Raw genomic sequence first — 62,752 nt, 5'->3', positions numbered from 1 at the left:
AAATGTGTTTAAAATCAAATATACAACACAATAAAGTGTGCAGAAAGTGAAGAGGTCTGAAGACTTTCTGAGTCCACTGTACCTAATCCATGTGATTCGTAAAAATGAGGATGACTGCTCCAAAATGGTGAGATGTAAAAGTTCACACACATTTTAAACTTCACCCCCAAAAAAATCAACCAAAGGGTCATTTAGATGGGCTCTGCCTTGAAACCCCAAAACGGAAAAAGCTGAGCTTTTCCCTACACACACCTGAGCAAAGGTAAACTGAAAACGCAGCAGGGTCCATTGGCCTGATACAGGCAAGCAGAGCCAGGTACAGACAAAATGTCTCATACGCTAAAAATGTTTACTCGACAAGAAACTGCATTGAGCATATCACGGAAAATTGGAAAAATGAGATTGTGACAATGTACAGTACAACTAAACGCTTTAGACCAGGGGTGGGCAAAGTCATTCCTGGAGGGCCGCAGTGGGTGCAGGTTTTTGTTCCAACCCAATTACTTAATCAGAAGTACTTATTGCTCAAGTAACACTTCTTCATTTTAGTTGTCTCGCTCATTAAGATTTTGAACCCGTATTGCCTATTTTAGTCTTAAAAAGCTGTATTCTTGGTTTTTAATTGCTCCTTATTAGCAATAAGATGCAAATGACAAAAGAAACTAGCATTTCTCCATTTAACTTGTTTCCATTTACACCTGTGTGTATTTAATGTGCACTATTTGGTTTAATTAAATACTTAGAAGGAAAGTGAAGAGAAAAAAGTAAAGGACTAAGAAATACTCCTCAATTTTAGACTATAAATAATTTGTACAATATCCTTAGAAAGGATAAAAAATCTAGCGTATGAGAATGACCTGACTTGGCAGATTTAAAGCATTAACAAGTCATGAAATTAAATTATTGGCAAGGATTATTTTCTAATTAAGCAACTCGGTTGGAACAAAAACCTGCAGCCACTGCGGCCCTCCAGGACTGTCTTTGCCCACCCCTGCTTTAGACGGTAATCAAATTTATGACTTGTTTAGTTTCTGCAAAGCAGCGACATCTACTGGGGAGATGGCGGCAGTGCAACACCTTAATTAACTGAAGAAATACCATTGGAAATAAACAATCATCCATCCATCCAGGCAGGAAACAAACCCCGAGCAGGGCGCCAACCCACCGCAGGGCACACACACACCAAGCACACACTAGGGACAATTTAGAATCGCCAATGCACCTAACCTGCATGTATTTGGACTGTGGGAGGAAACCGGAGTACCCGGAGGAAACCCACGCAGACACTGGGAGAACATGCAAACTCCAAGCTGGGAGACCCCGACAAGCGAACCCGGGTCTCCTAACTGCGAGGCAGCAGCCCTGTGTTGGCTGGGATTGACTCCAGCAGACCCCCGTGACCCTGTAGTTAGGATATAGCGGGTTGAATAATGGATCCATCCATCCATCCACCCACCACCCATTTTCCATGATACATATAACAAGTACATCAATGGATCCTTCAGCTCTACTGGGAATTTTGAACTAACTGTACTCTCTTGAGCATAAACGAAAAACTTAAAACTCTCAATTTAATGTGCCCATCCAGCTTCAAGTTAATCAGCCATAGTGGGAAGACTGACAACACCCGTAGTTAGTTTGCATATCCTCTCAACGTTCCCCAACACCATAAAGATGTACATGAGGGGGTATATAGACGCCATTCAAATCTCTAAACTGAACTTTAAAATAAAGTTCTTGTGAGGTGTGAACTTGCACAACAGTGGCAGCAGCACCGACTACTGTGCCACCAAGTCACATGCATCAAGTACACCAATGGCTCCATCAGTTACACTACACACTTTAACAAACTGAACATTTATTCATCTCGTGAGGATAACTGAAAAACTCCCAATCTAATGTGTCCCTTCAGACTTGGGTGGCTCTTTCATTGTGGGACAAATGACAACATCTACCTGTCTGTCTGTCTGTCACAGCCTGTAAGGAGTGTGCATGTTCTCTCCGTGTTCTCTTACCAACTAAAGGACGCAAAATACCTTTTCAACGGACTGAACTTTCTTTATTCTCTTAAGCATAGAGAAAAAAAAAAAAACCTGAAACCCCCGATCTTCTATGTGCATCCAGCTTCAGATGACACTTTCATAGTAGGACGAATGACAATGTCTACCTGTCTGTCACAGCCTGTAAGGCGTTTTCACGTTCCTAAATCTGTCCGCGATGGGTTTAATGGCTCCCGTTCAAATATCTGAATCGTCCATTCATGTTTGAATGTGCTTTCCCAATGACTGGCTCCCCCCATCCACGCTCCTTGACTGGATCACGAGAGCGGCCGGACAGCGGACTTTGGGACGGCGGTGTCCCGTCTGCATTGCGATCGCGAACGCGCGCGCGCTCCGAGGTTCCCGCTCGCTGCTCTCCTTTGCGTTTCCAGTTGAGAAGCTCGCGCGCGGCAAGTGGATACCTGGCACTCCGGGCGCGCTCCCAACTTGAAGCGGAAGAAAAAGGCAAACCCCCCGAAACGACTGGAAGCGCGTATACCCCACTCGCTTCTCCGTCAGCCCCCCACACTTCATTTCCTTGTGCCGGTTTCCTGTCTACAGCTGGCGGCAGCTTGAGATGCGCGCGGAGGGAGAGGCTGCAGCGGCGGCGCTCTCCGAAATGCTTCCGTGTGACACGCTGTAATTGGCGGACTCTGACGTGAAAAGAAGCTGGACCAAGATCGCTGCGTGGACGTTGTACTGAAGCGGAGCAGACCATCTTCAAGTGTTTCTCTCGCCCCACCAACACGCACTTTTGCTGTTTTGTTTGTGTCGGACGATTGGGCCTGCGTCGTCCGAGCCGGTCCCCGGTCTCGAGTTGTGCGTAGCAGCGGAGTCGGGCGGAGGCCAAATCGGGAGCACCAGCCTATCCAACTTCAGACTTGTTACATTTTTTTGTTTTATTCAGTTTTAAAAACTTGGCAACGCATTTTTTAATGACAGCGACCCTTTTATTCACTCTTCATTTTTACTCCGCGCTTGTATCAGCAGTGCCCGGCCTGCTTCCTTGGATTTCTTGTGTTTTTGTGCAGTTTAACTTGGCGGACGCCCCGTGAAGGCAGTGGCGGAGATTCTCGTTTTCCTTTATTTTTTGATTTTCGCAAGTTGTCGAATGTCGCCGTGTAAAACCACACCTGGTTCCTCATCCCTGCATCTCCAAAGAGCCGCCTGTGGGAAATGGTGAGTAGCCTTTAATATCGGGGGGACTGAGGGGTAAGGGTGGCATTGGGGTAGTGGGTGGCTAAAGGAGGGTGACGTGCGTTTAAGCGGTGGAGACAAAGGTCAACTTTACCATCTTTAATGAGGTTATCCGAATTACCGACAGCTTTCACACATTGTGCCCACCAAATGCCAAGTGCGGTGCACCTTTTGTGTCTACTGTTGCTAGGAGTCGTGGATTACATGTTTGTGTCTTATATCTTGTTTATGCATTTATGGCACACCTTGTAGGGAAACGGCCGTCTGTCTTCTATACCTGTTTTATCCTGAGCCTGGCTGTGGGGATGCTGGAGCCAATCCCAGCAAGCATTGGGTGCATGGCAGGAACAATCCCTGGATGGGGTGCCAGTCCATCACAGGGATGAACACACACACACACTCTCTATAGGGCCAGTTTAGCTTTGCCAATTCATCCACCCTGCATGCGTGAAACGCGTTCATTACCATACAGTACCGTACCATTTTATAAGCCCACTTAATCTTAAATAGTGTTGTGAGGGGCTCGAACCTGTCCAATTAAGCGTAGGGTGCAAGGAAGAAACAACTCTTGGATGGGGTGCCAGTCTGACACAAGTTACACACACACACACACACACACACTCTCTTAGGCCAATTTAGCACAATAGAGTCCAGCTGCAGGCGAGACGGTCTGAAGCCTTGGACAAATTCATTGACCTGAGACATTCTGAGTCCCATAAGCTGACGCCCCTGTTAGGGGGCATCTCTTTGGACTTCGCCCACTTTTCAGGAGCCACTCCCCTGTTTTGCAATTGTACTGACTCCTACGTTACACACCCCTCATGTCCATTTCAGTTCCTTTTAGCTCAGTGTTTCCCAACCTCGGTCCTGGGGGTCCAATGTGACTGCAGGGTTTTGTTCCAACCAGATTCCTAATCTGTGACAACACCTGGTAGCGCTGATCTCATTTCATCAACTGGTATTCTTTTGCTTTTATTCGATATTCAGAAAAGCACAGCAGCATGATTTTTACATTTATAAGACATTTAGAAATATTTGTGCTTTTGCTATCGATGTAAATGCTTAACTCTCTTTTGTTGATTTCCTTATATTTTGCCTTTCTCTGTGCAGTTTCTCCCCTTTGTTGTATCTTATTAATGACAATTAAAATTGAGCAGAGCAGACGTGCTGGCAAACAACAGGGAATAATCAAAGGCTGTAAGTACTTTAGCATCAAACACACTAATTAGTAAATAATGGATTAATTAAACAGAACACTTAGAAAAGTAGAATGAAAATCAAGATGAAAATATTGTTAAACAGAAAAAAATACATTATTCCCATATAACTGCTTGGTACATTTTAATTATATCCATCCATCCATTATCCATCCATCCATTTTCTAACCCGCTGAATCCGAAGACAGGGTCACGGGGGTCTGCTGGAGCCAATTCCAGCCAACACAGGGCACAAGGCAGGAACCAATCCTGGGCAGGGTGCCAACCCACTGCAGGACACACACAAACACACCCACAAACACACCCGGGCCAATTTAGAATCGCCAATCCACCTAACCCGCATGTCTTTGGATTGTGGGAGGAAATTGGAGCGCCCGGAGGAAACCCACGCAGACACGGGAGAACATGCAAACTCCACGCAGGGAGGACCCGGGAAGCGAACCCGGGTCTCCTAATTGCGAGGCAGCACCACTACCCACTGCGCCACCATGCCGCCCCCATTTTAATTATACACTAGCTGATTACCCAGTGGCTTCGCTCACTGAGTGCAAGGGAAAAAAATAAAATGTAGTATATAAATTATTAAACAGTAAAACATTAACATGTAAGAAGTAACGATACATTGAGCAGTACTGGAGTGTCTGTCACAGCCTGTAAGAAGTTTTCACGTTCCTAAATCTGTCCACGATGGGTTTAATGGCTCCCGTTCAAATATCTGAATCGTCCATTCACGTTTGAATGTGCTTTCCCAATGACTGGCTCCCCCCATCCACGCTCCTTGACTGGATCACGAGAGCGGCCGGACAGCGGACTTTGGGACGCCGGTGTCCCATCTGCATTGCGATCTTAGATGTAAACCCTCCATCTTCTTAAAATAATTCATCACAAAAGCAACCTTGAATGTTGTGGGGTTTTAGTGACCTGAAATCACCATAAGGGACAGTAAGTAGTCGTGCAGAACAATTTACAAAGAGAGTTTTGCTTCGATGGCGCCGATTACACTCATTCGCAAAGATTTCCACTCTCCCAGGAGCCGAGGGGGACTCGAAGTGTCACAAAAGGAGCGAGAAGAGAGGACGCTGCCCGAAACTGCAAAGCTCTCGACCCGGCGGAGCAGCCCGACATTCTGCGCCTCCGAGCGTCCACTTTGTTCTCACGACCCCTTGCTGCTGAAGGCGGTGTCGTCTTCACATTGTTTACAGATCCGGTACGGTTAAAAAGTAGAAAGACGCAAAGCTGTTTTCTTCATCTCTTCTACTATCAAATACTGCCAATTAAAAAAAAAAAAAAAAGGTTATAATGTAGCAGTTTCTGTGACAGTCACGTGGGCGAATAAATAAAACTTCTCTGTGGGCCGGGAGAGGGCGAGGCGGGGTGCACTTCTATGGGATAGATCGGCGTGTTTGTGTTTATTTCTTTTCAATATCAGTAGAATAACTCTTACACAAATAATAACAATTCGTAAAGACGATATAAAAATGGCGTCCACAAACTAAGTGATTAGTTCCTGTATTATAATATGTTCTGTGGTCATACGTAATTTCCGTTTCTAACGTGAAAAGAATTTATATTTATATCTCCATCCATTATCGAACCAGCCATATCCTAACTACAGGGTCACGGGAGTATGCCAGAGCTAAACCCGGCCAACACAGGGCGCAAGGCAGGAAACAAACCCTGGCCAGGGTGCCAGCCCACCACAGTGTGTGTGTGTGTGTGTATATGTGTGGCAGAAAAGTAATGAGACTGATTTTTTATTTACCAAAGTTTTTCTTTTTTTCAAACCTCAATGTTATCCCCTTCAAAGTAGTTCCCTTGGGCAGCTACACACCGATGGAGACGTTGTTCCCACTGTTGGTAGCAGCGCTGGAAGTCTTCAACCGGTATGGTCTTCAGCATGTCCGTTACACTCTTTTGGATGTTTTCTAAAGTCCCAAAATGACGTCCTTTGAGGACATTTTTCAGTTTAGGAAAAAGGAAAAAGTTACACGGACTGAGGTCAGGTGAATAAGGGGGCTGGGGAACCACAGGAATGCCTTTTGAGGTCAGAAATTCTGTTATGGAGAGGGCAGTGTGACATGGGGCGTTGTCATGATGGAGCATCCATTTGTCTGCAATGTCTGGTCTCACGCCAATGACCCTTTTTCTGAGCCTTTCAAGGACGTCTTTATAAAAAACTTGGTTGACAGTTTGTCCTGGAGGAACAAATTCTTTGTGGACGATTCCCCTTTCGTCAAAAAAACAAATCAGCATTGATTTGATCTTCGATTTGCTCATTCGAGCTTTCTTTGGTCGAGGAGAGTTTGCAGTGTGCCACTCCTGACTTTGCCTCTTGGTCTCAGGACCTGTGATCACACGACTAAAGAAATCTTTCTCATTAGCGATTCTGTCAAGAAGATCAAGACATTTGTTTTTTCGATTGTCCTTCTGCTCAATTGTGAGGTTTTTCGGCACCATTTTGGCACAGACCTTTCGCATGTGCAAATGTTCAGTCAAAATTTGATGAATGGTAAATCTGTTCAAATTTAATTGTTCACTCAACATTCTTAATGTTAAACGACGGTCTGATCTCACAAGAGTGTTAACACGTTCGATGTTGTCTTTGGTTTTCGAAGTTGAAGGCCTCCCTGAAAAACTTGAGCTCTGGATAAAGAATGTTCCCCATAGGCCTCTTTTAACTTTTCAAACATCACACTTGCCGATTCTCCAAGCTTAACACAAAATTTAATGGCACAACGTTGCTCCAAATTCCGCTGTTCCATTTTGCGTGACGCACAATCAAAAACACAACTTCGCTAATAGCAGTCACAAAAATCACGTAGTTAACGGAAGGAGTTGAAACTCGCACTGAGCTATGGGAGGGTACTGATACACGTGCTCTGTCAAGGACAACAGCGCAGCGTTGCTAGATCGCTTGCAGTGTTGCCAGTCTCATTACTTTTCTGCCACACCTCGTGGGCCATAGAAGGTCCATAACCCATCAGCAGGACCAGTATCTGCTCCTTTGGGCAAGGAGGAACAGGATGAGCACTGCCAGAGCCCTACAAAATGACCTCCAGCAGGCCACTGGTTTGAATGTCTCTGACCAAACAACCAGAAAGACTTCATGAGGGTGACCCAAGGGCCCCATGTCCTCTAATGGGCCCTGAGCTCACTGCCCAGCAGCATGCAGCTCGATTGGCATTCGCCATAGAATACCAGAATTGGCAGATGCACCACTGGTGCCCTGTGCTTTTTACAGATGAGAGCAGGTTCACCCTGAGCACGTGACAGAAGTGAAAGGGTCTGGAGAAGCCATGGAGAACATTATGCTGCCTGTAACATCATTCAGCATGAGCAGTTTGGTGGTGGGTTAATGATTGTCTGGTGAGGCATATCCATGGAGGGTCACACAGAGCGCTACAGGCTTGACAAAGGCACCTTAGCTGCCATTAGGTATCAGGATGAAATCCTTGGACCCATTGTCAGACCCTACACTGGTACAGTGGCTCCTGGTGCACGACAATTCCTGGCCTCATGTGGTGAGAGTATGCAGGCAGTTCCTGGAGGATGAAGGAATTGATACCATTGACTGGCCACCACACTTTCCTGACCTAAATCCAATAGAACACCTCTGGGACATTATGGTTTGGTCCATCCAATGCCACCAGGTTGCACCTCAGACTGTCCAGGAGCTCAGTGATGCCCTGGTCCAGATCTGGGAGGAGATCCCCCACAACACCATCTGTCATCTCATTAGAAGCAGGCACCGATGTTGTCAGGCATGTATACGAGAACACAGGGGCCATACAAAGTGCTGCGTACAATTTGGAGTTGCTGCAGTTCAATTTGGGCAAAATGGACTAGCCTGCCACATAATGTCTTCACTCTGATTTTTGGGGCGTCTTTGAATTCAGGGCTCTGTAGGTTGATCATTTTCATTTCCATCAAACGATGTGGCATCCTTTCGTTCCTAACACATTACCCAGTCTATATCAGTATAGATATCCACGAGGATTTCTATTAAGTGTTCCTTTAATTCTTTTGAGCAGTTTATATATATATATATATATATATATATATATATATATATATATATAGATTCCTTACTTTTTTAACCCTGTTTACTAAGAATTCGAAAAACAAATGACATCACTTTTTAAATTTTCAGGTGAAGCGTTACATTTGCATCCATACGACGTATAACTGCCCGTGATTGAATTTTGTTTCTTTCTCTCTATTAAATAAAAAGACTTCTTCGAGTGTTTGGTTCTAAGGGGAAACTGTAAACATTTTAATACGAATGGCATATCAAGATCTCCTTTGTTGTCTAATGTTATCCACAGAAGATGTGACAGACTTCAGTTCAGTTCTTATAAATTTTAACGTTGTCCTCACTTCAAGTTACCACTTAAAGAAGACTTATTATGTCCAAATCTTATTTAAGAATTTCATCCTGAAGGGTTATCAATAAAAGAAATGAGTACATGGGCAATCCTAGCACCGAGAAATGATGAAGTGAAACAAATCAACTCCAAAAATGTCGATCGGTTACACGGTAGATTGGTTAAATGCATATGAATAGACTCTGCTGAAACCGTTGGTGGTGATGAACAGAAGATGAAAACATCAACTTGCAATATTACGAAGAATATCTACAACCGTAAACACTGTTAAGTCTTCCTCCACACAAACTACTGCAGAAAGAAGATTGTATCCAAGAAGGTAATGTAGTAAATCTCCAGAGGATAACATTAGAATTTGAAAAAGTAATTTTATTTAAACGAGATAAAGGAATGAAATTCAATCACAGGCAGTGATATGTTGTGTTGTCATGATGAATGTCCAAACACAGAATCAAAATTCAACGTGATATTGACAAAAATTTCATTGAAAAAATTCTTTTTACTGAAGTTTTACAGTAAAAGTGTAAGTTTAAAAAGTATTTGCGTGTTAATTTCAAAGCCAAACAGAATGAAATCATATTACACAACAAATAACTCTTAACACAACATGAAACCTAATTTTCTTTCAAATTATTACGTTTTACTATTTTTTACTACAGTTAATTGCTCACTGTAATGTAATATAGTTAGTTCTAGTATGCATATGTAACAGTTCCCATGAAAGTAATCTGTTTAAATTGTACATCAGCATCCCCATACGCGGGCAGCAGAGCCGCAAAAAGACTAGCGTGTAGCACCAGCCTGGGGGTTGGCGAGCGAAGCGAGCAGGGGGACAAAGCCCCCTAGTATTACAAAAAAGAGAAACCGGTTGATACCAAACATCCACCTAAACACAGCAGGTAAGGTATGTCTGGTGTCCTCCACTCTGTCTTCACTATCACTTGATTCAAGTATTGGTTGGGTTTCAGTTTGTTCTAAAATTGGCTTTCCATGCCATTGTGTGGTTTGACTGATGGCTCTGGCCTGCTCATGAATATTAACGAGTTACCCTAGTGTTTCAAAACACACAGACATATTCATGATTTTGTTTATTTATTTGGCCACATGGTGTCATTTTATCCACTAGATGGCAGCAGACTGCTGTCCCTGAGTGTCATGTGGGCTTAACCTGAGAGATGTTCTGGTTAACACCAAGGAGGTTAACCACTGCTCCACACCATCTGCAGTATTTGTGTTCAGACGAGTCAATATTGATTTATGCAGTAGACTTTTAATGTTCTGATTTTTGACTTGTCTAATATATATATATATAATATACACTAGGAGGCTCTGCCCCCGCTCACATTGCTTGCCAACCCCTGTGTCTGCTTAATCAGATATACAATTTTAAAAGCGTTTTTTTTTTTTCTCTGGAATCATTGCTTTAACTGTTGCGGGACCACAGATTCTCATAGGGTTGGGTCCATTATTGTGTAAATCTACGTTTTGTGCATTGAATGATGCGAAGGTGAAAAGACTTTGTTTTCTGCTCTTTGCCTTTTATTTCTGACCTCACTTTGTCCTGCTATTTTTTCAATTACACCTGGTTCTGATGATTAATTGCCTTTTGCTTGCGCTAATGCCGTCTTTATTATCTTGTTTTTATACTATAGCGACTGACGTAATAAAGTGTCACAAAAGTTGTACTTGAACAATCGCTGACTTCATAACCCCAAACACAACTTTCTAGCACCCTCTCCAATCCCTCCACCCCCGGGTCTCGTACCCCCTTACCACATCAATCAGTACCCTGCTATCAGTCTTCTGTGCTGTACTCCGTCCTCCATCAATTGGACCTAACAGTGACTTAAAACAAAAAAAGGCTTCAGCTTGACTGGGACGCTACAATACTTTGGAATTTTACTGCTTTCATATTCTGTACCTTTCTCTGCATGTGTATCACGTCCTCATTTGTTTGAGTCTTTCAAATTCCACTGTTTTCATAATCTCTTATCTGCCTTTTTTTCTCTCCCACGTTTCTGGGTCTCTTTTCTCCGCGCTGTTCTTTCTTCTTTGTTGAAAGCACAGGATCTGTGTGTGCGCTGCTGCTGGCTGTGCTCTTATTTGATGATAAGGGCATGTCTTGCAAGAATCTCATGTTCCACGTCCCCGCGAGACGGCCCTGGGACAATCTCTTGGCACCAAGTCTCATGTTTACAGTCCCCGTGAGACGCTCCGTGGCCAGTCTTTTTTTGTCTCGCGGGTCTTTTAAATGTCTTCCGAGAAGATCACGTATCGTCACCTTGGAAATTTCCATCCATCCATCCTCTTCCGTTTATCCGAGATCGGGTCGCGTGGGCAGCAGCTTAAGCAGAGATGCCCAGACTTCCCTATTCTGGAAATTTCCTTTCCAGGATTTGTAAATATACAGACGACCCTTGATATACGACCGGCCTGACATGCGAACAACTTGATTTATGACCAAAATTTTTGTTTTGATTTACGACCAACATCTTGCGTTATGACTCGAATGCCGTCACGTGTATCCGCCTGTGCGATTGTAAACAAACAGCCGAGAGCGGTTGTAAGCGTCAGTTGGAGCCCAGATACATGTGTTTGTGGACGTAATTTTGGTCAGTGCAGTGATTTATCTATATATTTAATTCACTAAGACCATGGCAAGCAAGACTCATAATTGCTACGAAAGGAAGAGAAGGTAACAAAGGTAAAAAAATCGATTGTTAAGGGGTGTTAGCTAGTGGGCTGGTGCGGCACATGATGAAGTCATCAGGCTGAGTCACCACTGGCTTGCTTTGGAGTGTATTATTACTTCACAACACGACCAGCTTTGGACTGAGTGCTCGACTACTGTCATTATTAACTTCAGAAACAGTGATCACAATCGAAATGAAGAAGGAAATTGTGCGGAAATATGAGAGTGGTGTTCGTGTGACCGATCTCGCTAATATGTACAGCATGTCGAAATCCACCATCTCAGCAATTTTACAGAGAAAAGATTTGCATAAGGAGGCTCCTTCTAAACAATAACCACCTTCCGTTTCATTCTCCTCCTCCTCCTCCCTTCCTGCAGCCCAAAGATGTCAAATTAAATGGTGAGTACAGTGTGAAATTGTTGTTTCTGGTAGGCTAGGCACTTTTTATAACTTTTTGGTTAGTACAGTAGAAAAATGATTGGTGTTTTGGTAAATTACGCACATTATACAACCCTTTTTTATTATGAAAAGGTTAAGTAAGTGTTGTGGGAGGTTCGGAGTGCATTATGGGTATTTCCATTATTTCTTTTGGGAAAAATAGTCTTGACTTACAATGAACTTGAGTTACAACCAGCCCTCGAGAACGAATTGAGTTCATAAGTCAAGGGTGTGTGTGTGTGTGTGTGTGTGTGTATATATATATATATATATATATATATATATATATACATACAGTATATATATATATACACACACACAATTGACAATGACAATGTAATTGTTTGGTCATTGTCATGAGTGTTGCTGGCATACATATATATATAGATAGATAGATATACACACACATATAAACATATATACATATATATACACACACACATATATGTATGTATATGTATATATAATATATACAGTATATACACACATATACATCCACATATATATATATACATATAGCAAAATACCCGCGCACATATTGATTTTTTATATGTTTGCTTTTCTGTCACGCTCTCTCTATCTCTCTGACATTCTCTGCTCTGACGGCGCCCTTTGAAGAGAAGATATGTTTGCATTTGTTTAATTGTGAGAAAGAACTGCCATCTCTGTCTTGTCATGGAGCACAGTTTAAACTTTGGACTAAAGGGTGTTATTTCATGTCTAGAGGGCTCTAATAATGTTAACAGTGTGGGAGAGTTTATAAGGGATTAAAATATATAAAAATAACCGTACAAACATATGGTTCCTACTCCTCAGATTTTCATCTATCACGGGGGGTTCTGGAACGCAACCACCGCGATCGAGGAGGGATTTATATATATATATATATATACATACACACACACACAGAGAGACATATTCAATTTAAATTCTTTCTAGCCTGAATGATATTTTAGTTCAGTGGTCTCCAACTCTGGTCCCGGAGGGCCGCAGTGGCTGCAGGGTTTTCATTCTAACCCTTTTCTTAATTGGTGACCAGTGTTTGGAACTCATTTTCCTTTCATTTTAATTGACTTGTTTTTTAGGATTTGTTGCTCCGAATTGCTTCATTTCTTTCCTTAAGTAGCACCCAAACAGAAATGAAATGTGAAGTGAGGGAGCCAACAGAAGACCAGCTAAGTCAGGGCCTCAAACTCCAAGCAGTTGCTTAATTTGGAGCCGATTCTTGTTGTTAATTAAACCCATTCTTTAATTCAGTGGCTTGTTGCTGCTGTCATTGTGCAGTGGCAGACATTTCTAAAATTGTTGATTTTCTCTTTTCTAAGAGCACAATGTAAAAATATTTGGGTACTTCAGCAGATCAGCATTCCTGAGACTTTCATGTTTCTTTATGTTCAGATATTTTATGATGGACACAGTTTGCTGGTCCTGTTTTGGCTCATTTTGTATCTCATTATTGTTTGGCTGCTAATTAAGGAAAAAGAAACAATTAAGGGGTCTGAGTGTTCACTTAAAATTAATTCAAAAGAAGTTAGTTAGCAGTAAAAACAGGTCACTAATTAAGAAAAGTGTTAAAATGAAAACCTACAGCCACTGCGGCCCTCCAGGACCAGAGTTTGAGACCACTGTTTTAGTTGTTCAAGCCTTGTTGTTCAATCTGGTTTCTGAACTTCTCACAGAACAGATACAGCCCTGGTCAGAGTCACCTATGACCTCCTGATGGCTGCTGACCAGGGCTCTCCATCATTCCTTATCCTCCTGGACCTCACAGCTGCATTTGAAACGGTAGATTATAATATTCTCCTTCATCGTTTTCACAATAAAATTGGACCTTCTGGCATTGCTTTGGAGTGGTTCGAGTCCTGTCTTACAAGATAGGGCTGAGTATGTGGCCTTGGGGAGTGTTAAATCTCACACCCACTCTGTCACCTGTGGGGTCCCACAAGGAACAGTCCTTGGGCCGACCCTTTTTAATATCTATATGCTACCCCTGGGTCACATCATCCACAAGCGTGGTGTTTCATTCCATTGCTATGCCGATGATATGCAGCTCTGTGTGAGATTGGATTCGACTTCTCTTACACCTCCATCAACTCTTTCCTCTTGCTTGGATGAGATTGAGGCCTGGATGTCCAAGAACTTCCTCAAGCTGAACAGCACTAAAACTGAAACTCTTTTAATTGGCAACCCCCCATCAACTTCGTTCTTCTGTAAATTGTATTTCCTTTTCTGACCGTACCATTACCCTATCCCCTTCTGTTACAAATCTGGGTGTCAAGTTAGACTCCCATCTGTCATTTGATACACATGTCCATCACCTTTGTAAAATTGCATTCCTTCATCTCCGAAACCTAGCCAAACTCCGTCCCTACCTCTCCCTCTGTGATGCTGAAAAACTGCTTCATGCCTTTGTGTCATCCAGGCTGGATTATTGTAATGCACTCCTCATCGGGATCCCCAGCAAAAGCCTTCAAAAGCTCCAACAAATAGTGCTGCAAGAATCCTGATGAGGGTGTAGAAATATGAACACATCTCACGTATCGAATACAAACTCTGTCAGCTCACTCACCAGTGTATCCATGGAAATGCTCCACAATATCTGAAGGAACTCCTCTAATACTACAATCCACTGCAAGAAATCTCCGTTTTGCAAATACCTACCGCCTTCGCCCCCCTGTGACCAAACTTCATACAATGGGTGACCGAGCTTTTGCAGCCGCTGCTCCACGGCTCTGGAATGATCTACCAGAGAGCATAAGGTGGAGATTGTTGAGGAGTACAAGTATCTAGGGGTGCATATGAGCAGTAAGCTAGACTGGTCCAGGAACTCGCTGGCTGTATGCAAGAAGGGTCAAAGTAGGCTGTATTTCCTACGCAAGCTCAGATCTTTTAGTGTCAGCAGCACTATGTGGTGGATGTTCTATAACAACGTGGCATGCTGGGCGAGCAGCATGAAAGTGGCAGACATCAGGAGACTAAAGAAACTAATTCAGAAGGCTGCCTCTGTGGTAGGAGAGAAACTGGACAGCTTGGAAGCTGCGGCAGATCAGAGAATGTTGTCTAGGCTTCAGTCTGTTCTTGAAAATGCTAATCGGCCACTTTTATAGTGCTGTGGTTGGACAAACGAGCGTCTTCAGCAGTAGACTGACCAGCATCAAGTGCTCCACTGAATGTCACAGAAAATCCTTCCTCCCCTCAGCCATCAGACTCTAGAACTCCTTTTCCGGTCACTCACCCACACTTTTTAAGTTATTACCCTCTTTCTTTATTGGTACTTGAAATGTGCAACATACTATCTGTTCTTGTGCAGTAAATTGTCTTCTCTTCACATGAGTTTGTTCCCAGATTGTGCAATATTAACTTAAGATGCAGCACTCTGTACTTTAGTTTGATACTTACATTTATTATACTTTATTATATTTACATGATTACTTTTATATGTGCTCTTAGTGTAGCATGTCTCTTGTCTGTTGTTAAGTTGTAACATAAGTAATTTCCTTTGGGATTAATAAAGTTTTCTGATTCTGATAAGAACACAGCAGACTGTGGGCTGTTTAAAAAAAAAGTGGCTAAAGACTTTTCTATTTAGGAAAGCTTATTAATGAAAATGCTACAATTATCTCTGTTGTTTTATCTCTGTTTTTATCTTGCCTTGCCTTTTTTTTTAACGTAGCACTTTGAGATTTACTGCGAATGTAAAGTGACCTATAAATAAAATGCATTATTATTATTATTATTATTATTACACAATACCCAGGTACATTACACAGTATTGACAAAAGAAATAAAACAAGTACAACTTGGCTTGCATTATTATCCAGTAGTATAGAAACAGTATTCACACATTTGAACATAATGGTCCTGATCTGACTTTTTAAAGCCAAAGTATCTCCAGACAACAGACAAAGGCTCCTGTTTTCGGCAAAAGTTCTTCTGTGTCATCATGTTCAACTTTATCGTCTGCTACAGCTTCAGTTTCAGAATGTTCTCTGTCCATTTTCACCACTCACTACCTCCACTAACGCATGTACCCCGTTGCATGCGTGTTTAGCGGTGCAGCAGTGAAAAAGGTCCCCCCCTTAAACAGTTTCCCGCTGCGCCACTTTCCGAACGTTGTTTAGGCTATTTAAACTGGTGTTCTGTTATAAGAAAAATCCATATCATAACAAAAATAAAGAACGGTTTTTGGTATGAACCGGTATACCGCTCAGCACTAATGTCTGCCATGTTTGAGACTCCACTAAACAACAGTCTGCATGCACCACTACTGCAGAGGTAGCTAGGGAGGTTGACTGATATCTCGGTGGGATTTTACAATTATCTTTCCTTTCCTTTTAATTATTCTCATGGTTAACGGTTAGGAGGATGTCCTCATATCAGCAGGGTTACCATTGTTTTTAATCACTTTTATACCAGTTTTTGTCTAATTGTGAATTTATAGAGGCCAGTGGACCCTTGACTTATGAACTCAATTTGTTCTCGAGGGCTCGTTGTAACTGAAGTTGGTTGTAAGTCAAGACTATTTTTCCCATAAGAAATAATGGAAGTACCCATAATGCGTTCCAAACTTCCCATAGCAACACTTACTTAACCTTTTCATAATAAAAAGTGTTGTATAATGTGCATAATTTACCAAAACCACCAATAATTTTTCTACTGTACTAACCAAAAAGTTATAAAAAGTGCCTAGCCTACCAGTAACACCAATTTCATACTGTACTCGCCATTTAAGTTGACATCTTTGGCTTGCAGGAAGGGAGGAGGAGAATGAAATGAAAGGTGGTTATTGTTTGGAAGGAGCTTCCTTATACAAATCTTTTCTTTGTAAAATTGTAGAGATGGTGGATTTCGAAATGCTGTACATATTACCGAGATCGGTCACACGAACGCCACTCTCATATTTCCGCACAATTTCCTTCTTCGTTTCGATTGTGATTGCTTTCTTTACCTTCATTACCTTCTCTTCCTTCTTTAGCAATTATCGAAATGAATTATATAAATCGCCGCACTGACCGAAATTACATTCACAAACACATGCATCTGGGCTCCGACTGACACTTACGAACGCTCTCGGCTGTTTGTTTACAATCGCACAAACGGAATTCACGTGATCGCATTCGGGTTGTAACGTAAGACGTTGGTCGTAATTCAAAACAAAAATTTTGGTCATAAACCAAGTTGTTTGTATGTCAGGTGGGTCGACTGTATTTTTATAATGGATTTACATTGATAATATTATCTGCCATGGTCACAGGATCATGAGGCTCTTTGGAGATGATCTTGTAACCTCTACCTTGACCATGCTTGGCTATTAGCTTCTTCCTTTTCTCCTCAGACAATGTTTTGTTCTTCATTGTCTCGTCTGTGCTCGGTGTGATTCACACAGTGACACAGCACAGAGGAGTCAGGTCTTTGCTCCATTCAGATAGACCGAGTGACTGATTAGTGGTCCAGATTTTACTGCTTGCAATGTTGATACTATGCAATTATGTCTCCTAAGGGCTCCCAGTAATTTTGTCCATGCTATTTTCTTTATAACTAACTGAAATACCCAGTGTTGCCCGGGAGGAAAATAAAGTGTTTTTTTTTTTAATCGTTTGAGAAAAATATAATTTATAAACTTTAAAAACAAAAAATTAATTAACAAACAATGAAGACTCACAAATGTGCTTGTCTTACAGTCTTGTATGTATGTTATCATCTAGTTGACGCTCGGAACCGGCCAACTCAATTTCATTTCAAAAGCAACAGGCGGGCACGGTGGTGGCACTCAAACATAAAGAATGCTGGCAATCACCTCCAGTTCGCCCACTGGTGGTCGTTCCGAGTATCAACTGGATGATAACGTGCATACAAGAACGCAAGATCACCCCCCCAGTCCTACCTGAAGGGGGTGGGTTAAAGCTGATTTCACCCTGCAGTATTTTTAGCCGACCAATGAGAAACATGAGTACCAAGTTTCATGAAAATCGCTCCAGCCGTTCGGAAGTGATGCTGGAACATAAATACATACACACACACACACATTAACCCCTACGGAGAGTAGCCGAAAGAAGAAGATGATATGTAGATACGCTACTGTAGCCGTCTGTTTGTCTGTCCAGGATTTTAAATCACCTGTAGTTCGCAAACCGTTTGAACTATTGACCTGAAATTTGGTACACGTATACTACGTGACGTCTACTATCCGCTTTCGGGGTGGTGATTGACCTACAAGGTTGTTCCTCTTTTTATTTTTATTTTATTTTATTGTGAAATCAACTCTCGGCAGCGCGCAGCAGGGCGGCTGTGTGGCGCATGGATATGGGCGCCGTTCTCATTCCCTACCACTTTTGCCGTCACTTCCTCTACCTCTTCATATCATAAGTCACTAGCCAACCCGCGGTGTATCATACGCCGCATAATCAGGCCATTTTTTTTAATGATTTTTAAGCACAGGGAGAAAATTAACATTTGAAAAATCAGTAATGTAATAAATCAGCAAGAAAAGCAACATTGTAACAATGCACGGAACGAACCAACACACAATCGTCCGTGACTGAAAACTGTTGGATCGCCATCCCTCCTTCTCCTGCCAGATGGAGGGATGGGGGTGCATGGCGCGATGTGTGGATTGGGAGGAGAGGAGAAAGACGTGCATTCAGCTCCCTCCGTCATGCTAATCTGCTGATTTTTCGTTCAGTATTCACTGCCTGCTCATGTGCCTGTGACTGACGTAGACGTTTCATTGCTCTGTGCGGTTTTGGCTGCTTTTCAATATATAATCCACCAAGACACCCGACCACGGTAGTAGCGAGGTGGGAGGGGAGTGTGCACAAAGGGTAGGGACGTAATCAGTGGGAGCGTATGAGTCGCACTTAGTGGGAATTCCACGGTTTGTAGTCCGAATGGGGTTCAACGGCTTACCCACGCCTAGACACACGCTCAATGTCATGCATAATTATTTATTGAATGCTAAACACTTCTGGAAAGACACGGATGTCTAAAACGGGTTGGTGTGAGAATACAACAGTAAGTGAATGAAAAGATGGAACTCTGGAGAGAGCAAAATACAACACAATAGTGAACCCGCGGCATAACAAACGCCGCATAATTATTTATTGATGCTTGAACACTTCTGTAAAGACACAGTTGTCTAAAAAGGGAGGGTTTGAGGATACAAGAGAAAGAGAATGAAAAGATGGAACTCTGGAGAGATTAACATATAATTGTCCATGAGTGAAGAATACACATGTTTGTCGCGGATGCGCATTGCTGTATGTAGCGTGTAAAACAATTCGCTATGGTGCACGCGGTCGTGCGTCGTAACCGAAAAACTCGTTTTTTAAAAGACTGCTAACTTCATTGTGCTTCAACCTCAGCGGTAAAGGATTGTTTTAAGGATCCCATGGGATACCCCTTTGCAAACCGTTTTACATGCTGCATATGGCGACTCACTTCCGCGAGAAACATGCCTCTATGAACAGTCAAGGTGGCTCGGAGGTACATGAGGTCTCCACGACAGACGAATATAAATGACACCGTTCCTTCTGTGTCGTCGCGTCCGAGTTGGTGGGCGTGGCTCTGCGAGTTGTCGTCGAATCCAATGGTCTTGGAGTTGCAGGGCGTGGCTCCTCCCTGCGTGCGCCATAGGTGTCTTACTTGTCGGCGGCTTAGTGAATCCACGCCCCTTCCGGTGTGCTTTCCATGGGTGTCTTGCCTTAGTGAATTATATATATATAGATTCTTGAGGCAGACTGAAGACTTAAGTGCCAGCTTAAGTGAAAAATGAAGGAAAATGTACTAAGTAATTGCAACACAAACACTGACTTAACAGTTTTAATGTGAAAAGATGCCGATGAAAGAAGAGAAGAAACGGGCTACTAGGGTGGAGAAAAGAAGAGCCACTCGGGAAGCAGCAAGCGCATCAACATCTGAGGAAATGAATGGTAAACGTACAAAGAAAGAGGATGAGAACTAGGAATGCTCAAGTCAAGTGGATTCACTACACATTATCGTTAGAGGCAGTGCGCCATTACTGGTTTTTCTGATAACTAGGGGGCCATGTCCCCCCTGCTCGCTTTGCTCCCAACCCCTAAACAGCACCAGTGCTATGCGCCTTTGGGAGGAGGGGGCTGAACGCACCCCAAGGAGACGCGGCCGCTCCTCTGAAACCCCCTCTTAAACAGTGATACAATGGGAAACAAATAACAGTTGTTTTTTTAATGTCCTCTTTGCTCGATCATCTGCTGGCTTGCTGCTGCTGCTTCTGCCGTGCCGCGTGATCTGCATTTCGTGCGGCGCTTAAAAGTCTGTATAGCAGCTGTCCTTTTTTCTGACTACCTTGTCTCTCTTGTCCCCCAGACATTCTCAAACACTATGCAGTCTCTTTTCGCTGTTCCGTTATTTCACCAAGTAATATTTTCAGTTTGTTTGTGCTCTTTACTCTCATTTTTTTGAGACTTTCGAATGTTCCTACCTCCATTATCTTTAACCTGCTCTGCATGTTTATCACGGGAAGGTTGTAAGTATGACGTGACTTGTCTGTCTCGCAGGACATGAAAGTGTCTCTCTGTGTCTCTTCCAAAGATCACGTATCGTCACAAGATATATTTTTTTTTTTTTTTTAATAATAGAGCGATACACTATATGACCAGAAATATATGGACACCCCTCCAAATGACCAAATTCAGGTGTTTTATTGTTAACCGGCGTATCAGATCAGCTCACAGCCATACATACCCCCCTGTTATATCTACAGACTCCACATTAATGCCTGTGGTTTTACAATGGAATGTCCAACAAGCTTCTAAAGGAGTTATGGTCAGGTGTCCATAAACGTTTGGCCATGCAATGTTTGTTTGGTCCTAAGTCAAAAGCAAATTGTCTTCGCTGTAGAATAAAGCATGGAGGATGCCAGTTACTTTTGTCTGTTTTATAGAAAAGTGTATTTTTAAAATTGGTAATCTACATGTATTACAAAAGTATCACAAGCACACGAGACAGTAAGTATTGTATTTCACCAAGCATTAAAATGTAAGAGATAGGATTAAAAAGACTCATGCCTACATATTTTTATGATTCTGTATAAGCTTGAAACCATCAATACTTCAAAAGCCAAAGGTTAAACATGCAGGGTGGGCCCCTACTTTTAGAGAGGGAATGTGAACTTTCGAACTCTACATATTGGTGGCGAGTGCTGAGCTAGTAGGGAGTAAGGATAGGCCTTGTCAGCCAGACATGATGGACAGAGAAATATTGGTGGAATCAATTAGGGGCAGGAATAGAGCAGTTGTATGTTAGGAGTCAGATGAGGATGAACAACGGCTTGTATGATAAGAACTGTGTTAAATGTAGAGGAGCTGCCTATGACTGGGCACTCATGGCATCTGAAGTGAGTCTGTATGTGCGCCGTACAGTAAATCTGATTGATTCTGGTGCCTGTCCTGCGACTCTTGAGTGCCTTTTTTGGGGCTGAGGGTGCCCACGCCAGTCTGCGTCTACAGTCTCAACATATTTAATAGAAAATTGTGATTTTTTTTTTAATAGTAATAGAAGGGGTTTGTTTCTTGCCTTGCGCCCTGTGTTGGGTGGGACTGGCTCCAGCAGACCCCCGTGACCCTGTAGTTAGGTTATAGCGGGTTGGATAATGGATTGATGGATAGATAATAGAAGGGCTCCAATACTTTTGGCAGCAAGTGTTTATTAAACTTACAGAAACATTCTCACAATAACCAGCAGATGGCACTAAGTAGCTGCTCAAGGCGTGGTGTTCTGGTTTCTAAATGTGCCTCAGGTGCGCGTTGAGTAGTTTTGAGTTCCTGTGAACTTTCGTAACATTTTTAGGGAGTTCCTAAATTTGTTAAATTTTCTGTGTAGAATAGATTAGTTGACTAACACTATATGCAAAAACTAAAGCGCAAGGGAGAGCTCCTTGTGTGGAGAGCTCCTTGTGTGTGTGTGTATTTATGTTTTTAGTGTGGAGAGAGAATTTGAAGAATTCGGTTACTAAAGATGTGAGTACACTGTTCAGAACCGAGGCCCAATCCACGGTTGGCTCTTTTGGCTTCAGCTGTCCATGAGCCTGAAGGGGATCACGGGGGTAAGTTGATAAAAGAATGCTTTCAAAAAGGGTACAAATGTTTGTTTTTATCCAGGCTGATGGGGTAAATAAAAGACACAGGCCAGAGGGTGCTCAGCCTCAACTTGCAAGATAGCAACAAGCATTTATTATTTTATATGTTGTATTTTCAGTTTCCGGTCCAGATTAACATAATATTTCAGTGTCCTGCTCCTTTGTTCACAATGAAATCCTTATAAAAGTTATAACAGTATGCACAGTATCTCTACTGCTGCTACTACTAAATTATTGTGTCTGTGTGTTGACAAGATGAAACTTTTATGGAAAACCTTGGACTTGTCAGTTTCTTTGCCATTAGCCCTTCATGCCTGGATGCTCTTTTGTCTTTACAACACTTGCAAGATGTTAAGGCTCATCCTATTTGTGAACATCTCCTGCTTTTCTTACATCCTACTGCACAACTGAATTGAGGAAGGACCAAAACAGTGAGACTTGGCATTTGTTGTTTTCATCACCCTGCTTTCCACTGGCGTGTATCCACTCTAGTGCTAGATTGTTACTAAAATTTTGAATTCGGTATTAGTAGCACCTTTTGAAGCTCGATACCAGTTTTAAAATGTTCCCAAAGCCAATAACGGATAACTCCTCACCCCAAAGTCTCACAGCAACCCGGCAGTTGTGTTGGGCAGAAGTCAGGTTATTTGGACGATCATTTATTTTTCAACAGGACAATGACCCCAAACACACCTCCAGGCTGTGTAAGGGCTATTTGACCAAGAAGAAGAGTTATGGAGTGCTGGAAATGGTCAGGAAAATAAAGAAAACACATTGAATGAGGAGGTGTGGCCAAACGTTTGGCCTGTACTGTATGTATGTATGTATATATATATATATATATATATATATATATTGTGGTCCCCGGCCGGGACGCCCAGGAGGAGGAGAGGAGGGCTTGTGCCTCCTCCAGACCGAGAGGGGGCATTCATCCTGGTTATATTGGGGACCAGCCCTGTAGGGACCCGTGGTCGCCGCCAGGCGGCGCCCCGATGCCGGTTTACCCCGTGTGGTCTTTGGCCGGGTAAGGAGCCCGGCCGGGACGCCTTGGAAGACAGGAGGAGGGCGTGTGCCTCCTCCAGACCGAGAGAGGGCGTCCGTCTTGGTTAGATACGTGACCTCGGGTAGGGGGCTTGGAAGCCCAGCCCTGTAGGGACCCGTGGCCACTGGCAGGCGGCGCCCTAGTGCCTATTTGTCCCTGGAGCCTGGCACTTCTGCCACACCAGGAAGTGCCGGGGGGAAGACGACCGGGGAGACACGGACGGCTACCGGGTGCGCAGCCGGCACTTCCGACACACAGGGGTGTGGCCAACGTTAAGTGCCGGGAAGCAGCTGGAGCCCATCCGGGTTCCCATAAAAGGGGCCGCCTCCCCCCAGTCAGTGGTGGATGTCGGGAGGAAGCAGACAGAGCTGGAGAGAGAGGACGGGAGGCGGCCAGGAAGGCACAGAGACTGTGGGCCTGGACATTGGGGAAATCGGTGCAAGAAGGCACTGGGGGTTTTGTGAGTGCACGTACCTTTGGATAATTGTAAATAGTGAATAAACGGTGTGTTGGGTGCAAAATATGTTGTCCGTCTGTGTGTGTCCGGGCCAGCATTCACAATATATATATATATATGGCAAAGTCCCTTGGTAAATTGAGATAGCAGGGAAGAGCAGGGAGTGGGGTGAGTGTTGGGTGTTCGACAGTTACTGTTGCGTTAATAAGTGACAATGTGTGAAGTGCTTGAAAAGTCTCGAATTATTTCTGCTACCAAAATTGAAGAAATGGCTGTTCCATATACCGCACAACCCTAATCCGCTCACTTTATTTGTAATTTAAAGAAATAAAAAAGAGGGTCGTTCCAGATGTGGAAATAGGAACACTTTGTTAGATAGTGAGCCTACAGTGTCTTGCGAAAGTGAAGCGTACTTGATTTTGGCATTAACAATTAATATACCACTGACAGACACCCTGCCCTTCTTGTCATGAATTAAGGATTCATTATTATTATTTTGAGCCTCATTGTCGATTTTAAAAGTTTTTTTTACTTTCTTATATACAAAGTAAAGTATTGTAATTGTCCAAAAATTTGAACTCAAGATTCTCAACGTTTTGGAACTCCCCGAGTCCGAAAATACCATTTTTGGAATTATGTCTGTGTGTGTGTAAACATGATAACTTTCACTTAGGTCAACCAAATTTTGCATACAAGTATTAGGTACAAATGTAGATTTCTGTCAACCTTTGGCATATTTCCGCTAACCAGAAGTGGTACTTTTTTATTCATACAGCTGCAGAGTCTGAATTATTCAACTTTACTTTTATAATAATTGTTCAATATGTTATTACTGTGATTTGATTTGTTATTGATGGTTCTTTAATGTACATGATGTAAAAATATAATCCTGCTCTTGCAATTTACTCCTCAAATATCCACCCCCATATCTGAGTATATGAGAAAGTCTGGGGAGACCACTTCCAATTTTTATTGCTTCTTGTTGTTTTTAATTCTCCTGGTGCCATTTTCAGTGACCATTGAATGACCGATTCAAGAGCTCAATCTTATGTGCATTTGACTGCGATTCACTGTCACTTACAAGAAGATTTTACATAATACATGATCTCTTAGCTCCTTTGACCGGACATTACTAGTCAGGCCGAGATCTAGACTTGAGCTCAGAGCGGGCCGTGCCTTTGCAGCAGATTCCCCTAAGCCTTGGAATAGTCTCCCCCTAACGTCGGTCACTTTTAAATCAAGTCTAACAGCCTCTCTTTTGGACTTTTTAGACTTGCATGTGAGTACTGTTTTTTTTTTTTTTTTAATTTGTTTGTGTTTTGTTGTATTTATGGAGCTTGTATAGCACTTCAGTCAGCTTCTAATGTACAAATAAAACCTGACTTGACTTGTCTTGAACACTTAACAATATTTTAGCCAAAATGTTTGTGTTTGGGGCACTATGTGTGTCCAACCGGCCACCTGCAATGTGGATTACGTAGTTTTGTCCCCAACACTCTACTGGAGCCCTTGTACCAGTAATTTGATTTTCCATTCTCCTTGAAATGATGAGATTTCATTGGCCATCACTACAAACAGCGCAGGGTGCATAACAGGTTAAAAGTGTCCTCCGTATCCCTAATCTCTATTATTATGTGCATATGGGGATATTAATATTTATGAGAGTTATGTGTACATGATTGATGGTTTAAGTCAGGTTTTAATAACCCTGTTGCCTAAACCTAATCTCCCTCTTGGGACAATAAAAATTGAAATGAAAAAGTGATTGATGTCCTTGGACTGTTTAGCATGAGTTGCAACATGCCAGTGGATCATTTGTCTGGTAAAGTGGTTTTTAAAGTGCTTTGTTTATCAGCTGTGTGCTGCTTTATTCTAGTGATATGCCATTTAACTGGCGTGTGATTAGGACTAGCAAAGTTTCAGCTTTAAATAAGCGCTTGGTTTTTAACTGGATACTTTTTTTATGCACAGGTTTTATGCCAAGTCCACATAAAAAAAATATTGAACTCATTCCTGATTTCCTTTATTATTGAAAACTAGCTGTCCCCCGTGGCTCTGCCAGCGTATTAATGAAACAGGACAGTGAGGATGGCCCCGCCTGGCTCTCTACTCCTGACGTCACGCTTCCCCCCTCCCCTCGGCCCAGAGCCTCTGTCTCGGATTAGCGCGAATATATCACTCCTGTAAGCGAACTCTGATTCTTAGCGCGATGAGAAAGTCGCAAAATCAATGGAATATTTAAGCAAATTATAATCTACCTTTCAAATTTCAAGTCCCAAGTCCTCATGGTTCAGGAGATTTTGTGATGAGTAAGTCAGTGGGATTTGGCTTTTATTTATATACAGTGGGTACGGAAAGTGTTCAGACCCCCTTCAGTTTTTCACTCTTATTATATTGCAGCCATTTGCTAAAATCATTTAAATTAATTTTCCCTCATTAATGTACACACAGCATCCCATATTGACAGACAAAAAAAAGAATTTTTGAAATTGTTGCAGATTTATTAAAAAAGAAAAACTGAAATATCACATGGTCCTAAGTATTCAGACCCTTTGAACCCTCAGTATTTAGTAGAAGCCCCCTTTTGAGCTCATACAGCCAGGAGTCTTCTTGGGAAAGATGCAATAAGTTTTTCACACCTGGATTTGGGGATCCTGTGCCATTCCTCCTTGCAGATCCTCTCCAGTTCTGTCAGGCTGGATGGTAAACGTTGGTGGACGGCCATTTTAGGTCTCTCCAGAGATGCTCAATTGGGTTTAAGTCAGGGCTCTGGCTGGGCCATTCAAGAACAGTCACAGAGTTGTTGTGAAGCCACTCCTTCGTTATTTTAGCTGTGTGCTTAGGGTCATCGTCTTGTTGGAAGGTAAACCTTCGGCCAGTCTGAGGTCCTTAGCACTCTGGAGAAGGTTTTTGTCCAGGATATCCCTGTACTTGTCCGCATTCATCTTTCCCTCGATTGCAACCAGTCGTGCTGTCCCTGCAGCTGAAAAACACAAGTGATGAGCAGTGCCTGGTTGTCTCCACACATACCACTTAGAAAGTTCTCATCAGACCAGAGAATTTTATTTCTCACCATCTCAGAGTTCTTCAGGTGTCTTTTAGCAAACTCCAAGATAGAACTTTTTGGCCTTAATTCTAAGCGGTATGTGTGGAGACAACCAGGCACTGCTCATCACTTGTCCAATACAGTCCCACAGTGAAGCATGGCGGTGGCAGCATCATGCTGTGGGGGTGTTTTTCAGCTGCAGGGACAGCACGACTGGTTGCAATCGAGGGAAAGATGAATGCGCCAAGTACAGAGATATCCTGACAAAAACCTTCTCCAGAGTGCTAAGGACCTCAGACTGGGCCAAGGTTTACCTTCCAACAAGACAATGACCCTAAGCACACAGCTAAAATAACGAAGGAGTGGCTTCACAACAACTCTGTGACTGTTCTTGAATGGCCCAGCCAGAGCCCTGACTTAAACCCAATGGAGCATCTCTGGAGAGACCTAAAAATGGCTGTCCACCAACGCTACCATCCAACCTGACAGAACTGGAGAGGATCTGCAAGGAGGAATGGCAGAGGATCCCCAAATCCAGGTGTGAAAAACTTGTTGCATCTTTCCCAAGAAGACTCTGGCTGTATGAGCTCAAAGGGGCTTCTACTAAATACTGAGCAAAGGGTCTGAATACTTAGGACCATGTGATATTTCAGTTTTTCTTTTTTAATAAATCTGCAATAATTTCAAAAATTATTTTTTTTGTCTGTCAATATGGGGTGCTGTGTGTACATTAATGAGGGAAAAAATTAATTTAAATGATTTTAGCAAATGGCTACAATATAACAAAGAGTGAAAAATTGAAGGGGGTCTGAATCATACCCACTGTGTGTGTGTGTGTATATATATATATATATATATATATATATATATATATTATATACACACACAGTACTGTGCAAAGGTCTTAGGCAGGTGTGAAAAAATGCTGTAAACAAAGAATGCTTTCAGAAATATAAATAATGATTATTTATTTTTATCAATTTACAAAATGCAAAGTGAGCGAACAAAAGAAAAATCTAAACCAAATCAATATTTGGTGTTACTACCTTTTGCCTTCAAACCAGCATCAGTTCTTATAGGTACACTTGCACAAAGTCAGGGATTTTGTAGGATTATAGTCAGGTGTGTGATCAACCAATTATATCAAACAGGTGCTAATGATCATCAATGTCACACGTAGGTTGAAACACATTCATTAACTGACTCTGAAACAGCTGTGTAGGAGGCTTGAAATTGGGTGAGGAACAGTCAAACTCTGCTACCAAGGTGAGGTTGTGGAAGACAGTTTCATGTCATGGCAAGATTGAGCACAGCAACAAGACACGAGGTAGTTATACTGCATCAGCAAGGTCTCTCCCAGACAAAGATTTCAAAGCAGACTGGGGTTTCAAGATCTGCTGTTCAAGCTCTTTTGGAGAAGCACAAAGAAACGGGCAACGTTGAGGATCGTAGACGCAGTGGTCAGCCAAGGAAACTTAGTGCAGCAGATGAAAAACACATCAAGCTTATTACCCTTGGAAATCGGAAGTTATCCAGCAGTGCCATCAGCTCAGAACTGGCAGAAACCAGTGGGACCAAGGTACACCATTCTACTGTCCGGAGAAGTCTGGCCAGAAGTGGTCCTCATGGAGGAGTTGCAGCCAAAAAGCCATACCTCTGACATGGAAACAAGGCCAAGCGACTCAAGTATGCACGGAAACATAGGAACTGGGGTGCAGAAAAATGGCAGCAGGTGCTTTGGACTGATGAGTCAAAATTTGAAATATTTGGCTGTAGCAGAAGGCAGTTTGTTCGTTGAAAGGCTGGAGAGCGGTACAGTAATGAGTGTCTGCAGGCAACAGTGAAGCATGATGGAGGTTCATTGAACGTTTGGGGCTGCATTTCTGCAAGTGGAATTGGAGATTTGGTCAGGAATAATGGTGTTCTCATTGCTGAGAAATACAGGCAGATACTTATCCATCAGGGAGACAGCCGTATGATTGGCCCCAAATTTATTCTGCAGCAGGACAACGACCCCAAACATACACCCAAAGTCATTAAGAACTATCTTCAGTGTAATGAAGAACAAGAAGTCCTGGAAGTGATGGTATGGCCCCCACAGAGCCATGATCTCAACATCATCGAGTGTGTCTGGGATTACATGAAGAGACAGAACGATGTGAGGAAGCCTACATCCACAGAAGATCTGTAGTTAGTTCTCCAAGATGTTTGGAACAACCTACCAGCCGAGTTCCTTCAAAAACTGTGTGCAAGTGTACCTAGAAGAATTGATGCTGTTTTGAAGGCAAAGGGTCAAATATTTATTTGATTTAGATTTCTCTTTTGTTCATTCATTGCATTTTGTTGATTGATGAAAATAAATGATTAACACTTCAATTTTTTAAAGAATTCTTTGTTTACAGCATTTTTTTCACACATGCCTAAAACTTTTGCACAGTACTGTATATTATATTATAGAGAGAGAGAGAGAGAGAGAGAGATAGCATTCGTAGTCCTGATTTGATTATATGGGTGGTTACCTACCAGGTAACGCATGTGGTTGGTCTGCCAGTCGGCAAGCATCCACCACAGGCCCTCTCAGTTGCGAAGTAGACACTCTCTCTCTCTCTCTCTCTCTCTCTCTCTCTCTCTCTCTCTCTCTCTCTCTCTCTCTCTCTCTCTCTCTCTCTCTCTCTCTCTCTCTCTCTCTCTCTCTCTCTCTCTCTCTCTCTCTCTCTCTCTCTCTCTCTCTCTATATATATATATATATATATATATATATATATATATATATATATATATATATATATATATATATATATATTTTGGCACTGATTTATTTCAGGTTTCCAAATTAAATGTAGTATTTGATAAAGTCATCTCTATTCATTTATTTTTGTATAGCACTCTTCACTGAGCACAGGCACAGATTACTGTGATGAGTTTGCAGGTAAAATGCTATCATAAACTCTTAATAAGGATCGTGTTTGAGACATTGCAATTCATATTGCATTTCAGGCCTCCCAAAGCAATGTTTCCACAATATGACATTTTCTGTAAAGTTTAATTTAACTTATTAGACAGTCATAAATGAAAGCACCACAAAATAAATTAAATCGGTGGGCAGCACACAGCTGAAGTGCGGTGCCAGCTCTCACTCAGTACTACCAATAGTTTATAAGAACTGCATCACAATTACATCAGAGTTACAGTCTTGAAATTATGATATTGACTTGGTACCAAAGTATTGGTGGTATAAAACCTGTGATGGAAGTTGTATTGGTGGGCTCGTCTATTGGTAGCCCATAATATCACGTGTCCAGTGAAATCTGTATGTGCTCTTCAGCACCATGATTAGTGCAAAGAAGTAACTGACCTCGAAATGCCTGCTTCCTTTGTAAATGCCCATTAATTGTCAGCTGTCTCATGCACACAAGCCCACTAATACAACTTCCATCACAGGTTTTATGCCACATCCACAAGAAAGCATTCACTTCATTCCAGATTTCCTTTATTATTGAAAATTTTGACACTGACTTATTGCAGGATTCCAACTAAAATCTAATATTTGATAAAGCCCACTGAATTTAGTTTATTTTTGTATAGCACTCTTCATTGAGAACAGGCACAGATTGCTGTGGTGAGTTCTCGGGTAAACTGCTATCATAAACTCTAATAGGAGCAGGCATGAGACAATGGAAGTATCCCACAACTGCAAAAAAGTACTGGGTCTCAAAATGTCCGTTTCCCTTCTGAACACCCAGTAATTGTCAGCTGTCTTATGCACACGAGCCCAAATATGACTTCCGTCACAGATGGGCGTGACTGAGTTGCTGGGATTGTGAAACTGCATGATCGGCAGACACGGGTATATGTCCTGACTGGCCCTTAACTTGCCAGGATTAAGTAAATGAAATCTGTATGGTAAAAATAAATTGGAAATCTATTTAAGAAATTTGTCCTCAACTAGGACTTTGAGTCAGGAACCAGGCAGGAGGAAACTCAATCATTGTGTCTTTAACTTCTCATCTTGAAGAAGAAGCACCCTGTTACAGCCGTCTGCTAAGGGACGGTACCCTGAGTAAAGGTTTTCAGCAAATGGTCACAGAATAAGGACAGGGTCATTGTTATAAGTAACAATTTGCATTACGGTGCTGAATTACTCTGATTGGTACAACAGCTTACATACCCAAATGAAAGTCTAGTTTCTACTGCATTCTTCTCCTTAAATATCTCTTAAGTTCAGTTGTTATCTCTCTATTATAAAAGAAAATCTTGAGATGAGACTTTTGTCAAGAAACTTTTTCAAGTCCCCCACTCCTTTCCACCATTTCCGGTTCACAGCCCACGCCTGCGTTCCTCTCACCTCTCATTCATTTGAATACTTTTGTCAGACACAGTTCCTGCACTCTCAGCTCTCATTAATTTTTACATTTTCCTCACTTTGTTCCCTAATTAAGATGTATTATGTCCAAATCTTATTGAAGAATTTCATCCCGAAGGGTTATCAACAGAAGAAATTAGTACACAAGCAATCCTAGCACCAAGAAACGATTAAGTCAAACAATTAACATGAAAATTGTCGATCAGTTACAGGACAAATTGGTTAAATGCATATCAGTAGACTTATGCTGAAACAGTTGGTGGTGATGGTTTGGAAGATGAAAACATCAACTTAATGTAAACACCGTCTGGTCTTCCACCGGCTGAATTACTGTTGAAAGAAGGATGTAATGTTGTTGTGTAATTTATGTCTGAGTGATAGGCTATGCCATAGGACAAGATGAGTTGTATTCAAAATTGGTCGAACAATTTTGATATGTCAAATTTTGACAGGCGACAAGAAAGATAATGTAGTACATCGTCAGGGAATAACGTGAGACACCAAAGGAGATCTTGATTTGCCATTCGTATTAAAATGTTTGGAGTTTCCTGTTTTAATAGCTTTTGCTATGACAACTAACAAATCACAGGTAGAAACATTAGAAAAAGTCGGTCTATTTATTAGAGAAAAAGAAACAATATTCACTCACGGGCCGTTATACGTTGCGTTGTTACGATAAAAGTCCAAACACAGAATCAAAATTCAGTGTGATATTAATAAAAAGTTAACTCCAAATATTGTTTTTACTGAAGTTTTATGTTTTTAGTGTAAGTTTAAAAAGTATTTGCGTGTTAATTTCAAAGCCAAATAGAACGAAAATGGTACAATAAAATACCTCTAACGCAACATGAAACATAATTTTCTTTCAAATCACTACGTTTTACTATTTTTTAATATGGTTAAATTACTCTCTGTAATGTAACATAGTTAGTTCTATTATGCATATGTAACAATTCCAATGAAAATAACAAATGTGTTTAAATTGTACAAATGCTTCCCCACACGCGAGCGGCAGAGCCGTGAAGTGGCTAGCATGTAGCGCCCGCATGGGGCTTGGCAAGCGAAGCGAGTAACAGGCTTTATTTTTTTATTTTTTTATTTTATGATAAGTTGTCCTGTGCAAATGACACTTGGCACTTCTTAAACCACCTGGGGCATTTTCTCTGTTTACCCAACTATTTCATTACTTTCTTCATGCTATTTCCAAGACAAATGCTGTGTATTTTTTTTTTTTTTTTTAATGTGTACCGCATTCAAGACACTTCATTTACAGAAAGCTATATTACCCCTTGGTGGTTTCACATCTGCCACTGAAAATTTGCTGGAAGAGTCGTTTATTGTGATGGGAGTTTAAAACTGTCTGGAGTTTTCCATTCAGTGTGGCCTCTGCTCTGTGGAAGTCCACACCTAGATATTTTCACAAGACTTTGTTAATTTGGCCTAACCCCAGTACTCTCTTCTCTCTTATCATTTTGATCTGCTAAACCTGATTATTATTTTTCATGTTATATTATGCTGTGCTGTTCCTGTTTAACTGATTTTGCCCTCAGCCAGCTCAAATGGACAGTCCACTTTTAAGTGTTGCATGCCGATGTGAACCAAGGATGTTAAACAGCAGCACCTGGTGTATCAACGGTAGTCGTGTGTTTGTCTTGGGTGTGATTTTTTTTTTTTTTTTTTTAATTCTTCATTAATTTGTAAATTACTTTATAATGGATATTATTGGTTAAATTGAACAGCAATTACTCATATACTGTAAGTCAGTGTTAACCAAAGTTAAGAAGCGTTTGTGTGTAGAAGTGAAGAATTGAATTACACGCTTGTTTGGAAGCTGTGTTTGCTTGATGTAATGCATGTCACCGTGTCAAATAAAAGTTTAACAAATGACAAAATAAGAATAAAATAAAATAGGAGTAGCCTAGTCCCACCTTTTCTCACCCAAGCCTTCACGTTATCTTAACATTGAATATGTGTTATTTTTTTTTTTAATTTTGAATTAATTTTCTTTCGAAACAAAACTCAACAGAGATCACCTCAGTGACACAAATGAAAATAACATGGCAGGTACAACAGTCTGCTTCAACAGCACTGCATGAAGCTCAGCCACCCGTGTCACATTTTGAGCTTCATTTCCAGGAGTCAGTCCAGGTAATATGATTCACCAAACTGGTGCCATGCAGCAGCTGTATTCCATGTTGCACCCAGTCATGCTGGGATAGTCACAAAAATGGATAAGCAAGTTAAAAAGTGAATGCGTGTTTTTTTAACAAAACATGATAGCAGCCGACAGCTCAGTCATGGGCAAACAGCCACAAGTATGATATTCTGTTCCAAAGACACGCCATGAAACTCGGCACTCCACCGCTACCCGACTCTACGACTACAGAGTCCTGTCTAAAGTGGTTTTTCGTATTGAATAAAATGGTAAGTAAAATGAAAAGGTTGAGTACAGGTCCAGCATGTTTGCTTTAGGATTACATTAATGAGTTCTAGGGTTGTCAGAATTATCGAAATATTGATAAGCATCGATTTTAACATTTTAAAATGACTTCTGTACTCGTTTTTCGTAGTATCGATTCTATGGTGTACGTTATGAATGCACTTCCAATTCACTCTGACTTTTGACAGATGAGCCCCGTAAGCTATCAGTCGGCACGGATGGAGGTGCAGCCGCCTTTCTAACAGGTGTAAATAAGATGTAACTTCAACACCATCTTCACCAGCATGCTTATCAGGGGCAGCCAAGGTGGTATAGGAAAATGGATTCTTAAAACTAGTAATCTCTACGTATTAGAAAAATATTATAAGCACATGACGAAAGTAGAAACTATACTTTACTAAGCATTAAGATGCAGGAGTTAGAATTAAAAAAAGAGTTATGCGTACTTATTTTTTATTATTCTGTATGAGCTAGAAACCACCAATTGTTCATTAAGCCAAAGGTTAGATGTGCAGGATTGGCCCCTTCTTTTAGAGAAGGAATGTGAACTTTACAACTCTAACTATTGGTGGTTGAGTGCTGAGTTAGTAGGGAGTAAGGATAGGCCTTGTCAGACAGACATGATGGACAGAGATGGGTTTGACACCCCCCTCAGCTAAGAAGTATTGGTGGAATCGATTAGAGGCAGGAATAGAGCAGTGGAATGTTAGGTTGGTTACAGTTTAAAGTATTGCGATACTTCTCTTTCTGTACAAATGACTAACAAACAGGATTACAGAATACACAACTAATCAGTAGCTCTAGTCAGGGTATGCTAGACAGTAAGTCTTTAGCAGGGGTTTAAAAGCGGAGACTGAAGCGTTATCTCTTATATTGTATTAGTGGACAGATCATTCCACGGCTTAGGGACCCTGTAACTATAAACTCAACACTGTTATTTTATTAATCCTTAGGATCTTAAGTAAAGAGGCATCTTGATCGGTGTCTCTTTTGGCTCTCATGCTTTATAAGACCAGACAGGTTTTCTTGTTTCCACTGCACTGCGTCCACACTAGCTGCTATCACCTCAGGGTTAGGGGTAGGTAAAGGTTGAGGGAAATTGGGTAGGTTGCTTTATTTTTTTATTTGATAAACTTTATTAGTCTCCGAGGGGAAATTGTCTGTCTTTTTGCATGACGTTTGGTCAAAGTGGACAGTCAGCCATTGTTCAGCACCAGGTTTCATGTTAAGGACCTTGTTCAAGGGTTAAGGTTAACCAAGTTGTTTAAAAAAGTTTCTAATTTGCATCTAGTGTAGAAGAACTAGTGTGTCAGTGGAAGATTACATTTGGAACTTAATGGTTCGAAAGATGCAAATATGTTAACGGTGCAGAGATTTGAGAATGTCCCGGTCCTTAGCGTCTTCCATCATTTGAATACTGTAGGAGTTAAAGAAGGCAATTATCTTGTAGATTGTCTCTGCCTTAAAATGTGTCCTCCTGTGGTTCGATACCCTTAGAAAATGGTGAATCAATGGGTTCCTTAGTGAACTGCGCAAAAATGATTTTCTGTTCCAGATTTTTAATCATCTTTTTTATTTTATTTCATACCTGTGGCTCCACCCACGTAGTAGTGAAACAGGACAAACTTTCAAAATCAATAAATGATTAGCTAAGCAGAGACGAGGTACACTCTAAAACATGGTCAGAGGTGGACCGACTTGAATGGAGGCTAGCACGTGAGTAAGGAGGATTCCGCCCGGCTCCCCACACCTGACGTCGTGCTTCCCCCTCCCCTCGGCCCGCAGCCTCTGTCTCGGATTAGTGTAAATATATCGCTCCTGCAAGCAAACTATGATACTTAGCGTGATGAGAGAAGTCACAAAATCAACTGGGATGTTCCAGCAAATTCTAGGAAAAAACCCAATCTAAATCCATTAAGTGATTCTCTTGTGAAAGTGGACAGACAGACATATGTTGGATTTTATATAAATATACTAGCCGTCCCCCAATGCTTTGCCGTGTAGTAGTGAAATAGGACAGTGAGGAGGGCCCTGCCCAGCTCCCTACTCCTGATGTCATGCTTCCCCCTCCCCTCGGCCCGCAGCCTCTGTCTCGGATTAGCACGAATATATCACTCCTGCAAGCGAATTTAGTGCAACAAGAGAGGTCGCAAAATCAACCAGAATGTTCAAGCAAATTCTAGAAAAAAACCTGATCTAAATCCATTAAGTAGTTCTCTCGTGAAAAGCAGACAGACGGACGTTGGATTTTATATACAGTTGTGCTTGAAAGTTTGTGAACCTTTTAGAATTTTCGATATTTCTGCATAAATATGGCCTAAAACATCATCAGATTTTCACTCAAGTCCTAAAAGTAGATAAAGAGAAACCAGTTAAATAAATGAGACAAAAATATTATACTTGGTCATTTATTTATTGAGGAAAATGATCGAATATTACATATTTATGAATGGCAAAAGTATGTAAACCTTTGCTTTCAGTTTCTGGTGTGACCACCCAATAACTGAATCTAAACGTTTCCGGTAACTTTTGCTCATTCCTGCACACCAGCTTGGAGGAATTTTGCCCATTCCTCCATATAGAACATCTTCAACTCCGGGATGTTGGTGGGTTTCCTCCCATGAACTACTCGCTTCAGGTCCTTCCACAACATTTCGATTGGATTAAGGTCAGGACTTTGACTTGGCCATTCCAAAACATTAACTTAATTCTTCTGAAACCATTCTTTGGTAGAACGACTTGTGTGCTTAGGGTCGTTGTCCTGCTGCATGACCCACCTTCTCTTGAGATTCAGTTCATGGACAGATGGCCTGACATTTTCCTTTAGAATTCTCTGATATCATTCAGAATGCATTGTTCCTGGCCCAGATGCAGCACAACAGGTCCAAACCATGATACTACCACCACCATGTTTCACAGATGGGATAAGGTTCTTATTCTGGAATGCAGTGTTTTCCTTTCTCCAAACATAACGCTTTTCATTTAAACCAAAAAGTTCTATTTTGGTCTCATCCGTCCACAAAACATTCTTCAAATAGCCTTCTGGTTTGTCCACGTGATCTTTAGCAAACTGCAGACGAGCAGCAATGTTTTTTTTTGGAGAGCACTGCCATGCACACCATTGTTGTTCAGTGTTCTCCTGATGGTGGACTCATGAACATGAACATTAGCCAATGTGAGAGAGGCCTTCAGATGCTTAGAAGTTACCCTGGGGTCCTTTGTGACCTCGCTGACTATTACACGCCTTGCTCTTGGACTGATCTTTGTTGGTCGACCACTCCTGGGGAGGGTAACAGTGGTCTTGAATTTCCTCCATTTGTACACAATCTGTCTGACTGTGGATTGGTGGAGTCCAAACTCTTTAGAGATGGTTTGGTAACCTTTTCCAGCCTGATGAGCATCAATAACTCTTTTTGTGAGGTCCTCAGAAATCTCCTTTGTTTGTGCCATGATACACTTCCACAAACATGTGTTGTGAAGAGCAGACTTTGATAGATCCTGTTCTTTAAATAACACAGGGTGCCCACTCACACTTGATTGGCATCCCATTGATTGAAAACACTGGACACCTGACACCTCACCTTCAAACTAACTGATCATCCTAGAGGTTCACATACTTTTGCCACTCACAAATATGTAATATTCGATCATTTTCCTCAATAAATAAATGACCAAGTATAATATTTTTGTCTCATTTGTTTAACTGGTTTCTCTTTATCTACTTTTAGGACTTGAGTGAAAATCTGATGATGTTTTAGGTCATATTTATGCAGAAATATCGAAAATTCTAAAGGGTTCACAAACTTTCAAGCACAACTGTATATAGAGATGTCTAATTACAAAGTTAATAATACTTGGTGGAGTTTTAATGCAAGTTACTCCAAGCAGCACAGTGGTGCACAGTTGGGCTGGAGGGAGTTAAAGGCCTGTAAGCTGGAGTGGTCGACACTCTGCAACCCACACCTTCTCCTTTAGTGTGCCTGATGGTCTCTCTGCTAAGTTACACACTAATTGTTGTTTATAATGCATTTATAATAATGTTTTGAAGGGGACAAAGGTGAAGAGGGGATCCATGCAGGGGTGGACTGGTTTCAGTGTGAGATCAGAAATACGGAGGATACACATTTGTAAAATTGTTGGTCTCTTCCTCTATCATTACATTTGTTCTCTTTCTTGTCCTGCAGGTAAACCTTCTTATGACCTTATGGATAAAAAGAACTTTGAAGCATGGCTTGAATCCGTTTCTGTGTCCTTTCTCACCCTGACAGACCCCCAGAAGAATGAGACTCTGGACCACCTGATTGGCTTGAGCGGGGCTGTCCAACTGCGGCACCTGTCCAACAACTTGGAGACGTTACTCAAGAGGGACTTTCTCAAACTACTGCCCCTGGAGTTGACCTTCTACTTGCTCAAGTGGCTTGACCCCAAGACCTTACTCACATGCTGCCTGGTCTGCAAGCAGTGGAACAAAGTCATAAGTGCCTGTACAGAGGTGTGGCAGGCAGCCTGCCGGCAGCTGGGCTGGCAGATTGATGACTCCATACAGAGTGCCCGTCACTGGAAGATGGTCTACCTGAAGGCCAAGCTGCGCATGAAGCAGCTGAAGGAGCAGGAGGCTTTTGAGACTTCCTCTTTGATTGGTCACAGTGCCAGGGTGTATGCACTCTTCTATAAGGATGGCCTGCTTTGCACTGGTAAGCCAGCAATGTCTACAGCAGGGGTCTGCTACTCCAGTCCTAGAGGGCCCCAGTGGCTGCAAGTGTTCATTCTAACTCTTTTCTTAATTTGTGACCAGTTTTTGCTGCTAATTAACTATTTTCCTTTATTTAAATTGACTCTGACCGCTGAATTGATTTTTTTTTTCCTTAAACCGCACTTAAACATAAATTTGATGTGAAGTGAGCCAACAGATGACCAACTAAGTTGGGGCCTCCAACTCCAACTGACTTCAGTTTCTTAATTTGAAGCCAATTCTCGTTGCTAATTAAACCCTTCATTTAATTCCATGGCACTCCAAAACTGTTGATTTTCTTTTTTTAAGAGTACTGTCAAAAAGTTTTGTGGACCTGAACAGATCAACATTACTGAGGCCATCACCTTTCTTTATTTTCTCTTATGGTGTGATGGACGCAGGTGGTTGTTTATGTGTTGGTACATTTTGTGTCATAATATTGTTTGGTTGCTATTTAAGGGAACAAAGAAATAATTAAGGTGCATCAGTTAACATTAAGGCAAAGAGTTAATTAGCAGCAAAATCTGGTAACAAATTAAGAAAAATGAATGAATGGGAAAAATATATACAGTGTATAAAAACATACTTTTTAAAAACCACTCTTAAGTTAAAAAGTATACTAAAAAGTAAAATAAATAAGTCTCTCATACATCACTTGTAAAATAAAAGCGTGGTGCTAGGATTTTATTGATTGAAGAAAAGCGCCCACACTTTTATTTTACAAGTGATGTATGAGAGACTTATTTTTTTTACTTTTTAGTACACTTTTTAACTTAAGTGTGGTTTTTAAAAGTATATATATATATATATATATATATACTTTTTTTTTTCAACTTTTTAGTCTTGGGTTTGTTTTAGTATAATTTTTTAATCAATATTTTAACACTTCCTTTAATATTTCTATCCATTACTACCGCCATTTTTTGGTGAAATCTTGAACTATTCTACATATCAAAACTTCATTTCTTAATTAACATGGATTAATTGATCAAATAGTGAAACTGATTCATGTATTATCATCAGAAGTGAGTAAGTGTGCAAAATTTCAAGTCATTTGGACAATAGGAAGTGGGTTAAATATCGATTACAAGATTTGTATTAGACAACAAATAGGGGAAGTTAAAATAAACCTGGTAAAATGAATGGGTTAGAATGAAGACCTGCAGCCACTGTAGCTCTCCAGAACCGGAGTTGGAGACCCCCTGGTCTACAGGGAAGTAAACGAGCATTCCGAGTTCTGTTAGGCTGAGCAGTGCTTGTCACTCTCGTAACTTATACCTCAGATTAAACCGTCCCAATTCTAATTTGAGAAAATGAGCAGGAGTGCCACTGCGTTCAACTGCTTTTGTTATTGTGTACACAGGAAAGAACTTTAGTCCTTTATTAAGTTAAATGGCAATGTTTGCATATTGCTTTATAATATTAAATGAATATACCAATTCAATTCAACCTCCAATAGACTGTGCACTAATATATAGACAAACGTTTAATATAACTGAAATAACTAGCAAATGGCTCTTACACAAGCGTTTGTGTGGATTGTTCAATAAATCACTTCCGGAAAATGTCCTCGTAAATGAAAATGGAACGCACTTAGACATGCACAGACATTTGACTCAGACGGGACACGTGGTCCCAGTTTTCAGTGATTGTGGAAGCCCTAACTGTGGTTTTCTACTAATATGTAGGTGTGAAAATTAAATAAATACCGCACCCAAAAATGAATTCTTTTTTATATGTTACTTACTTCCTTACCAACTTGTAGTGGTGGCTAAGAAAAATTCTTGATCTCATGATTTCATGGAGAAAAGATGTAACAAAAAATCAAATTAAACGGGACCCAGCAGTGACCAACTCTGGGCAGCAGCAAACGATGTGAAAAATATCCATCCATCCATCCATTATCCAACCAGCTATATCCTAACTACAGGGTCATGGGGGTCTGCTGGAGCCAATCCCAGCCAACACAGGGCACAAGGCAGGAAACAAACCCCAAGCAGGGCGCCAACCCACCGCAGATGTTAAAAATATCCTCAGGAAAATAAACAAAACTTGTACTCCTTTAAATTAAGTTACGAATTACCATCTGTTTTTAAGATAATTTGAATAGATGTGTATTAATATTATTATTATTTTTGTTCCTTTTTATCTTGTCCCAGTTCTTTGTGGGGTCAACATGTTTGATCAACCTTCTCCAAACAGCTCGGTCCTGCACCTTCTCGCCAGTCTATTGCTCTTTCCTTCAGATCTTCATTCACTTTATCTATCCACCTCGGTTTTGACCTCCCTCGCTTTCTCTGCCCCTTGTCCATCACGCTTTAGCCCACATATTTCTTGTCTCTCTTCATCCCATGCCCATACACCAACATACTTTCCTGTACTTTCTTAGATATCTCTCCCCCAATAATAATAATATTACTATTAAACCTGGGCGTTCGCCCCCTGCTCACTCCGCTTGCCAACCCCAAACATATATATGTAGGTTTTAAAATAAGTCCGATTTAAAGCGTGACATAAAAACGTGACACATAATCATTGCACTTTTAGGCTTAGGATTTTATAAATAGAGTAGATGAATATTTAGATACTTTGCTTTGAGTAAACAGAAATAATTTAAAGCAAGGGTCTTATATGACAATATCCAAGGGCCCTTAGATGGCAAGATCTGGTCATGAGCAGGCCCTTTTCAAATTCAATTACATTTTCAAAAGGCGCTTTTCGACTGCATAGTACGGCACGACACGGTTCAGTTCAGCTCACTTTTGGGGGGTTTTCCACTGGGAACAGTACCTGGTACCTGGTCCTTTTTTTAGTACCACCTCAGCCGAGGTTCCAAGCGCGCCAAACCGTTACCAAAACGTGACGTGTAAACTCTGCTGGTCACTGATAGGCCGGAGAAAATCGTCATTACTGCGTCACTGAACTTGCGACACGAGACACAACAGACCCGCTAGATTTTTAGCACAGCCAGCGAAGGTTCGGACGCACCATTTTGTTTTAACCAAAAATGGCTGTTTCGTGGTCTATTGGGGCGACGCGGAATAAAAAAAGTTTTTCAGGAGGTCGCTAAGCTCTTGGGCGCACATGGCTACCATCGGACTTACAAACAGTGTATGGACAAGTTAAAAAATGCAGTGGAAAAGCGCCATATAACGACACGTGAATAATCCCGCCCACTCTAAAGTGGTACTAAACTGCAGTCGAAACGCAAACCGAGCCGAACCAAGGTGAGCTGTACTGAACCGTGCTGTGCCGTACTATGCAGTGGAAAAGCGCCATTAGATCCTCTATTTGTAAGTTCATAAACCACATTTTGTTTCCTTTTCAGTTTTAAGTGTAGTGACCTGCCATTAGGTGAGTGAATGGTGTCCTGCTCCTCGATGTATGATTGCTGCCGGTTTCTATTACTTTTGATTTTCCTGGATCTTAACTGATCAGGCCTGATCTACGAAGTATCCCATCCATCTATCATCAACCCTGTGTATTCCATTTGGGGGTCATGGGTCGCTGGGGTCAAGGCAGGAGTCAACCCTAGACTGGGCTCTGCTACACTGTGATGTCGCATTCTCACATTTACTCGTATGGAGCGACTTTAGAAGTGTCAGTTGACCTAACCAATGCACCCTTTTTTTTTAATGTGAGCAGGAACACCAGAGTATGCATCATGCAAGCACAGGTGAACGGTCAAAGTCCAGCCAACAGTGTCACCTTTAGAAAATTCAAAGTAATCGCAGAACATCACATTAACGTACTTTGGTAAACTGTGCTTTGTTTGGCTTAAGAGGTCCTTTCTTTGAAGCCGCTTTATCTGAACAAAGTGGGGTGTGACTTTCAAGCCCTACTTTTGCTTATTCAACGATAATGTAAAAATGCAGCTGTCGAAGACACAAAGCCTAAAGTAAACATGACTCTGGCTGCCTGTGCTACTGCTGAAAGCACAGCTAGCAAGTTCTCGGTGTGAGGACTGAAGAACTGCCACGTGTCAAGTTCATGCATTTTTCCTTTCTTTTCAGCACCTCCAAATGAAAGGTCTTAACTATTGACCATGAAAAAAATCGTGTGACGTTCAGCTGTTTGATTGCTGGTTTTTCCCTTTGTGACTTTGTTTTTCTTTGGATTTTTGTTTCTCATTGGCTGAGCTTTCAAAGTAGCAGCTTCCTTTAAATATCTGACATGCCTTATGGACACAGTCGTATTTCAGCAGTGACATTAAGTTTATTGGATTAACAGAAAATATGCATCATAACAAAATTAGACCGGTGCATAAATGTGGGCCCCCCAACAGAGATATGACATCAATACTTAGTTGAGTCTCCTTTTGCTCCTTTGAGCCTCTCGACGCTGTCCTCCTATAGCCTGTGATGAGTGTCTGGATTCTGGATGGAGGTATTTCTGACCATTCTTCATACAAGATCTCTCCAGTTCAGTTCAATTTGATGGACAGCCTGCTTCAAATCATCCCATAGATTTTCAATGATATTCAAGTCAGGGGACTGTGACGGCCATTCCAGAACATTGTACTTCTCCCTCTGCATGAATGCCTTTGTAGATTTCCAACTGTGTTTTGGGTTATTGACTTGTTGGAATATCCAACCCCTGCTTAACTTCAACTTTGTGACTGATGCTTGAACATTATCATGGAGAATTTGTAGATATTGGGTTGAATTCATCCGACCCTCAACTTTAACAAGGGCCCCAGTCCCTGAACTCGCCACACAGCCCCACAGCATGATGGGACCTCCACCAAATCTGACAGGAGGTAGCAGGTGTTTTTCTTCTGCCATGCAAAGCGCTTTTTGTTATGACCAAATAATTCAATTTTTCTCTCATCAGTCCAAAGCACTTTGTTCCCAAATTAATCTGGCTTGTCTGAATGAGCATTGGCATACAACAAGCGACTCTGTTTGTGACGTGAGTGCAGAAAGGGCTTCTCTCTCATCACCCTGCCATACAGATGTTCAGAATTGTAGAGCGATGTACAGATACACCATCTGCAGTGAGATGTCCTTGGAGGTGATCTGTGGTTGTCTGTCACCATTCTCACAATCCTGCTCATATGCCGCTCCTGTATTTTTCTTGGCCTGCCAGACCTGCTGGGTTTAACAGCAACTGTGCCTGTGGCCTTCCATTTCCTGATTCCATTCCTTACAGTTGACACTGACAGTTTAAACCTCTGAGATGGCTTTTTGTAGCCTTCCCCTAAACCAGGAGACTCAACAATCTTTGTTTTCAGATCTTTTGAGAGTTGCTTTGAGGATCCCATGTTGTCAGTCACTCTTTAGAGGAGAGTCAAAGGGAAGGAAGCACAACTTGAGATTGCCCACCTTAAATACCTTTTACCACTCATGACTGGACACTCCTGTCTATGAAGTTCAAGGCTTAACGAGCTCATCATACCAAGTAATCAGCATTGTGCAGTGACAGGCATTCAAATCAGCACAATGACAAGGGGACCCACATTTGTGCACAGCCAATTTTTCACATTTGATTTAATTTCATACATAAATACTGCTTCACGAAAAATGTTTGTTCAGAAAACACCGCAGTAGATGTTCCTAGGAAATGAAAGACATACCACTGTTATCTTTACTGTTGAAAGGAGAGTCAGTTATTGTGCAGGCTCAGAGGGGTTCGCAAACTTTTTCATATGACTGTATATATGAGATTGTGGCTAATTGGTGGAGTGGTGTTCATTGGAAGATAGATAGATAGATACTTTATTAATCCCAAGGGCAAATTCACATACTCCAGCAGCAGCATAATGATTAAAAAGCAATATTGAATTAAAGAGTGGTAAAAATGCAGTGCAAGGTGGAGAGTGCGAGGCAGGTATAACGTACTATAATCTTGTGTAGTGTTAACGTTCCCGCATGGTTGGAACTGAAGAGTCACATAGTGTGGGGTCTCCTCAGTCTGTCAGTGGAGCAGGACGGTGACAGCAGTCTGTCGCTGAAGCTGCTCCTCTGTCTGGAGATGATCCTGTTCAGTGGACTCTCCATGATTGACAGGAGTCTACTCAGCGCCTGTCGCTCTGCCACAGATGTCAAACTTTACTCCTACAATAGAGCCTGCCTTCCTCACCAGTTTGTCCCTCTTCTTTATGCTGCCTCCCCAGCACACCACCTCGTAAAAGAGGGCGCTCGCCACAACCGTCTGATAGAACATCTGCAGCATCTTATTACAGATGTTGAATGACGCCAGCCTTCTAATGAAGTATAGTCGGCTCTGTCCTCTCTTACACTGAGCATCAGTATTGGCAGTCCAGTCCAGTTTATCATCCAGCTGCACTCCCAGGTATTTATAGGTCTGCACCCTCTGCACAGTCACCTCTGATGATCATGAGGTCCATGAGGGGCCTGGGCCTCCTAAAATCCACCACCAGCTCCTTGGTTTTGCTGGTGTTCAGGTGTAGGTGTTTTGAGTCGCACCATTTAACAAAGTCCTTGATTAGGTTCCTATACTCCTCCTCCTGCCCACTCCTGATGCAGCCCACCATAGCAGTGTCGTCAGTGAATTTTTGCACGTGGCAGGACTCAGAGTTGTATTGGAAGTCCAATGTATGTTGGCTAAACAGGACCAGAGAAAGTCCAGTCACCTGCGGCACTCCTGTGCTGCTGACCACAATGTCAGAGCTGCAGTTCCCAAGACGTACATACTGAGGTCTGTCTGTAAGATAATCTCCACAGTCCATGGCACCAGTCTACTCCCATCTCTGTAAGGTTTTTTTTTGAAGTGCATTGTCTGTAAGATAGGCCACTCATGTAGTCAGCTGGTCACTCAGTCTGTTAGTCCACATTGAATTGAAGTGTATTGAATTTAAGCATAAGTTTGAATTCCCATTCTCTCCATAGACATATATATTGCCCAGTCGAAACGATATGTCCGCACATCTGCCACATTGCGAGTGGCAAAAGTGCCATTTAAACTAATAGAGGTAGACATGGAAACCAGGTTTTCTGATGAAAAAACAATAACGTTTAAAACAGTATCGTTTACATACAACAGATTTTGGCAAATCGTTTAAATGCAATTATTTATATCCATTTATACACTAATAATGACAATTATTATTATTATTAAATAATTCACTCCATATAAATAGCATTTCTCGGACTGCCTTCTTAAATCTCCGAAACATTTCTAGACTTCGTCCTGTTGTTACTCAACACAGTACTGAAGTATCGGTTAATGCCTGAGTCACCTCACGTGTAGATTACTGTAATGCTATTCTATCTGGCATCCCACAAAAACGTATCCATCGCTTACAACTTCTTCAAAATTCCGCTGCCAGGATACTAACCTGCTGTTCTAAATCCACTGAACACATCACACCGATTCTCTCTCGACTTCACTGGCTCCCTGTTAACTACAGAATGCAATACACAATACCGCTCTCAATATTTGAAGCTCTCCACAGTCTCACTCCTCTACACCTCACTGATCTCCTCCAGACTTGCACTCCTCTCGCTCACTCAGATCCTGTAATTTGAGAGTATTCAGTCTGGCAATATGGTGCAGCCTTAGTTTGTGAAGACAGACACAACTAAAGACATGAGCATGAAATGATGGTTGTCGCTTTCAAACTGTGTTTCCTCGATGTGCTCCTTCATCTGAACCAATCTCAGCCCGAACAAACTGATTGATCAAAGATACGCTGACAGCTTGCCCTAATGTTGACTGTCGGATAACACGCTCAGCTACTTTGACCACCTTGACTGGACCCTCAGAAGGAATCATCACACCTCCTTTGTTGTTTAACGTGAACTTGTGGTAGCTTTGATCATATGATGCCGATACAGCGTCTGTTACCAAACTAGCACGGCACACGTCACAGGACAGCTTTCTCAAAATCCCGTCTAAGGGCTACCTGACCTCCCACTGCTTCCTGAGGTGGATTTCTTTGGGAAACCTTCAAAGTTTGAGAAATGTTAACAGCTAACAACAATCTACATAGTTAGTGACTAACGTTTAGCCAAAACGTTGTCTGGAGGCTCACTTGAGCACATAAATGCATAGCTTTGCTTACTTAGCCTGACGTAGCTAAAGTTAAGATTATAAAACAGGATTTTCTAATGGCCAATATAACCAAAATAATTGTTCAGCCTTACCTATGAAATGTAATCCCCCGGGATCTGCTTTGGAGCGTCCAGCGGTTTGTAGAATCCCAAGCAGCACATGTTGTCTTAATCCATTACTTCACTCCACAGCAGTGCCACTCGCAATATGGCGGGCGACGTTGACGTACGATGCTGCTGGTCATGCGGCATCTAGTAATTCTATGTCTGTGATTCTGTCCGCTCCTGTTGGGTCTTGAAATTACCCATAAGCTCAGTGACCCTCAGATCTTTTATGCTGTGGCCATTACTGTTATAAAGTGTGCTGCCACCGGAAGATCAATAATGTTCTGATTAACATGAAATCTATGCAAGTTCATTCGCTGGCGCACAGTCTGACCAGTTTCTCCTACTTACAGTCCAGTGTTGGGGCTCCTTATGCACCACATTATGGACCACATTTACAGGAAAGAGGCCATCCTGCAGCCAAAATGTAGACAAATGGGATTGTGTTGATGCTTGTCAAGGTTGTCACGTGCATTCACTCCCTTCCCGTGCATGATGTTGGACTGCTCTCTTTATCTCTTGTGTGCATTTAAGGAGGTTGTTCTTGTTTGTTATAATAAAGTTCTATCCATCATTGTTCATTTGATCCATCTGTCATTCAATTTATCGTTCATTTATTTGTTCTATTACTCTGTTTGTTCATTCTGTCTCTCAGTCTCTCTCTATCTATCATTTGATCGATTTATTAATCAAACTGTCGTTCTATCAGTCAGTCATGAGGTGTAGCATGCAGCGGTCCAGTGCCGCTAAGATTCACACCGACGTGGCCTAGGAGTCAGATGCATATCACTCAGTGGCACACTTAGCTCAAGCTCCTCGCCCTGCACTGCGTTTTCAACAGACATGACTTCTGTGTTGGGTGCAAGTGATAACGGACTAGAAGGGAACTTGTAAAAAGCCTGTCTCCTATCCGGCTTGCCAAATTCTGTAGCTGTCTGGCGCCGCTAAGATTCACACCGTCGAGAAGAAGGTGATTTATTTATTTTTATGGTGGATATTCCAGGGATGCCCCTAGCCTTGGCCTGACCTGCATGCACTCGCAAACAGAGACAAAAACGAAGCAAAGTGGTAATCAAACAGCAAATAAAGAATGTCAGTCAGTCAGTCATTGTCCAACCTGCTATATCCTAACACAGGGTCACGGGGGTCTGCTAGAGCCAATCCCAGCCAGCACAGGGTGCAAGGCAGGAAGAAATCCCGGGCAGGGCGCCAACCCACCGCAGGGCACACACACACACCAAGCACGCACTAGGGACAATGTAGGATCACCAATGCACCTAATGTGCATGTCCTTGGACTGTGGGAGGAAACCAGAGCACCCGGAGGATACCCACGCAGACACGGGGAGAACATGCAAACTCCACGCAGTGAGGACCCAGGAAGCAGACCCAAATCTCCTTACTGTGAGGCAGCAGCGCTACCACTGCTCCACCGTGCCGCCCAATAAAGAATGTAATAAAAAAAACGATACCACCCCTGTTCCCCTTATGGCAATTATACATTAAATTACAACAAAGCACCAACAAAACACACACAGTAAAGTCCATGAAAAACAGCAACGGATGAAATGTAATGATGAAGATAGATAGTCCAGAGATCCGCATGTTGAATGGGAATGTAAAGATAGTCCTTCCGGTAGTTCCTGAAATGGTGAAGACGGGTGGACAAGTTCAGGAGCGCTGCTTTCTTTGCAGGATGGCCATGAATCCACTTACAGTCCTCATGTACACAGGGAGAAGGCAGACAATCCAGACCCCAAACATGAAACGATCGAGGACAAAACGAATAAGTACAGGTAACCCAACAGAAGGCAGAAAGACAGACAGGAACTTGAAACACAAATTCCAAAAACATCTTTTTCTTTTGGTGACCGGCCCCGTTTTTAAAAGCCGCACCTTTAACCCCAACAGCTGCTGCACCCTCTGCCGAAAACCAATCAGGGCCACTGCAGGGACTGCTGGGAGTTGCAGTTTCAAATTTTAGTATCACCGCTACCAGCATAGTAGTCGAAGGGGGTTATGTATAATAGATATGACATCACGAGTGAGGCCTCATCTTGAGTACTGTGTGCAGTTTTGGTCTCCATATTACAAAGTTAACATAGCAGTGCTTGATAAAGCCCAGAGAAGATCTACGAGACTCATTGAAGGACCGCAATGAGGAGAAACTGAAGGAGGTGAACCTTTGTAGGCAAATAGGAGATTAGGTGGTAAATGACACACAAATGTTGGTAAAGTTTTTCTTCATACAGAAGATCATAGACGTGCAGTAAATTAAGTGTGGTGGACTGTAAGACTTTAGAGATCTTCAGAATTGGACTTGAAGTTATTCTGGAGAAATTAGATGAGCAGGATTGAGAAACGTCGTTGTGCTGAATGGCCTGTTCTTGTCAAAACTGAAATCAACAGAGCCTAAATTACACCTGCATTAAATAGTAATTGCAGCTTTGTTACTTCACAGTGCCGTATTTATATTGTTGATTTGAAGTGGTGTGAGAAGATTGAATTAACTGTTTTCTTTTCCAATTCATTTTAGGCTCTGATGATTTATCTGCCAAACTCTGGGATGTCTGTACGGGGCAGTGTATTTATGGAATACAGACGCACACCTGTGCAGCGGTGAAGTTTGATGAACAAAAGCTGGTAACGGGATCATTTGACAACACGATAGCTTGCTGGGAATGGAGCTCAGGGGCCAAAATTCAGCACTTCCGGGGCCACACGGGTGCAGGTAACGTGACCTCCAGCTGTCATGGAGAATCCACTCATCCTGGGGGTTTGAAGGGCTTTCTAGTCGTAATTGAACTGAACCATTTTAGACTTGGCCGCAGTGACTTTGGTGCACTTAAACCCAGCAGTGCAAGGTCTACCGGTGGAGCTTGAGACAGTCAGCTAGTACGGGGAGTCCCAAACCCGGTCCTGGGGACCCCCTCGAACAACAACAATATTTATTTCTATAGCACGTTTTCATACAAATGAAAAAATATAAAAATAAAATTAGGCAATACTAATTAACATAGAATAAAAGTAAGGTCCAATGGCCAGTTAGGGCAGACAAAACAAAAAAAAAAAACAAAATCTGCAGGGGTCCAAAGGCCACAAGAAACTGGCCATTCTACTTGACATAAAAGATCTCAATCAGGCTTTCAGGCTTCATGTGCAAGAATTAGATGATGACGGCCATGTGGACCTCTGGCCTTCAATCCATTAATGGAGGGACTGCCCAGTGCTTTGATCAGGTGGTGGGGACGCAGACCGCCAGCACAGAAAACCGGGAAAAGAACAGCAGAGAAATTAGGAGTTGATACAGATTTCGGAGCCACAATTAAAAAATAATAATTCAATGCATATACAGAATATCAGGGTTACGCTGAAATGAAGCTATAAGAAAGCCAAGTTAACATAACGGATTGTTGACAGTTTTTTAAAGTGCTCCGCCGTATTAGCCTGGCGAATTTCTATCGGTAAACTCGTATTCCAGATTTGAGGTGCATTTTTAGCACAAACACACCTTCTTTGTCGTTAGCCTGGCCTTCCAGATGAGGGCCACAATATCCATTCATCCATTATCCAACCCGCTATATCCTAACTACAGGGTCACGGGGGTCTGCTGGAGCCAATCCCAGCCAACACAGGACACAATTCAGGAAACAAACCCTGGGCAGGGCGCACACACACCGAGCACACACTAGGGACAATTTAGAATCGCCAATGCACCTAACCTGCACAATATGTATGATTTAATTTGTATTAGCAGTTACAACTTACAGCTGCTTGTTTAGTTGGTTTTGTTATTTATAGACTATTGTTGGCAATAAAATGTTTCAATACAAATTTACACCATTTGTGAAACAATGCATCGTTTCTTTAAATGGAAAATGTTTAGTTTAAATAAAAGTGGCACTGTTTGCTTAAAAAAAAAAAATTGACAAGTTCATTTAAACAACGGAAAAAAAAACACCCGCCATCAGTACTTTTTTTGTTGGTTATTCTGATAAGAAGAATAGCTTACTGACACACCATATCTTACTTCTGTTTGAAATTGTCCACTTCAAGCCAGTGTCAATACAGAGGTGACCCTTAAAGAATCAACCAGAGATGTGAAAGGACTTCAAGTGGAGTCTTACTTGTGCTTCTCGTGAGTCTTCTGTGTCGACTATTAATGATTGCCTTCTCTTTTCTCTTTCTCTTGGTTGGCAGTCTTCAGCATCGACTATAATGATGAACTTGACACCTTAGTCAGCGGCTCTGCAGATTTTACTGTGAAAGTGTGGTCGTTGTCTGCAGGCACCTGCCTCAACACTCTGACAGGGCACACTGAGTGGGTGACCAAGGTAAATATCGAATAATTCACAGACAGAATGCTACCAGGCACACATGCCTTGAGATACAAATTGAGGTCCTATGGAGGTCTTCAGTCCTACAGAAAGATCACGAAGCTGCGATAAAAGACAACAAAGCAGATATTCACTAAATACTTCGGCAACAGCAGCCCAGCTTAAAAGTGGTAGCTTTGAAATTCATCATAGGAGTCCTTTTCAAGGAGAACTGGTTCATATGTCCCTAAAGTCACGTGTTTTAATTATGTCAAGCGGGAAGATTGACTCATCAGAATGACAACACAGAGGATACCACTCTAATGCAGTGATCCCCCATTTCAGTTAGCAAAAGACACCTGATATTTCAGAAATGTCACATAATTTGAGATTGACGAGTGGTGCCGAGAGCTTTTCTTGTGTTAAATCTTTTAAATACACATTTTTTACACAAGCCCTGACTTACCGATTACGTAAAGTGTTCTAAAATTTGCAACAATAACACACTACTTTTGTGTTTCTTTTCAGGTCATTTTACAGAAGAGTCAAGTGGAATCAGTTATGCACAGTCCAGGAGATTACATTTTATTAAGCGCTGATAAATATAAAATTAAGGTACACCCATTTTTTTTGCTAAATGTAAGGTTTTCTAAGGTGAAGGATATATTTTTAATAAGTAGAGGTCTCGATACATTTTTTTTTTTGTACTGCCATTCTCTTCTTACATTTCAAAGATCAGCAGTCAAATGAGCAAAGGTCATTTCCAGTTGTGATAACAACATTCTCTAATTACAGTACAATCCCTATTAACCGGCCACCTTGGGACTGGACCAATGGCCGGTTGCCGTTTTGGCCGGTTAATCAGACGCATACCTATTTTCATGTACAAAAATATTTCTAAGGTATGTACTGTACCTCTTTGACGTTCCTGAACAAACCATATCTACAGGGCTTCATCCACGATTTCGCACACGGGTTTTTTTCTCGTACAACGACTGGCTAGTGTGGTGTAGCGGGTCCACAGCTCAAGTCAAAAAGGCCACTTTTTAAATAAATAATCGCCGCACACGCGGCTTAGCAAGTATGTGTGGCCGATAGGTTCCCGGGAAATTCGTGATGCGGGTGATCCTAGCTTAAGTGCACAGGTGAAGAGTCGTCCGCTTCCATAATTGTTCCCAGGAGCTGCTAATTGCCATATCTGATCCACGTCCCGTGATAAATAGAAGGCGGTGGCTATGGGGAGAACAGGAAAGAACGGGAGGTTTAAATGGAGAGGAAAGCCGGTGCAGGGGAGCGGGCAGATTCGATGGAGCAAAGGCAGACAGCTGGCTGTTTGGCCGACACTCAGTGGGGCTGAAGAAAGCGGTCGCTCCAGCTGAGCGATCATGGAGCTGCAGTGACCACTATTGAAGACGACTGGCAGTCGTGGAGGCTTTGGGCTGGTTTAGCCCCAGCGTGAGAACTCTGCAGCTGCTTGAATAAATGAGTATGTGTTTAGGTAAAGTACCACTTCTGGTTGATGGATTTGGCCCAAAAGTTGATAGAAAGTTGACATTTTGTACAATAATACTTGTATGCAAAATTTGGTTCATCTTGGTGAAAGCGTGCTCAAGTTATCGTGTTTACACACACAGTCTGATTTATTCAACTTTACTTTTCTAATAATTGTTCAATACATCATTAATTTGATTTGTTGTTGATGGTTCTTTAATGTACGTAATATAAAAATATAATCCTTGCCTTGTGGTTTACTCCTCAAATATCCATCCTCATATCTGAGTATACGAGAAAGTCGAGGGGGGGACCACTCACGATTTTTTTTTCTTTTTTATATTGTAAAATTGCTCTTGCCGTATCCATTATTGACATGTGTGACTCCTAGGAGAAGGCTGTCCACAAGACCCCACACTATTGTTTTAATTGTAACTTACCCATTGAATCTGCTTCTCCAGTACAGAAGCCTTTGTTGGCAGTATGAGTGCAGGGAGCAGCGCCGCACAAGGTGCCATTCCTCTGCAGAGCACTCAAACACTCTCTTACACTAGCCGTTTAGTGTCATGTGGGTTAACCATTCAGACTCCACAAAGAAGGCATCCCAGCCACACACTAAACCAAGACACAACTGCTATGAAGTGGCAGAGCTGTACATGTTGGCATCATGCAACACACTTGCAGTGTCCTAGAATGAGAACAGTAAGAGCTTTAGTGACTAAATTCCACATTGCAGAGCGAGAAGCAAAAAATAACGACAACTGCTAAAGTAAGACTCAAGTAATTAAGCAAAGGCCTTATAGCTGCTAATAAGAAGTACACATAAGAAATGTATAGAATGCATGTAACTGGGATTCTTTCCAGAAGGCGACTTGATAAAGATGTTTAGCCTGAGTCTGTTGACATATTTAAGGTTTTCTGAAGCCTTTTGGTTTTAACATATCACAGAGTGGCTTCTTCTAAGTGTGACTATGATGAGTAATGTTTCCTTTTCTGTTCCTTGTTTCGTAGATCTGGCCAATTGGCAGAGAAATCAACTGCAAATGTCTGAAGACCCTTTCCGTCTCTGAAGACCGCAGTGTGTGTTTGCAGCCGAGATTGCAGTTCGATGGGCGGTACATCGTTTGTAGTTCTGATATTGGACTGTACCAGTGGGACTTTGCCAGCTACGACATTCTCAGGTAACCACCCATGACCAAAAGGGTTGTCCAATCAGCCAAAAGTGAAAGATTGAGTATTCATGTTAAAGATGCATATGCAAAAGTATTTGAATATTGGTTAAATATTTGAGGTGACACATGTATCTTTGTATAATATTTTTTCCATTTATGTTAATAGTTTTACACCTATGTTTATGTTTCATGTACTGTTGCTTAAAATACATAAATCAAAACTCCCATGAATGTGACACTTCAAAACAAAGCCCGTCACAAAAACTGGATTCTCTGTGTACACAAAGTGGGGAGCTCAGAGAGAACGTTTACTCGGAAACATTTCTCACTGCCTGTAGCACACATAATAAACCCAGGCAGAATCATCATGATTGCACACATTAAACACTGTCATTAATATATATTTTTTCCCCCAGCTAAGCCTCTTTTTGATCCTAAATGTGAGTGTCCATCTACGTTATATACTGCTCATAAAAATTAAAGGAACACTTTGAAAACACATCAGATCTCAATGGGGAAAAAAAATCCTGCTGGCTGTCTCTACTGATATGGACTGATGTGGTGATGTGTGAGTAACAAAAGGATGGAAATGAAAATGATCAACCGACAGAGGGACACCCCGAAAATCAAAGGGAAAAAATGAGGCAGTGGCAGGCAAGCGAGTCTTATTATGATGAAATTTCATTGCAGCAACTCCAAATCGTACTCAGTAGTTTGTATGCCCCCACGTGCTTGTATGCCTGCCTGACAAGGTCCTAATGAGACGACAGATGGTGTCCTGGGGGATATCCTCCCAGATTTGGACCAGGGCATCCCTGAGCTCCTGGACAGTCTGAGGCGTCAGATGGACTGAAACATAATCATATTTTTAGGAAGTCACTGTGCACTGGAGAGATTCCAAAGGACTGGAAAATGGCAAATATCATCCCATTATATAAAAAGGGTGACCGGGCAGATCCAAGCAACTACAGGCCAGTAAGCTTAACATGCATCACAGAAAAAGGAATGGAAGGAATTATTAAGGATAAGATTGAGCAACACATGGCAAAGACAGGAGTTATTCTGAACAGTCAGTGTGGGTTTAGAAGAGGAAGGTCGTGTTTTACTAACATGTTGGAATTCTATGAGGTTGCAACAAAAGCATACGATCAAAGTGGAGAAGATGATATTATTTATCTTGACTTTCAGAAAGCATTTGATAAGGTGCCACATGAGAGGTTTGGCATCAAATTAAAAGAAGTGGCAGTTCAGGGTGATATTTTTAGATGGGTGCAGAATTGGCTCAGACACAGGAAGCAGAGGGTGATGGTGTGAGGAACCTCATCAGAACTGGCCGATGTTAAGAGTGGTGACCAGCAGGGGTCATTGCTAGGGCCGCTGCTATTTTTAATATCTATAAATGATTTAGATAGGAATATAAGTAACAAACTGGTGAAGTTTGCAGGTGGATTAGCAGATAATTTGGAATCCGTTATATCATCACAGAAGGACTTGGGCAGCATACAGGATTGGGCAGATTTGTGGACGATGAAATTTAATGTCAGTAAATGTAAAGAATTACACATAGGAAGTAAAAATATTAGGTTTGAATACACAATGGGCGGTCGGAAAATCGAGAATACACCTTATGACAAGGATTTAGGAGTCATAGTGGACGCTAAGCTATCAACTTCCCAACAGTGTTCAGAAGCCATTAAGAAGGCTAACAGAATGTTAGGTTATATAGCGCCTTGATGTGTGGAGTACAAGTCCAAGGAAGTTCTGCTCAACCTTTATAACACACTGGTGAGGCCTCATCTGGACTCCTGTGTGTGGAGTTTTGGTCTCCAGGCTACAAAAAGGACATAGCAGCACTAAAGAAGGTCCAGAGAAGAGCGACTAGGCTGATTCAGAGCTACAGGGGTTGAATTATGAGGAAAGATTAAAAGAGCTGAGCCTTTACAGTTTAAGCAAAAGAAGATTAAGAGGTGACATGATTGAAGTGTTTAAAATTATGAAGGGAATTAGTACAGTGGATCGAAGCTTGTATTTTAAAATGAGTTCATCAAGAACACGGGGACACAGTTGGAAACTTGTTAAGGGTAAATTTCGCACAAACATTAGGAAGTTTTTCTTTACACAAAGAACGATAGACGCTTGGAATAAGCGACCAAGTAGTGTGGTAGACAGTAAGACGTTGGGACTTTCAAAACTCGACTTGATGTTTTCTTGAAGGAAACAAGTGGAGAGGACTGGCGAGCTTTGTTGGGCTGAATGGCCTGTTCTCGTCTAGATTGTTCTAATGTTCTGATAATGTCCCACCCAGAGGTGTTAGATTGAGGTCAGGCAAGTGAGTGGGGGGGCCAGTCAATGGTTTCAATTCCTTCATCCTCCAGGAACTGCCTGCATAGTCTCGCCACTTGAGGCCAGGCATTGTCATGCACTAGGAGGAACCCAGGAGCCCACTGCACCAGCATACGGTCTGACAATGCCTCTAAGGATTTCATCTCGATACCTAATGGCAGTCCAGGTGTCGTTGTCTAGCCTGACCCAATCCCAGGACCTTCTATGAGGGGCCCTGTCCAGCTCTCCTACAGTAACTGCCTGTGTCCTGGAATCTCCTCCATGTCCTTGAGACTGTGCTGGGAGACACAGCAAACCTTCTGGCAATCGGAGGCACGTTTTGATGTGCCAGCCATCTTGGAGAAGTTGGACTACCTGTGCCAGCTCTGTAGGGTCCACGTATGGCCTCAAGCTACCAGTAGTGACACTGACCGTAGCAAAATGTAAAACGAGTAACAAAACAGATGAGGTGGGAAAAATGTCAGTGGCCTCCCTCCACCTGTTAACCCATTCATTCCTGTTTTGGGGGTCGTCTCAGTGTTGCCCCTCCAGTGCACCAAAGTGGCTGAAACTGATGAACAAGCCCCTCTGCTACTGAACTGAGCAAATCAACAGCTCACAAGTGTCACTGACTTGATGTTATAAAGATGATTAATGATTAAAAAGGATGCCTTTAATTTTTTTGAGCCGTTTACGTATTGAGGCACTGCGAGTCTGTATTTGCCTCATGTAAAACTATGATGTTAACCAACAGTACAGAACAAGAGGCGTAGGCAGCAGATGTGAACAGTGCACAAAATGATTTGATTCTGTGCAGCGTGGTGAGGCACCAGTTGAGTGTCACCTCTGACGTCACTTTCCGAGGCATTTGTTGCGTGTACGTCTGACTTGCATTTCATTTTTCATTTCAATAAATGGCGTTTGCAACAGCACTGTAATACAGTAAGTGAAATTTGAAATGGATCAAATGGTGAAAGAACTATTCCAGTTACAGCCCATTGAATGTCACTTAGGGGGGAGATGCTGAAGGCCTGAGTGAGGGTCCTGGAAGGCCAGTGTGACCACTTCTTCACCATTAATAAAATTTAGTTTTTTTATTTACATCAGGTTGAATGATTTTACTGACACTGATTTTTACTTGGCTTATATTTTGGGTACATCTGGAAATCTGAAGTTAATCAATGAAAGTAAAAGTGTCCCTTTCTCTGCGGGTACTCAATCTAATTGCCTAGGAGGCTCTTCAGAATAAACGTACACGGGCTGTAGATGGGATTTGGAGCTTTCTGTGAGTCTGAACGATGAATTGGGGCCACCCCAGGACCCTAACATGAGAAACCACTGAGTCTGCAGATAGAAACCTTGATTGTATTAAAGCAGCTCATTTTCTGTTTTGTGACTTCCTGCCTGAGACCCTGTGCTTTGATTCTTTCATTTTGATTTTTGGCTTATGAACTTTGCACAATTTTTGACATTTTTCCTGATCCATTTATAAAAAATCTGCTTTATTTCTCTTTGTGTCAGAACAGGAATGAGACTGTCACCTTCTTCTTCTTCTTCTTCTTCTTTTCTCTCAGCTGCTCGCCACAGTGGACCATCTTGTTCCTTCTCTTCCTGCCCTCGTCATCTTGTGACATTCACCACATCCATAAACCTCCTCTTAGGCCTTCCTCTTGTCCTCTCACCTGGCAGCTCTATCCTTAGCACCCTCATCTCTCCTCTGCACATGTCCAAACCACTGCAATCTCGCCTCTCTGACTTTGTCTCCCACCCGTCCCACCTGAGCTGACCCTCTAATGTCCTCATTTCTAATCCTGTCCATCCTCGTCACACCCAATGCAAATGTTAGCCTCTTTAATTCTGTCCCCTGTGCCACCGTCTCCAGCCCATATAACATAGATATCCTCACTACCATCCTGTAGACCTTCCCTGTCACTCTTGCTGTCACAAGTCACCCCTGACACTCTTCTCCACCCCTTCCACCCTGCCTGCACTCTCTTCTTCACTTCCCCTCTTCACTCTGTACTGTAAGCTCCTCCGCCTTCGCCAGCTCCACTCCTCTGACCTCCACACACACGTATTCTGTCCTGGTGGTCCTGCTGACCTTCATTCCTCTCCAGGTTCTCCTCCAGCTGCTCCCGACTCTCACTACAGATCACAACGTCATCAGCAGACATCACAGTCCACGGGGACTCCTGTCTGATCTCGTCTGCCAGTCTGTCCATCAACGTTGCAAATAATTAAGGGCTCACCAATTATGAAGTTTCTTTGAGTAAAAGCCTGCAGCCATGGGGGTCCCGAGGACAGGACTTGAAAATGTATGACTTTGCACCTTTAGGCTGTTTGTTGCAGTTCCTCGTAAGGTGGAGACTCGGTCCGTTTCACTTTATTTGTGTTTACGGTGCCTTTCACAAAGCACAGCGTAGTACTAGTAGAACACTACAAGTCTAGTAAGAGTGTAAAAGTGTAAAAACAGGCAAAAAACCCTGAGAGGTCAAAGGTCCGAGACCCGCAGTATGCCTCTGTTTAAATGACGTGTGCCTCTCCTTCTGTTTCAGGGTTATAAAGATGCTGGACTCGGCCAACCTGTCCTTGCTAAGTTTTGGAGAAGTCTTTGCTTTGTTGTTTGACACTCACTATTTATACATAATGGACCTGAGGACAGAAAGGATCACCGGCCGCTGGCCTCTGCCGGCCTACAGGAAGTCCAAAAGAGGCTCGAGCTTTCTGGCCGGAGACACGGCCTGGCTGAATGGACTGGATGGTCAGAATGACGCTGGCCTCGTCTTCGCCACAAGCATGCCTGACCACAGCATCCACTTAGTGTTATGGAAAGAGAACGGCTAAACGAGGGGGCCGCTTTTTGGAGCCGACACCCACCCCGGCGTGCACGCACACACCAATACATTCACACACACAGGTGGATACCCTTAGTGAGAACTGGTGCTGCTGCTTCTTCTAAAACTCTTGTCATGGAACCAAGGCTCTGCATGTACCAAAGGTTTGCACCCGACTACCGTGTCATCCAGCACACAGAGTCACACGCCGAAGGCAGCCAGCGAGGGGGGGGTTAAGCGGTCATCTCGCTCTGGTGGTCATCTCGCTCAGTATTCATCAAATCACATCCATGGGGTTGCAGGGAACAACGCTGAGGATTTGGGAGGTTCACTTCAACAAAATGTTAAAAGAACAATAAAATTACAATTTGAACTTTATTTCTTTTTGTTCTGCACCCCAACAGATCTGTGTGAGCTGCCACTCCCCTCTGTCCTGACGCCGCTGTTTATTTATTTTTCTTTAAGAGGTATAAACATGAATGACATGACTCAGTATTAAAACATTTTATACTTACAAATACATCTGAAGGAATGTCCTGTGTTTATTTTAGCATATCGGGGTGTCAGCCTCCAGTCCTGGGGGGGCACCAGGTTTGACAACAGAGGAGGTGATCCAGTAGATGTGCCCTTGGCTTCAGATAGATAGATACTTTATTAATCCCAAGGGTTGTTGTACCGTGTTAGCCATTATGAATGTAGAGAAAAGCCAAGCAAAATGACACCTTTTATTGGCTAACTAAAAAGATTACAATATGCAAGCTTTCGAGGCAACTCAGGATTACATCTCGCCTGAAGAAGGGGCCTGAGTTGCCTCGAAAGCTTGCATATTGTAATCTTTTTAGTTAGCCAATTTAAGGGTTCAATTTGCTTGGCTTTTCTCTTAATCCCAAGGGGAAATTCACATAATCCCGCAGCAATATACTGATACAAAGAAACAATATTAAATAGTAATAAAAATAAAAAAGCAGACAATAATTTTGAGTAATGTTAGCATTTACTCCCCCGGGGAATTGAAGAGTCGCATAGTGTGGGGTCTCCTCAGTCTGTCAGTGGATCAGGACAGTGACAAAGTCTGTCACTGAAGCTGCTCCTCTGTCTGGAGATGATCCTGTTCAGTGGATGCAGTGGACTCTTCATGATTGACAGGAGTTTGCTCAGCGCCCGTCACTCTGCCACGGATGTCAAACTGTCTTACTTTACTCCTACAATAGAGCCTGCCTTCTTAACAAGTTTGTCCAGGCGTGAGGCGTCTTTCATCTTTATGCTGCCACCCCAGCACACCACCACGTAGATGAGGGCGCTCGCCACAACCGTCTGGTAGACCATCTGCAGCATCTTATTGCAGATGTTGAAGGATGCCAACCTTCTCAGAGAGTATAGTCGGCTCTGACCTTTCTTACACAGAGCATCAGTATTGGCAGTCCAGTCCAATTTGTCATCCAGCTGCACTCCCAGATATTTAAAGGTCTGCACCCTCTGCACAGTCACCTCTGATGATCACAGGGTCCATGAGGGGACATTGAATTGCTTCAGTTACATTGAAGGATAGATAGACATGAAAGGCACTATAAAATATATTAATAGATTTGAAAGGCACTGTATAATAAATTTAGATAAGACATAAAAGGCACTATATACTAGAGAGAGATGTGAAAAGCACTGCATAATGATTAATATAAAGATTAGATTAGTTACTTTAGTAATCCCAAGGGGAAATTCTCTATATAATAAATATAGATATTTATGAAAGGCACTATATAATTTACAGATTTGAAAGGCATTATATAATAGATAAATTTAGATAAGACATGAAAGGCACAATATACTAGAGAGAGATGGGGGGGAAAAGCACTATATAATGATAAATATGAAGATTAGATTAGATTAAATACTTTAGTAATCCCAAGGGGAAATTCTAAATATAATAAAATACAGATATTTATGAAAGGCACTATATAATACATAGATGGGTAGAGCAATAGATGATTCTTTATCTGTCCCTAAAACTAAAGTTTGAATTTTACAAAAGCTCCATAAATATATATACACTCACCTAAAGGATTATTAGGAACACCTGTTCAATTTCTCATTAACGCAATTATCTAATCAACCAATCACATGGCAGTTGCTTCAGTGCATTTAGGGGTGTGGTCCTGGTCAAGACAATCTCCTGAACTCCAAACTGAATGTCAGAATGGCAAAGAAAGGGGATTTAAGCAATTTGGAGCGTGGCATGGTTGTTGGTGCCAGACAGGCTGGTCTGAGTATTTCACAATCTGCTCAGTTACTGGGATTTTCACGCACAACCATTTCTAGGGTTTACAAAGACTGGTGTGAAAAGGGAAAAACATCCAGTATGCGGCAGTCCTGTGGGCGAAAATGCCTTGTTGATGCTAGAGGTCAGAGGAGAATGAATGGGCCGACTGATTCAAGCTGATAGAAGAGCAACTTTGACTGAAATAACCACTCGTTACAACCGAGGTATGCAGCAAAGCATTTGTGAAGCCACAACACGCACAACCTTGAGGCGGATGGGCTACAACAGCAGAAGACCCCACCGGGTACCACTCATCTCCACTACAAATAGGAAAAAGAGGCTACAATTTGCACGAGCTCACCAAAATTGGACAGTTGAAGACTGGAAAAATGTCGCCTGGTCTGATGAGTCTCGATTTCTGTTGAGACATTCAAATGGTGGAGTCAGAATTTGGCGTAAACTGAATGAGAACATGGATCCATCATGCCTTGTTACCACTGTGCAGGCTGGTGGTGGTGTAATGGTGTGGGGGATGTTTTCTTGGCACACTTTAGGCCCCTTAGTGCCAATTAGGCATCGTTTAAATGCCACGGGCTACCTGAGCATTGTTTCTGACCATGTCCATCTCTTCATGACCACCATGTACCCATCCTCTGATGGCTACTTCCAGCAGGATAATGCACCATGTCACAAAGCTCGAATCATTTCAAATTGGTTTCTTGAACATGACAATGAGTTCACTGTACTAAAATGGCCCCCACAGTCACCAGATCTCAACCCAATAGAGCATCTTTGGGATGTGGTGGAACGGAGCTTCGTGCCCTGGATGTGCATCCCACAAATCTCCATCAACTGCAAGATGCTATCCTATCAATATGGGCCAACATTTGTAAAGAATGCTTTCAGCACCTTGTTGAATCAATGCCATGTAGAATGAAGGCAGTTCTGAAGGTCAAACACCGTATTAGTATGGTGGTCCTAATAGTCCTTTAGGTGAGTGTATATATATATGTATATATATTTATTTATGCACATACTATAATAAAAACAATCAAAAGCCCAACCCCTCAAATAAAAGACACATAAGAAAGTACAGAGCTGCTTCTGTCAATGGCAGCGTCCAGGAAGATGTCTGGAATGGACTGAGCCGAGCTACTGGACTCAAGCCGTCAGGGGCTCCGGTGTTTGCGGGTGATGTGGGCAAAGCTAACAAACACCCTTTACCAATTTTTGAAAGGATTTTCTGTCCCAATGTCACCTTCTTCCTATGTCCAGTCTCCCCACACCATCCCTACCACATCAACTGGAAGGACCAGCGACGTGTCCCCCTCTCCCCATCAGTGTGACTGTCCATATTTATGTTAAAATGTGCAACATGGGGTTTTGGGACAAGTGACATTGCACACATTTAATTGGCTGCATTGTCCCGATGACGAGTGACTTTGGTCAGAGCGTTTGATCTTTGAAGTATCACCACACTTGTTCTTTTCTCAGGTTGTAAACTTATTTGGTAATCCTTAGTCCTCTGGCGTCCATCCATTTCCAAGTAATTACTAATTAATTTAAACAGGTTCTCTGGCGTCTACTTATTTCCCATTCCCAGATCACCAACTAATTAATAAAGAAGCCGAGAGGAATGGACAATACAAGAAGAACAGGATGATTGCAATGCCCGTAATTAAAGTCCTGTAAATTCAATTCATCTGGTTCATCTTGGCAAGATATTTCTAATTTAATGTGAACAAACTCCAGGACAGATATCGTAGATCCGACTTGTTCTTCCAGCACATCACACAGATGATCGATTGGATTGACATTTTTGGAATTTGGTTGCCAAGTCAACACTATGAACTCTTTGTCATCTTCCTCCTGATCAGTTTTGGCAGTGTGGCAGGGTACGTGATCCTGCTGAAAGAGGCCACTGCCATCAGGGAATGCCTGTGCCATGAGATGGTTGGGGGTGGGGGTGGTTGCCAGGATCCAAGTTTTCCCAGAAGAACATCACACTGCCTTCGCCAGCTTGTCATCTTTCAATTAGTCCATCCTGCTGCCAGCTCCTCCCTGACACACACACACAC

The 62,752-nt window shown here is 42.2% G+C and overlaps 1 protein-coding gene across 1 annotated transcript; it reads left to right on the top strand.

Moving 5' to 3' along the window:
* The first annotated feature begins 2,334 nt into the window (after positions 1–2,334).
* Positions 2,335–58,644, top strand: fbxw2 (F-box and WD repeat domain containing 2). The gene is made up of 7 exons (XM_039774481.1): positions 2,335–3,218; positions 37,616–38,125; positions 48,819–49,013; positions 50,483–50,616; positions 51,127–51,213; positions 53,101–53,270; positions 58,139–58,644. The coding sequence occupies exons 2-7, from the start codon at positions 37,636–37,638 to the stop codon at positions 58,425–58,427; spliced, it is 1,365 nt and encodes a 454-aa protein (XP_039630415.1). The 5' UTR covers positions 2,335–3,218; positions 37,616–37,635; the 3' UTR covers positions 58,428–58,644.
* The last annotated feature ends 4,108 nt before the right edge of the window (positions 58,645–62,752 follow it).

This window comes from Polypterus senegalus, chromosome 13, assembly GCF_016835505.1.
Source record: "Polypterus senegalus isolate Bchr_013 chromosome 13, ASM1683550v1, whole genome shotgun sequence".
NCBI lineage: Eukaryota > Metazoa > Chordata > Cladistia > Polypteriformes > Polypteridae > Polypterus > Polypterus senegalus.
This window is presented reverse-complemented; position numbering and strand designations above follow the sequence as displayed.

Coding starts and splice junctions, on each gene's coding strand:
- fbxw2 (XM_039774481.1), top strand. CDS start 37,636: ATGGATAAAAAGAACTTTGAAGCATGGCTTGAATCCGTTTCTGTGTCC. Junction 38,126..48,818: donor GGATGGCCTGCTTTGCACTG/GTAAGCCAGCAA, acceptor AATTCATTTTAG/GCTCTGATGATTTATCTGCC. Junction 51,214..53,100: donor CTGATAAATATAAAATTAAG/GTACACCCATTT, acceptor CTTGTTTCGTAG/ATCTGGCCAATTGGCAGAGA.